This window comes from Erythrolamprus reginae, chromosome 3 (genome assembly GCF_031021105.1).
Source record: "Erythrolamprus reginae isolate rEryReg1 chromosome 3, rEryReg1.hap1, whole genome shotgun sequence".
NCBI lineage: Eukaryota > Metazoa > Chordata > Lepidosauria > Squamata > Dipsadidae > Erythrolamprus > Erythrolamprus reginae.
Window position 1 is genome coordinate 129,632,937 of NC_091952.1, and position 72,089 is coordinate 129,705,025.

Consider the following 72,089-nt stretch of genomic DNA (forward strand, 5'->3'; position numbering starts at 1 on the left):
GTTAAGAAACACTTTTAAGTCAGGAATTTGAAATCTCAGTTTAATAATAATAGTAATAATAATAATAATAATAATAATAATAATAATAATAATAATAATAATAATAATCGAGTCTTCGGAGAGGGGCAGCATACAAATCTAATAAATAATAATTATAATCCTTCCTTCCTTCCTTCCATCGGCAAAGGAAGGACATATAGGCTCTACTTTAGATAGCAAATAGGCTCTACTTTAGGTAGCAAAATGACTTAGGATGGTCCTGATCAAGGTGAACCAACTCTTTTGTTTCAGCTTCTTATGCACTGCTCAAAAAATAAATAAATAGAGGGAACACTTAAATAACAGAATATAACTCCAAGTAAATCAAACTTCTATGAGATCAAACTGTCCACTTAGGAAGCAACAGTGATTGACAATCAATTTCAAATGCTGTTGTGCAAATGGAATAGTTGTGCAAATGAAATATTCAATGAGAATACAGTAATACCTCATGATACGAACTTAATTGGTGCAAGGAGGAGGTTCGTAAGACGAAAGGATCGTAAGACGAAACATTGTTTCCCATAGGAAACAATGTAAAGTCAATTAATCCGTGCAACCAAAAAAAACCCCGCAAAAAAACTGCTTTCGGCGACTGCTGGGAAGCCGGGCGGCTGTTTTAAAAGGTGGCAGCCGGCCTGGGGGGGGTGCTGGGAAACCCCCCAGGCCGGCTGCGACCTTTTAAAAGAGCCGCGCCGCTTCCTAGCTGTCTCCTGAAGCCGAACGCGGAAGTTTGTATGTGCGTCTTCTCTGATTTCCTCCCTCCCTCCTGGCCTCCCTCCTCCTCCTCCTCCTGTATTCCGCCTCCCTCCCAGCCTCTGGGCCACATTCTCTGCGCCGCGGGGCGGCTGTCATCTTCTAAAGAAGCAAGAAGAGGAGGAGGAGCTGGGCGTCTGCCTCCACCACCACCGGCGCCCAGCTCCTCCTCCTCTTCTTGCTTGTTTAGAAGATGACAGCCAACCGGCGGCACGGAGGCTGGGGATGGTGTGCGTGTGTGGAAAGCGTCAGCGGGAGAACTGGGGGGAGCCGTGGCCACTGCCCCGTGGAAGGGACCCGGCTGGGACGCTCCCGAAGGTGTGGGCTGGGGTCTTTCCAGGAGTGCAAGCAGCAGGCGTGGGCTGGGGTCCCTCCAGTTCTCCCACGGACCACTTCCACACATGCCATCTTCCGGGATGGCGAGGCTCAGTGACGGAAGGCAGCCGCCTGGCCCGGGAGGTGCGGCTTGATCCGCTGAGCCTGGCCGGCCCGAAAGATCGCAGCCCGTGTTGCCTGTGGTGGCGAGGGAAGCCAAGCCGAGAGCAGCATCACCGCGGCTCCTGGCTCGGTTTCCCTCGCCGCCGCAGGCAACACGGGCTGCGATTTTCCGGGCCATCCAGGCTCAGCGGATCAAGCCGCGCCTCCCGGATCAAGCCGCACCTCCCGTCACTGAGCCTCGCCGGCCCGGAAAATCGCAGCCCGTGTTGCCTGCGGCTGCGAGGGAAACCAAGCCAGGAGCCGCGGTGATGCTGCTCTCGGCTTGGGTTCCCTCGCCGCCGCAGGCAACACGGGCTGCGATTTTCCGGGCCGTCCAGGCTCAGCGGATCAAACCGCGCCTCCCGAATCAAGCCGCGCCTCCCATCACTGAGCCTCGCCGGCCCGGAAAATCGCAGCCCGTGTTGCCTGCGGCTGCGAGGGAAGCCGAGCCAGGAGCCGCGGTGATGCTGCTCTCGGCTTGGGCTCCCTCACCGCCGCAGGCAACACGGGTTGCGATTTTCCGGGCCGGCCAGGCTCAGCGGATCAAGCCGCTCCTCCCGGATCAAGCCGCGCCTCCCGGGCCTTCCGTCACTTAGCCTCGCCGGCCTGGAAAATCACAGCCCGTGTTGCCTGCGGCGGCGAGGGAAACCGAGCCAGGAGCCGCGGTGATGCTGCTCTCGGCTTGGCTTCCCTCGCCGCCGCAGGCAACAGGGGCTGCGATTTTCCGGGCCAGCGAGGCTCAGTGACGGAAGGCCCGGGAGGCGCGGCTTGATCCGCTGAGCCTGGCCGGCCCGAAAGATCGCAAGGCACGTTGCCTGCGGCGGCGAGGGAAACCAAGTCGGGAGTAACGGCGACGCTGCTCCGGTTGCCTGGTCCTCTCCTGCCTCCCACACTGATGTTCCCCGCTGCGTCGGGCGCCGCCAGCCCCGAGTCGGACGCACCCTCGCCGCCGCGCGCAGCCGCTGCCCGCCCCGTCCTAGCCGGAGCCTGAGCCGGGCCCGCTCGGTCACGCCTCGCCCGCCGCCCGCCTGATCCTGCGCCTCCTGCTTCCCCCCCCCAAGCCAAAAATACAAAGGCGGTCTGCCGCCGCCCGCGGAGCAATGGGAAGCTGAAGCCGCTGGCGGTTTCAGTCTCTGTTTGCTCCATGCTGCTCCGCCCTGCCTGTCATGCGGCGGCAGACCGTCTTTGTGTTTTTCGCTGAGGGGGGAGCAGGAGGACCTTCCTGACTCCCTTCCCCAGCGCCGGACCTCCTGCCTTCCCTCCCAGCCAAAAACCCAAAGCGGCCTCCTGGACGTTTTCCATCTTACCAACCTGCTGCCGCCGCCGAGAAGCCCTGCAGCCCGGCTGTCACCTTTTAAAACAGCCGGGTGGCTTCCCAGCAGCTTCCCGAAGCCGAACGGCAAACCCAAACTTCCGGGTTCAGCTTCGGGAGGCTGCTGGGAAGCCCCCCGGCTGTTTTAAAAGGTGACAGCCGGACTGCGGGGATTCCCAGCAGCCTCCGGAATGCCGAACCCGGAAGTTCGGGTTTGGCGTTCGTAAGATGAAAAACGTTTGTAAGAAGAGGCAAAAATTTTTTGAACCCCGGGTTCGTATCACGGGTTGTTCGTAAGACGAGAGGTTCGTAACTTGAGGTACCACTGTATTTCATTCATTCAGATCTAGGATGTGTTATTTGAGTGTTCCCTTTACAGTGATCCCCCGGTTATTGCGTCCCCGACCATTGTGAACAGGCTAATTTGCAATTTTTCAACCCGGAAGTCAAAACACCATCTGCGCATGCATGCCCTTTTTTCTATGGGCACGCATGTGTAGATGGCGCCGGGCTGATCAGCTGCTGGGCGGCTTCCCTGGGTCTTCCCCCTCTTGCTGGCGGGAGGGCGAAGCCCCCCCAGCACACGCTCGCCCGCCGTTCGCCCGGCCACCCGCCGTTTGCCGCTCACCCGCCCTTCGCCCGGCCACCCGCCCTTCGCCCGCCCTTCGCCCGCCCTTTGCCCTTCGCCCGGGAAGTTCGCCAGGAGTCAGCGGGAGAACGGCGCACCTGTTTTAAAACGATCGGAGCCGGCCTGGGGGGGCTTTCCAGCAACCCCCGAGCCCGGGTTGGGGGCTCGGGGGTTGCTGGAAAGCCCCCCCAGGCTGGCTCCGATCGTTTTAAAACAGGCGCGCCGTTCTCCGCTGACTCCTAAAGCGGGGAAGTTCGCCAGGAGTCAGCGGAGAACGGCGCGCCTGTTTTAAATTGATCGGAGCCGGCCTGGGGGGGCTTTCCAGCAACCTCCGAGCCCCCAACGCGGGCTCGGGGGTTGCTGGAAAGCCCCCCCAGGCCGGCTCTGATCATTTTAAAACAGGCGCGCCGTTCTCCGCTGACTCCTGGCGAACTTCCCCGCTTTAGGAGTCAGCGGAGAACGGCGCGCCTGTTTTTAAAACGATTGGAGCCGGCCTGGGGGGGCTTTCCAGCACCCCCCGGGCCCCCAACCCGGGTTTGGGGGGCTGATAGGAAGCCCCACATGCCGGCGGCGACGTTTTAAAACAGCCGCGCCGCCCCCAATCTTCGGCTCCTCGCTAGCGCTGCGGAAGTAAAAACACCATCTGCGCATGCGCAGATGGTGTTTTTACTTCCGCAGCGCTACTTCGCGAAAACCCGCTCGTTGCGGGGGGTCCTGGAACGGAACCCTCGCAATGATCGGGGGATCACTGTACAGTGATCTCTCGGTTAGCGTGGGGGTTACGTTCCAAGACCTCCCGCGCTAACCGATTTCCGCGTTATATTGGATGCGGAAGTAAAACCACCATCTGCGCATGTGCGCCATTTTTTTCATGGCCGCACATGCGCAGATGGTGGAGTTTGCGTGTGGGTGGCGGGGAAGACCAAGGGAAGATTCCTTCAGCCGCCTAACAGCTGATCTGCTCCGCAGCGCGGAAGCAGCGAGGAGCCGAAGATGGGGTAAAGGCAAAGGGGAAACCCCATCTTCGGCTCCTCGCTGCTGCCGCGCTGCGGAGCGGATCAGGTGTTGGGCGGCTGAAGGAACCTTCCCTTGGTCTTCCCGCTTGCCGCTTGCCAGTCCACACACGCCCCCCTGGATGAGCCGGCCACAGGGGCGAGGGGTGGGGATGAAGGGGCAGGACTTCCCGGGCGGAAGGCATGCTCGGCTCTGCCGCTCCAGCCCCTTTCGGCCGAGCCTCCCCGGCCAAGCAGCCAGGGAAGTCGAGCCAGGCGTGGCGGCGGCAGCGCTGCTTCTCCGGTCGCCCCGGTCCTCTCCTGCCTCCTGCGCCGATGTTCCCCGCTGCGACGGAAGGCAGTCGCTTGGCTAGGGAGGCTCGGCCGAAAGGGGCTGGAGCGGCAGAGCCGAGCACGCCTTCCGCCCGGGAAGTCCTGCCCCTTCATCCCCACCCCTCGCCCCTGTGGTCGGCGGGGATGAAAGGGCAGGTCAGTCGTAGCGCTGGCTGTCAACTTTTCTTTTTAGCACTGGGGAGGCAAGTCAGCTCCTGCCCAGTTTTAAAAAGAAAAGTTGACAGCCAGCGATTGTTCCGCTGCCGCCAGCATGGCCTGGCTGGCAGCGGAAGATGTAACGGAGCTCACGGGGGATTCGCCTTCCTCCCACCCGCAGCCGAGACTGATTGTGGGCTCCTTCGCAACCTCGGAGAGCTTCCGGGGCATGAAAGCTCACGAAAACCAGGAAGCTCTCCGAGGTTGCGAAGGAGCCCACGATCAGTCGGCTGCCGGCGGGAGGAAAGCAAATGCCACGGGGCTGGGCTCGGCTCCCCCCCTTACCAGCCCCGCCGCGGAAGGCTCCATTCTGTTCCCTGCCGGCCCGATTGAGCGGCCGGCGGTCTCCATTCAGGGAACAGAATAAAAAAAAATTTATTTTTTAATATTTTATTTTTTTAAATAATATTTTTTGAAAAACCGCGTTGCAGCGTTTCGCGCTAATCGAGAACGCGCAAGTCGAGGGACCACTGTATTTATTTATTTATTGAGCAGTTTATATGCCATAGGGCAGTGATTCCCAACCTTGGCAACTCCAAGTAAATCAAACTTCTGTGAGATCAAACTGTCCACTTAGGAAGCAACAGTGATTGGCAATCAATTTCAAATGCTGTTGTGCAAATGGAATAGTTGTGCAAATGAAATATTCAATGAGAATATTTCATTCATTCAGATCTAGGATGTGTTATTTGAGTGTTCCCTTTATTTATTTATTTTTTGAGCAGTTTATATGCCCTAGGGCAGTGATTCCCAACCTTGGCAACTTGAAGATAGATGGACTTCAACTCCCAGAATTCCCCAGCCAGCATTCGCTGTCTGGGGAATTCTGGGAGTTGAAGTCCAAATATCTTCAAGTTGCCAAGGTTGGGAAACACTGCCCTAGGGTCCCATTGACAAAAAGCTAGCAATGCTGCAAAAATACTACCAGCGAGTCTCAGGGTTCATTCAGCTGTTTGACACTGTTTTAAGGTGGAAGGAAGTCACCATTTCCCTATCTATGCAATGGGTACATGAATAAATATCTAGGTTCAGTGCTGGCACAATGGAAATAAAATGTTGAAAGCATGCTTGCCAGTCTTGAGTCCCTTCCTTTGGAACAGGGCTACAACGCTCACAATTCCCAGTTAAGGCAGCTTGTGAACGTGTCGTTTTCGAGAGGGGAAAGGATGCTTCAGTTCTGCACAAGTTTGTTTGTGGTTTCATAACTCCCGAGGGGGATTCTTTCACAGTACGCCACTTTTCCTTCTCTCAGAGATCACTACTTACCGCTTACGAAGTTATTGTCCGTCTTTTAACACTGGCCTTTTCTTTCTTTCTTTCTTTCTTTTTTCTTTTTCCTCTTTCGGCTCTTCAAGCTCAGGCGTCGTTCAGTTGCTAGGGTCAACAGCCACCCAAGATTGGCGTCTTCAAGAACGAATGAACATTCTTTACGCTTAGCCCTGCCCCTCTTGCAGAAAGGAGCCAAAAGCATAGAGCGAACTACAGGTTCCAGCATGCTTTTGCCTTTAGCATGCAGATGAACGGTCGGTGTGTAAGAGCGAATTGTGCTGTGCTTATTCGCTTTTGTTGGATCCTGAATCCATGTAAGATTCGGATCACTGTTAAGTGCGAAATGAATGCACCGATGTTGCTTTCCAGTAATCATTTTCCTCTTTTCTGTTGCCAGCCCTCGATATAGGATATAGGATAAAAAATATTTTAAGTTTTTTAGTTTAAAATTTTTTTTAAATATAATTTATAATAAAAAGAATCATAAAAAAACTTTATAATAAGTTTTTAAATAATTCTTTTGGGGGGGAAATCTCTTCACATACATGGCTGTCTTTTTCCTTTAAACCGATCTAATCACTTTAATAACTTAAGTACACTTTGGCTCTATTTTGGCTTCACTTGTGATACAGTCAAAGACAGTACAGTACAGTAGATCTTTCTCAGTGCTAAAACAAGATTTCATTAGACTCACAAATTGCTATGCAACATAGTACAGCCACAAGAGATCACTGATAAATGATCAATCAAGATTGGCAAATTCTCTTTAAAAAAATTTCACACTGCAATATGTAGCCTCTGTATAACATCAGTAAATTTTAGGATACTTTTCTTATGGCATTTAGTAGCCATACTTAAAATTCATAGCCCCTATTAACAAGATGATTTGTGATGCTAATGAAGCTGTTTTCTAAACCCTTTTGTAATATTTGAGCTGTTATAAAAATTGCTTTTCTGTTCAATTAGCACTTGATATAATCTATATTTAAAAGGCTAAATTACACATTGTCAGAAATTGATGCTGGGAATTGAGAAATTAAAGTGCCAAGATACAAGTCCTTTTGGAGAATGCTGATTTATTTTATTTTATTGATTGATTGACCAAATTTATGTAGCCAAGAAGTAACTGGGCTGCCTATCATTAATTATCTATCATCCCTGAGAAGGAAATTTCAACAAGGTGTTTTCCACGAATCCCAATTTAGCCAGTTTGGTAATTGATATATGCAACTGGGCTCCAAATTACATTCAGATTCAAATGTGTGGAAACAATTTTTCAGAAATTCTAGTCTTAAAATATTTATAATTGTATTAGTAAGAACTAGAATTCTCAATTGGATTTAGAAAAAAATGGAAAAACTACAGTTCACAACATATGGCTTTAATTCACAGGTCTTGCAATAACTATAGTTTTCAAGTGTAAGATTATGTTGAGTAATCTGCTATATAAAATAGACAATGCTATCATTTGAACACCCAGAAGCTATAGCAAATCTAACAGCGCCCCCCAGTCTGCACAATTGATTGCACAACAGAGTGGAAGGAGATGGGCAACACATCCAGGGGTGGGCTATTGCCCGGACGGGGAGAGGAGGGACACAGTGGGGTAGTGAAAATGGAGCTCCACCCCAGAGCACCCAATTTGCACTGAAAGACGTTGAAAGAAAATGCAGGGTGTTCTGCATAAGCCATGCCCATATTGTGGTAGTAAAAATTTTGGTAGCCCTTCATTGAACACATCTATCAATCAATCCTAATCCGAGCAGAAGATATGCCCAGTTCTGGGTCAAGTTGTTGATGAGTTATTGGATTTATTTGAAGTGAATCTTTGTACAATTTTTAACTCTGCCAAGATTCAAGATTGAATGTTTATAAGCTCTTTGGCACAGATATTGGTTTGGTTTAATGTGATAATCCAAAGAAAATAATAGTAATTATAATATAATGTGTCTTTCATTATAATTCAATAACCATTGTGAAGTATAGCTCCAAAGATCTGAAATAAAATAAAATTTCTTGGAATTATATGGAACTTTTTGTGCACTATGAGTCAAACATTCAATTCCTAAAATGCAATATGAGCAGGTTAAATAGTCCCCAAAACCATCTATTTTGCCTGAAGAATTCCACTTTTATAATTTGTATTTTCATTTGAGTATGGGAATTATAATCCAGGACAGGACAGGAAAAAGTCAACTCTATTTACCTTGCATTTCTCTGATCTGCCTCTTTGGGATGTTTCATCCATAAAAGAGCTCAGAGTCTCAATGGCTCATTGGGCATTTCAGGAAGATGAAAGTCCTCAATATTTTTGAACAGGCTTCTACAATGGAGAATTCCCTTCATGTATGATGTGTCTTGGAGTTACAAGTCCAGTGCACATGGAGGCCACCAGATTGGGTACAGCTTCTCTAAAAAAAACCCCTAGGCTTCATTAGTTGCTTGAAAGTGTACTCCTTTGTTGTAGATTCTGTAAGTCTACCAACACTGAGCAATAGAGCAGAAAACCCATAAACACCAGGGGCAAATTTCAGATGGGCACTAGTAAGGCTAGCCAAACAGGGTTAGCCGCATGTTTAATGACAAGTCACTTTAATCCAGTACTCCACACTCAACGTGTAGTCCTCAATGGAACTGCATCTACATGGAGGGAAATATACAGTGGGGTACCCCATGGCTCTGTTTTAAGCCCAGTACTCTTCAACATATTCATCAATAATGTGGATAAGGGTATAGATGAAGAACTCATCAAATTTTCGGACAACACCAAGCTAGCAGGAATAGCCAACACGCCAGAAGATAAGCTTAAGATATAGAAGGATCATGATAGACTTGAATTTGGACATTATCTAACTAAATGAAATTCAATGATGAAAAAAGTAAGGTTCTACATTTAGACAAGTAAAATAAAATGCACAGGTATAGTACATGTGGTACCTTGTTCAACAGTAGTAACTGTGAGAGGGATCTTGGAGTCCTAATGGACAATAACTTCAATATGAACCAGCAGAGCGCTACAGTGAGCAAAAAAACCAACATAGTTCTAGGCTGCATAAAGAGAGGGATAGAATCAAGATCATTCAAAGTGTTAATACCACTTTATAATGCCTTGGTAAGGCCACACTTGGAATATTGCATTCAGTTTTGGTTGCCACAATTTTTAAAAAATGTTGAGACTCTAGAAAGAGTGCAAAAAAGAGCAACAAAATGATTAGGGGACTGGAGGCTAAAACATGCAAAGAATGGTTGCTGGAACTGGGTATATCTAGTCTGATGAAAAGGACTAGGGGTGACATGATAGCAGTGTTCCAATATCTCAGAGGCTGTGACAAAGGAGAGAGTCAAGCTATTCTCCAAAGCCCTGACGGTAGGACAAGAAGCAATGGGTGGAAACTAATCAAGGAGAGAAGCAACTTAGAAATAAGGAGAAATTTCCTGATACCTAAAACAATCAATGGAACAACCTGCCTCCAGAGGTTGTAAATGCTCCAACACTGAAAGTTTTAAATAAGAGATTTGTTAACGATTTGTCTGAAGTGGTGTTGGCTTTCCTGCCTAAGCAGGAGGTTGGACTAGAAGACCTCCAAGATACCTTCCAGCTCTATTATTCTATTTTTCTCTTCACAAATTCCATTTTATAACAAAACATATACGCCTTAAAATATATCAATAAGATATATATACATTTTCAATATTTCATAAACCAATATCTTATTTTGCACCTTTTTCAACCAGTGTTCCCTCTAATTTTTTTGGGGGGTGGGCGGAAAAGTATAGTGTCTGAGCGGCAGTCCCTTCAGGACTGGGCGGCACAGAAATAATAAATAAATAAATAAATAATAAATAAATAAATAAAATAAGTAAACAAACAAACAAACAAACAAATAAAAAACCCACCCTGTTTTGCCTCAGAGACTTTCAAAATAAAATACTGTACTGTGTGTCTATAACAGTGAGCTCATAATAGGGCAACTCTATCAATATCAAAATGCCACTTAAATAGTTGAGCTAGTTTCAAACTAGATTTTGATTTTCTTTCTCTCTTCCTTACTCCCATTCTTTTTCTTTCTCTTTTCCTTCCTCTCTTTTTTCTATCTGTTTCTCTCTCTTCCCCTCTTCCTCTCTCTCTCCTTCCCTCTCACTCTTTCCCTCTTGGCTTCTGGGCAGGTTTGGAAAACTCTGAGTTGATGATGATTTTTAAGTGAGCGATTGCTCACTGCTCAGCTTAGAGGGAACTATGTTTTCAACTCTTATTCTTCATTCTGACCGAACACTCCTCTCTCTCAACCTTCATCCCCTTCCTACTTTCTTACTCCTTCTCTCCCCTTTCTCCTTCCCTCCATTCATCCTCTATTAACACTCTATATTTTCTACTTCTTTTCACTCCTCTAACTTCCCCTTCTACTTCCTCTTCCTCCCTCTAATACTGTTCCCTGAGTGTCTCCTATCTTCACTCAATTTATATTTGACAAACTGATATTATGTTCCTTATTTTCATACTAGCGGTGCCACTTCTCAAATTATTATTTTTGTTTCATTGCTATGTTTATAATTTCTACAACCTTGGCTTATGTTACATGACTCTAATGTCACCTAATCCCCTAGTTTTGTCTCCTGGGCCAACCACCAATTAATTCAATTTTTATTCTTAAAATATTGATATAGCTTAATTTTTTTAACTAATTATCATTTCTTGTGGAGCTCTATTATTCTATTCTATTCTTTTCTATTCTATTATTTGTTTGTTTTTGTCATGTACATATTGGTAGCAGACAAAGATATAATAATGTTTATATACGTGATACTAATAAGAGAGAAACATTGGTACAGGGGACAGAAAGCATGCTGGTGCACTTATGCACGCCTCTTACTGATATCTTAGTAATCAGGAGAAGTCAACAGTGGATAGTCTAAGGGTAAAGTTTTGGGGGTTAGGTGATGATACTACAGAGTCAGGTAGTGAGTTCCATACATTAACTACTTGGTTATGAAAGTCGTATTTCCTGCAGTCAAGTTTGGTGCAGTTTACTTTAAGTTTGTATCTGTTATGTGCTCGTGTGTTGTGTTTGAAGCTGAAGTAGTCGTTGACAGGAAGGACATTGTAGTAGATGATTTTATGGGCTATACAGTGATCCCCCGCTCATTGCGAGGGTTCCGTTCCAGGACCCCCCGCAACGAGCGGGTTTTCGCGAAGTAGCGCTGCGGAAGTAAAAACACCATCTGCGCATGTGCAGATGATGTTTTTAACTTCCGCAGCGCTAGCGAGGAGCCGAAGATTGGGGGCGGCGGGGCTGTTTTAAAACGTCGCCGCCGACATGGGGGACTCGCTAGCACCCCCCGAACCCCCAACCCAGGTTTGGGGGGGTGCTAGCGAGCCCCCCATGTCGTCGGGGACCTTTTAAAACACCCGCGCGGCTTTCCAATGAGTCCCGAAGACACGTTTGTCTTCGGGACTCATTGGAAAGCTCCGATCGTTTTAAAACAGTTGCGCCGTTCTCCGCTGACTCCTAAAGCGGGGTGCGAAATGACTTGGAGGAATGGGAAGCTGAAACCGGCCGATTTGGACTTCCCATTCCTCCAAGTCACTTCGCCGCTCGTGTCCTGGCTAAACCGGGCAGCAGGAGACAGGCTTTGAGTTTTGGCTGCGGGGCGAGGGAGTTAGGAAAGTCCTACTTCTCCCCCCGCAGCCAAAAACTCAAAGCCTGTCTCCTGCTGCCCGGTTTAGCCAGGACACGAGCGGCGAAATGACTTGGAGGAATGTGAAGCTGAAACCGGCCGGTTTCAGCTTCCCATTCCTCCAAGTCATTTCGCACCCCGCTTTAGGGCGACAGGCGGTGGGCTGGGAGCCGCAGGCGAAAGGAGCTCGGGCATTGTTCTCCGGACCCCGCCCGCTCAGCCCCACGGCGGCCCTTTCCCTCTCCAGGCTGCGGGCGGGGTCCGGAGAACAATGCCCGAGCTCCTTTCGCCTGCGGCTCCCAGCCCACCGCCTGTCGCCCGGTTTAGCCAGGACACGAGTGGCGAAATGACTTGGAGGAATGTGAAGCTGAAACCGGCCGGTTTCAGCTTCCCATTCCTCCAAGTCATTTCGCACCCCGCTTTAGGGCGACAGGCAGTGGGCTGGGAGCCGCAGACGAAAGGAGCTCGGGCATTGTTCTCCGGACCCCGCCCGCTCAGCCCCGCGGCGGCCCTTTCCCTCTCCAGGCTGCGGGCGGGGTCCGGAGAACAATGCCCGAGCTCCTTTCGCCTGCGGCTCCCAGCCCACCGCCTGTCGCCCGGTTTAGCCAGGACACGAGCGGCGAAATGACTTGGAGGAATGTGAAGCTGAAACCGGCCGGTTTCAGCTTCACATTCCTCCAAGTCATTTCACCGCTCGTGTCCTGGCTAAACCGGGCAGCAGGAGACAGGCGGTGGTCCGGGGGGCGCTGGCTCTCGGCGCTTTCGAGCTGAGTCCGGGAGCGAATTCGCTCCCGGACTCAGCTCAAAAGCGCCGATAGCAAGCGGCAAGGAACGGCTTGTCCACGCCGTTCATTCTCGCCGCTTTTGAGCTGAGTCCGGGAGCGAATTCGCTCCCGGACTCAGCTCGAAAGCGCCGAGAACGAACGGCAAGGAACGGCTTGTCCACGCCGTTCATTCTCGCCGCTTTCGAGCTGAGTCCGGGAGCAAATTCGCTCCCGGACTCAGCTCGAAAGCGCCGAGAACGAACGGCAAGGAACGGCTTGTCCACGCCGTTCATTCTCGCCGCTTTCGAGCTGAGTCCGGGAGCGAATTCGCTCCCGGACTCAGCTCGAAAGCGGCGAGAATGAACGGCGTGGGCGGGCGAAGGGCGGGCGGCAGCGAGGAGTTTGCGTGGGCGGTGGGGAAACTCCTCGCTGACGCCAGCAAGAGGGGGAAGACTCAGGGAAGCCGCCCAGCAGCTGATCTCCCGGTTGCCATCTACGCATGCGTGCCCACGGGCACGCATGCGTAGATGGTATTTTGACTTCCGGGTTGAAAAATAGCGAAGTACCCTGTTCGCAATGGTTGGGGACGCAATAAATGGGGGATCACTGTACTTAGGTCCAGGGCCACCGATAGGCCGGTACTACTGGGACTGGCGTCAGGGGCCTGGCCAAATTGAAAAATGGGGGGGACCCCGGCGCCCGACCGGCTTCCAAATTGAAAAATGGGGGGAGGGCTGAGCCCGGCTGGCTTCTCCGCCGGCCTTGTGTTCCCTCGAGGATTGCGAGGGCAAGAGAGCCATGCCTTTCGGCTTCCAGAGGTGCTGGGCCGGGGGTTCCGGGGGGCCATGAACACCGCCGCCCGGAGCCAATGGCTTCTTTTTGGCGTGCGCCGGCTTACTCGCTCGCCTTCCTGCTGCTAGCGCTGGGAGCAGGTAAGCGCACGCGGGTGGCCCGGTGGGAAGGGCGAGGTGCGAGGTGGAGGCAAGTGGAGATCCCTTTCCCTCTTTTCATGCATCCGCTCAGTGAGCCTTTCTTTGGAGTTGCCTTTCTTTCTTTCTTTCTTTCTTTCTTTCTTTCTTTCTTTCATTTCTCTTTTTCTTTCTTTCTTTCTTTCTTTTTCTTTCTTTCGTTTCTCTTCTTTCTTTCTTTCCTTCCCTCTTTCCTTCCTTCTTTCTTTCTTTCTTTCCTTCTTTCTTTCTTTCCTTCTTTCTTTCTCTTTCCTTCTTCTTTCTTTCCTTCCTTCTTTCTTTCCTTCTTTCTTTCTTTCCTTCCTTCTTTCTTTCTTTCTTTCCTTCTTTCTTTCTCTCTTTCCCTCTTGCTCTTTCATTCTTTTTTCTTTCTCTTGCTTTCTTTCTTTCTCTTTCTTTCTTTCTCTCCTTCCTTCCCTCCTTCCATTTCTTTCATTCCCCCTCTTTTTATTTCTTTCATTCTCTTTCTTTCTTTCTCTTTCTTTCTTTCTTGCTCTTTTTCTTTCTCTCTTTTACCTTCCCTTCCTCTATTTCTTCTTTTCTTTCTCCTTCCTACCTTCTTCCCTCCCTCACTTCCTTCAGTCCTTCCTCTCTTACTCTCCCCTTTCATAAGTTTCCTTGCTTCCTTCCTCTGTTCCTGTCCCTTCCCCCTTTCTTTCTTTCTTTCTTTCTTTCCCTCCCTCCCTCCATTTCTTGCTTTCATTCTCCTCCCTTCCTTCTTTCCTCCCTCCCTCCCTTCTTTCACTCCTTCCTCTCTTACTCTCCCCTTTCACACCTTTCCTTGCTTCCTTTGCACCCTTTCTCTGTTCCTGTCCCTTCCCTCTTTCCTTCCTTCCTTCCCACCCTCCATCCATTCATTCACCCATTCCTCTCTTGATCGCCCCTTTTACAATTCCTTCCTTCCTTCTTTCCTTCCTTCCGATCTGGGCCCGGGCCGGCAGAGTAGTTTGCTTTTGCACCCGTCTCGAGCTCCGTTGGTGCCAACCCGGCCCTCCCCACTTCAGAAAGATGGGGGGAGAAAGAGAGAGAGAGAGAAAGGGATAGAAAGAAAGGGAGAGGGAGGGGGAGAGAAAGAGAGAGATAAAAAGAGAAAGAGAGAGGGAGGGAGAGAAAGAGAGAGAAAGGGAGAGAAAAAGAGAAAAAAGAGAAAGAGAGATAAAAAGAGGAAGAGAAAGAGAGAGGGGGAGGGAGAGAAAGAGAGAGAAAGAAAGAAAGAGAGAAGGGGAGAGAGGGAGAGAAAGAGATAGAGAAAGTGAAAGAGAGAGGGAGGGAAAGAGATAGAAAGAGAGAAAGAGAGAGGTTGGGAGAGAGAAAAAAGAGAGAAAGAGATATAAAGAGAAAGAGAGAGAGAAAGGGAGAGAAAAAGATAAAGAGAGGGAGAGAAAGAGAGAAAAGGAGAAAGAGAGAAAAAGAGAGAGAAAGGGAGACAAAAAGAGAAAAAGAAAGAGAAAAGGAGAGAGAAAGAGAGATAAAAAGAGAAAGAGAGAGAGAAAGAGAGAGATAGAAAGAGAGAGAGAGAAAAGCAGGTGGGGGGGCACACCTATTTTGCCAGCCCCCGGATGGGCCATAGGGATCCAGTGTATGTGGAGGGAGAGGTCCCCAGCTTCTGTTCTGCAGATGGGGAGCCAAAGCCCCCGCATGGGTTATGCAGAGTGCCAGTGTTTGGGGCAAGGTGAGGGGTGGGGGTCTTCCTTAACCCCCATTTCTTTGGCGGGGCTAAGAGGCCTGCCCAGCAGGGCTGATGTATTGCTGAAGGTCTTGTCGAGGGAGACACCCCCCCCCGCTCCCATCCCCAGGGAAGGGGGTTCTGGCATCACTGCCACTGGCTTTGGAAAGAAGCCCCCAGCCTCTTCAGGGGGTGGCGGGAGGGGTCCGTAGCGCAGGGCTGGACAATGGCTGAAGACAGTTGACTGCAGCTTTCAGAATTCCTCAGCCAGGAATATGGAGAAGACAGTTTGAAAATTTAAAAGGGAAGGAAGGAAGGAGGGAAGGAGGGAGGAAAAGAAAAAGAAGAGAAAAAAGGAAAGAAAGAAAGAGAAAAAAGAAAGGGAAAGAAAGAAAGAAAGAGAGAGAGAGAGAAAGAGGAAGGAAGGAAGGAAGGAAGGGGATGGGGAGGGAGGGAGGAAAGAAGGAAGGAAAAGAAAAACAAAGAGAAAAAAAAGAAAGAAAAGGGGAAAGAAGAAGGGAGGGGGGGCAGACAGGCTGTATGGGGCCCCAAAATTCCTGATGGCGGCCCTACTTAGGTCGTGTTTTAGCTGACATCGATCTAAGCTTTCTAAACCTAGGATTGTAAATCTAGTTGCGTAGGGTATTCTGTTGTGAGTAGAGGAATGGAGGGCTCCTCTAGTAAAGTATTTCTGGACATTTTCTAGAGTGTTTATGTCCAAAATGTGATGCGGGTTCCAGATAGATGAGCTGTATTTAAGGATTGGTCTGACAAAAGTTTTGTATGCTCTGGCTAGTAGTGTGAGATTACCGGAGCAGAAGCTATGTAGGATTAGGTTAACAACTCTTGAAGCCTTTTTGGCGATGTCCTTGCAGTGAGCTTTGACACTTAGGCCATTTAATATTTATTTATTTTATTTATTTATTTTGTCCATTTCCAGAGTGGCTCCTCTCCTCACTCAATTTATATTTGACAGACTGATATTATGTTCCTTATTTTCATACTAGCCTTTCATACTAGCCTTGGAATATGAGTACTGTATTCCAAGGTCCTTAACGAGTGACGGTTGTTTACAAGGTCTTGTTTATTCAGCTTGTATTTGGTGATCTCGTTCTTTTTGCCAATGTGTGGGACAGAGCATTTGTTGGTTGAGATTTGGTCTGGAGAGAGACAAAGGCAGCTGAGAATCGGGGCGAGGGAACTCAGATGCCGCCTTCTCTCCAAACAACCCGTTAGGCCTGCTGCGGTTTGCGCCCGGGCGGGGCGGCTGACTGGCCTCGGATTTCTCCTTGCCTTTGGGCGAGGAGGAGGAGGAGGCGGCCGACGAGGCGGGCGGCAGAAGCCGGCCTCGGTCACGTGGTGCCGGCGCAGAGGAGCAGCTTCTGCCGCCTGCAATTTTCCGCCGGCTGCTCATCGGCCGGCTTTTTCTGGGGATGCTCCCCAGGCGCGGCTTTGTGGCAGCAGAGTCAGGCCGAAGCGGCCAACGGCTTGCGTCGTTTCGCCTTTGCCGCGCGGCTCAGGTGACTCTTCTGCCCGGCGGCGATGTAAGGCAACCCCGGCGCTCGCTCCCTCGTTCGCTTCGAGGAACCAGCTTCACCTGCTGGGGCTGAAGTAGGAGTTTTAAAAAAAGGCCCTCCCCTGCCCGGCTCTAGGGGTTCAAAGGGCGGCCTTTCTTTTGGGAAGGTGAGTCTGGGGTCGGCGGGCGCTTCTGTCCTTCCTTGGGATGGCGGGAGGAAAAGGCTTCCTGAGCACAGAGAGAGGCGAAAAAAATGGGGCTGCTTCGGATGGGATCTAGGCCATCGAGAGGGTCTGGCCGTGTTTTTAAGGCAGACCCTTCCCGGCGACGGAGCTTGCTTTTTTGTGGTGGCCCCGATAATTTTTCGACGAAGGACCGATAAAGGACGAAGCGATAAAATTCCAGGACTGAGAGTTGTGGCTGGAAGGAGGAAGAGAGCAACGTATTGAATTGAATTTAAATTTTCCAAGCCTTTCTGCTGAACTAAAAAAGCTCTTCTCCCTCTTAATTGGGTGATTTTTTGAGTATTTTTAAAATAAGAATAAGAATAATTTAATATTTATTTAATATCATGTTTGTTCATTTTTCTCAAAAGGGATGCTTTATTTGGGACAAACTCTTAAGTTTGCATCCTCCCACTTTTGCTGCTACCTGAAGGGAACGATTTTTCTAAAATTGCATTGATTGATTAACAGACTGACTGACTGACTTTTTATGGTTTGGGGTTTTTTTAAGATTATAATTTAAATTAACTGGATTTGGGACCTTATATATTGTTCCATTATGTGTTGTGAGCCACCCTGAGTCCTCGGAGAGGGGTGGCATAAAAGTCCAATTAATAAATAAGAAATAAATAATATGATGCCCAACTCTTGAAGGACTCTGGGCGTAAATGCATATGCCATCTAAACATGAAGGTGGCATCCTTTTTTCCTTCAGAAATTATACTTTCACTCCAATAGTAATGTGTATAGAAGCGATCGACTGTTAAAAACGAATTTAATTCATCACTGGAAGCCTATGTTGACTTAATGGAAATATTCATTATTCTAATTAAGGTTAAGTTCTTAGATAGATGGGCATTGCTTTCGATTCCTCCTTAGATAAATGAACATTTTAAAAAGTTTCTTCAATTGGATGTCTTCTGGATTATAATCAAATCCCTTCCTTCCCATTCAAATAAATTATATGAAAGTTATATGAATGTATTGCTGTCGTATGTTTTATTGTGGAGGTAATATTAAATCTATATGCCCTTTCTTTGTACAGTAGATTTCTTTTTAGGTAAATGGTGTTAAGTTTCTTCAACTGGACAACTTAGATCAGTCATGGGCAACCTTTTGAGCTTGGTGTGTCAAAATTAGCCAAAAAACCGAGAATAACTCGGGTGGTGTGTCACCTTGAGAAAAAAACACTCTCACTCTCTCTCACTCTCTTCCTTCCTCTCTCATCTCTCACTCTTTCTTTCTTGCTCTCTCTCACTCTCTCTCTTCCTTTCTTTCCTTCTCTCTTCCTTCCACTTTTCTCTCTTTCTCTCTTTTCCTTCCTTCCCCTCCCTCTCCCTCTCTCCTACTCTTCTCCTACTCTTCCTCTCCTGCTTTTCTTTCTCCTCCTCCTTCTCTTCCTCCTCCTCTTCCTCCCCTTTTCCTCCTCTTCCTCCTCCTCTCATTTTTCCTCCTCCTCTTTTCTTTCTCCTCCTCCTTCTCTTCCTCCTCTCCTTTTTCTCCTCCTCTTCCTCTCCTTTTCCTCCTCCTCTCCTTTTTCTCCTCCTCTTCCTCTCCTTTTCCTCCTCTTCCTCCTCCTCTCCTTTTTCTCCTCCTCTTTCTCTCCTTTTCCTCCTCTTCCTCCTCTCATTTTTCCTCTTCTGCTTCCTCTTCTCCTTTTCTTTCTCCTCCTCCTTCTCTTCCTCCTCCTCTCCTTTTTCTCCTACTCTTCCTCTCCTATTCCTCCTTTTCCTCCTCTTCCTCCTCCTCTCCTTTTCCTCCTCCTCTTCCTCTCCGTTTCCTCATTTTCCTCCTCTTCCTCCTCCTCTCCTTTTTTTCCTCCTCTTCCTCTCCTTTTCCTCCTCTTCCTCCTCCTCTCATTTTTCCTCTTCCTCTTCTCCTTTTCTTTCTCCTCCTCCTTCTCTTCCTCCTCCTCTCCTTTTTCTCCTACTCTTCCTCTCCTTTTCCTCCTTTTCCTCCTCCTCTCCTTTTCCTCCTCCTCTTCCTCTCTGTTTCCTCCTCTTCCTCCTCTCATTTTTCCTCTTCCTCTTCTCCTTTTCTTTCTCCTCCTTCTCTTCCTCCTTCTCTCCTTTTCCTCCTGTTCTTCCTCTCCTTTTTCTCCTCTTCCTCTCCTTTTCCTCCTCTTCCTCCTCCTCTCCTTTTTCTCCTCCTCTTCATCTCCTTTTCCTCCTCTTCCTCCTCCTCTCCTTTTTCTCCTCCTCTTCCTCTCCTCTTCCTCCTCTTCCTCCTCCTCTCCTTTTTCTCCTCCTCTTCATCTCCTTTTCCTCCTCTTCCTCCTCCTCTCCTTTTTCTCCTCCTCTTCCTCTCCTTTTCCTTCTCTTCCTCCTCCTCTTCTTTTTCTCCTCCTCTTCCTCTCCTTTTCCTCCTCTTCCTCCTCCTCTCCTTTTTCTCCTCCTCTTCATCTCCTCCATTTCCTTCTGGTTCTCCTTCTCCTGCTCTTCCTTCTCCTTCTCCTCTTCCGCTTTCTCCTCCTCTCCTTTTCCTTCTCCTCTTCCTCCTCCTCTCATTTTTCCTCTTCCTCTTCCTCTTCTCCTTTATCTCTTCCTTCCTTCCTCTCTTCCTCCCTTTCTCTCTCCCTCTCGTTCACTTTTCTCTCCCTTCCCTCCCTCCCTCCCTCCTTCTTTCCTCTTCTCTTTCCCTCCCTCTTTTTCCCTTCTTTCTCTCCACGTCTCTGGCGGGCAGACGGTTTTGCTAACCGGCACAAGGCTCAAGCCAGCTGCCCGGTAAAGCCCTGGGCCAGCCAGGAAAGCCGGCTTTACGGGAAAGCAGCGCGCTTTTCAAATGCGCTGCTTTCCTGCTGCAACTCTTTCCTGGGCAGGGGGGGGCGCCCGAACAGAGGCGGCGGCGGTGGGTTCAAGGGACCAACAGCCGGTCCTTTTCGGTGCTGCGTTGTTGCAGCGTCTGAGGCCGCCGCTGCCTCCGCCTCCAGGCGAAGGGATCTCCTCGGTGGGTGGCCTCGGAGGCTGCAACAATGCAGCCCCGAAAAGGACCGGCTGTTGGTCCCTTAAAGCTGCCGCTGTCGCCCACTGCGGAGATCCCTTCGCCTGAAGGCGGAGGTGGCGGCGGCCTCAGATGCTGCAACAACGCAGCCCTGAAAAGGACCGGCTGTTGGTCCCTTGAACCCGCCGCCGCCACCTCTGTTCGGGCGAAGGGATCTCCGCAGTGGGCAGCAGCAGCTTGAAGAGACCAACAGCCGATCCTCATTGAGCTGAGTTTCCTTTGGCTTCCTTCGAGGCAGCAGGTGAGCTTTGCAGCTTTGCCTCGAAGGAAGCCAAAGGAAGCTGAGCTCGGGGGCGGGCCTGAAACAGCCGCCGCCTACTCCGCCCCACGCTTCGGCCGCGCCAGGGCCAAGTAAGCTGAGGCTAGGCCCGTCGCCCCGGCTCCAAGTGCGAGGCCTGGGCGGGCAAGCATTGGGAGGGCCTCGCCGTCGCTTGGCGGGAGAAGAGCTTCCCTCCCCGCGATCCGGGACGGCATGGCCGTCAACAAGTTAGTGCGTGGGGGTCCTGATGGCTTGCTTACGGCCCCCTCCAGCCGCTCTTGCAGGGATTCCAGGCTTCCCGCGGGGCGGCGAAGAAGCAAAAAAGCGGCACTGGAGGGACCAAGACGGTCTGCAGCTGAGCGTCTGGAGGAGGAGGAGGAGGAAAGCCAGGGGGCGGGGAGGAAAGCGGGCCTGCAATTGGCCAATTTCTTTCTCGCCTTCAGGGAGAGGAACTGCTGCTGCTCTGCCATAGGATGCTTTCCTCCCCGCCCCCTGGCTTTCTTCCTTGCCGCCGCCAGACGCTCAGCAGCAGAGTGGAGGGGAGATTCGGGAGCTTATGGTAAAATCTCGTACGTTGCCGGGGGCCGGGTAAATGGCCTCAGCGGGCCGTAGTTTGGGGACCGCTGCCCTAAAGCTCCCCGTTTCTCCAGCCGCATGTCACCGAAAATGGCTACGTGTGTCAGTGCTTACATACGTGTCATAGGTTCGCCATCACTGAGTTAGAGAGTTGTTAAATTTAAAAAAAAACTCTGGATGATTCTAAAATATGTTCCTTCCATTCAGATTAAAATTGTTATGGAATTATTGTTGCCTTATGTTACATTATAGAGGTAATGTTAATTTTATATGTCCTTTCTTTGAAATCATTTTAATGAATGACACTATGTTATTGGTTATGCAGATGAATCATGGCTATTTATCATTCCCACAAACATGAGGATGCTGAATAACTACAAAGAAAAAAAAATCCACATCTTTCTGGAGGCTATTTTTTATTTGAAGGATAGTTGAATAATTTTCAAAATTGTGGAAAAAGTTAAAATACTGTACTTGCATATCTAAGTGAATGAACAAAAGCTTTCTAGAACTTTGTTTTTAACTTCAACTGAGTGATGCAAGTTAATCATAGCCCCTTTTTCAAATTCATCTGGCTTTTTAATTTTAGCTTGGAACAGTTCAGTTTTTTGAAATGGATTTTAGTTATAGGGTATGGTATAATAATCATCAGTGGCTAGAATTGAGACTTAGTGTCAGAAATTTAGATTCTGCTTTTATGAGACACTCGTATAGTAGTGTTGACGAACCATAGATGGCCAGCTAAATCTACCACTTTATGAATCTACCTATGTTGTCATCAGGAATAAAATTCAACTCAAGGATTTGATTACCGGTACATTATTGCCTTCCCGTTCTGTGAAGATTTTTCTGAATTCTGATTATTTTATTTATTTATTTGTTTGCTTGTTTGTTTGTTCGTTCATTTATTTATTTGTTTGTGTGTTCGTTCGTTCGTTCGTTCATTTATTTATTTATTTACTTTATTTGTCATACAAATGTAGTATTGTATTGTATTGTATTGTAGTATGTTTAACATAATATAAGTATAATGTAGAGATAGAAAAGATAAAAAGACATTAGGACAGGAACGATAGGCACAAAGGTGCACTTATGCACGCCCCTTACAGGCCTCTTAGAAAAGGGGAGAGGTCTATTGTAGATAATGTAAGGTTGAAGATTTTGGGATTGGGGGAAGAAACAACAGAGTCCGGTAGTGAATTCCAGGCTTTGACCACTCTATTGCTGAAATCGTATTTTCTGCAGTCTAGTTTGGTGCAATTTACATTTAGTTTGTATCTATTGCATGCTCTTGTGGTGTTGTGGTTAAAGGTGAAGTAGTCGCCAATAGGGAGTACATTGTGATGTATGATTTTATGAGCAACAGTTAAATCAGTTCGGAAGCAGTGTATTACTTTCAAATGATGATATCAAAAATTGACTGTATATTCACTAATTAACTCTGCATACAGTTACTTCCTCTGGCTCTGATTTGGCAATTGAAATCAATAAAGAGAATGTTTAGCATTATATTTGATAAGTTGACTGCAACATTTATATAAATAATTTGGGATCGGCCCAAATTAGCCCCAGTTTTGCATGGGTTTTACTGTATCTTATGAGATTATGAGCATCCCTGTTGGGTTGGCAGTATTACAGGATCGATATGACATTAATAATTCTGTGGAATAGACAGTCACCTTGCACAAATATGATAGGTCCCACAAAATAATTTAATATATGAAAATATTTTTGTACTGCTTTCGAATGAGCACAAAATCACTTCCCATTTAAATGCCAGTGTCAAATGAGATAACAATGATTTTCCTCCCATTTATCTTAACATATCAATTGTGCGTTGGTGCTTTTTGAGAGAGAAAGAGATGAATTGAGGAATCTGCCACTTATAATATAGATCCTGAACCAGGGAAGAAGAGAGAAAGAGAAGAGAAGTGAGCTACTGCTTTATAGATTAACTTATTTGTCCTTCATATGTGCAGGAATCTGTTCCCCAAATATTGCTTCTTTTGTTTTTCATAGCAATACCAATAATGCAATTATATTTCTTGAGCACCATACAATTCTCAATAATAAATTCTTTGAATTTAGTTAACCTGGTTTTCTGGTATCTTCAGTATTGTTGTTGTCCTCTACAAACAATTTGTAATACATTAAGGCCAATGTTGCAAATACAGAACTAAATAATTCACATGCCTTCTGTGGAACTAGAGGGTCAATAGAACTAGAAGGAAGTTTAAGCAGATTCTGTGACATTTGTACTCTAAGAACAAACTGAATATATTGTAATTTCTAGGGTTCCTAATACTAAAAACCCCAGGAAGTTGTTTATGGAACTCCCTCAATGTGCTAAAGTTTCTTAGCATACAGCATTTCAAGGAATTGGATTTAAAAATTGGTTTGTTCTGTGACTTTTCTCTGAAAGTGTGATCTGTATGATGGTAAGACATAGAATGGAGTTCCATATAATACACATGTCTTAAAGAACCCACAGTTATTCATTATTGGACTTCTAGACCATTCAGAAGCTGTGATTCTCAGCCATTTTATGACGGCGCAGAAATCAAGCAAGAGCCAAGGATAAATGTGCATGTAAGAGAGGGGGAGGATAGGAGAAATGTGGAAGATTTTTTTGAGCAATAACTCTTGAAACAATATCCTGTAAAATCTTAACAGGAAAACTGATAAACAAAATAATGTGTTTATGGAAAAAACCTTCTTATGTTTGGTTCCAAAAATAGTGCTTTTTATGATAGGAACATGAGAACTGTGGGAGAACTAATTTTTCTTCACTGTTAATATCTTTTTCACTGCTGTGATTAGTTGATGAAATAAAATCGATGGGCTATAAGTTGGCATGGAAGGTGCTGTAATACTTGTAGTTTAGAGTTGAAACTCTCATTGTTAAAGGAGACAATCACACCTTGAGTTTTAGATATGCTCACAAATACATGCATAGCATTTTTGGTTAATCATTCCAATATTGCTAATGTTTTTTTCTGTTCCAGCAATGGAAAATCCTGAAGTGCTTGTAGGCAGCTGCAGTACTCAGGATGATGAGCATTTATACAGTGTAAAACATCATGCATCAATGTGCCAGCTTCTGGAAGATCAGTTAAGAAGAAAACTTAAATTTTTCTTTATGAATCCCTGTGAAAAATTCTGGGCCCGAGGAAGGAAACCGTGGAAGCTGGGCATACAAATTCTGAAAATAGCTATGGTCACTATCCAGGTGAGATACACAGCTGCAGTACAATTATTACTTACACATTTTTAGCTACTGCTATATAAATTCAAGAAATTATAACCAGTTGAGTGACAACCTCTGATTTACTGCTGCTTTAGAGACTTGTGTTTTTAGAACCATCTGTACGGGTGGTATTTGAAACTTTCAGACCTTAATACAGGCAGTCCTCGACTTATAACCATTTGTTTAGCAACTGTCTAAAGTTACAAGGGAATGGTCACATGATTAGAATTTGGGCGCTTGACAGCCAGCATATACTAATGATGCTTGCAGCATCCTAGAAACATGTGACCTGCATTTGCAATCTTTCCAGCTGGCTTCCAACAAGCAAAGTCATTCCAACAAGCAAAGTCATTCCAACAAGCAAAGTCAATAGGGAAAGCTGGATTTATTTAGCATAATTCAATCAATTACTGCAGTGATTCATTTAAAAACCATGCTCCCCCCCCCATTTTAAAAAATAAAATCAGGTACAACTCATGTAATAATTGCCTTGCTTAGCAACAGAAATTTTGGTCATAATTGTGATTGTAAATCAAGGATCATCTGTCAGTATTGAAATGACCTGTGTTCTTACACACTGAGTATTTTGGAGGAAAATATTTTTGTCAAGTACAGTGGTACCTCATGATAGGAACCCCTCGTCATACGAACTTTTCGAGATACAAACCCAGAGTTTGGAATTTTTTTGCCTCTTCTTACGAACTTTTTTCACCTTATGAACATGCCACAGCTGCTGGGATGCCCCGCCTCCAGACATTAGTTCCAAGTTTTTGCAATCCTGGGATCCCCCGAGGCTCCCCTCCATGGGAAACCCCACCTCCTGACTTCCGCAAAAACGCGATGCTGTAGGGAAATCCCAGGATCGCAAAAATGGACAGAGTTGGGGGGACAAAAACAGGAAGAAAAGATTCATGGATCTCAAGGGAGGAGAAAGGTGTGGGGGAGATTAGGAGAGTGGGGTGGGGAAAAACGGGAAGAAAAGATTCATGGAGCTCAAAAGAGGAGAAAGGTGGGAAAATGAGCAGGACTGGGTGGGCAAAAACGGCAGGGACTCATGGAGCTCAAGAGGAAAAAGGTGTGGGGAAAATGAGAAGGACAGGGTGGGTAAAAACGGGAGGGACTCATGGAGCTCAAGAGAGGAGAAAGGTGGGAAAATGAGCAGAACAGGGTGGGCAAAAACGGGAGGGACTCATGGAGCTCAAGAGAGGAGAAAGGTGGGAAAATGAGCAGAACAGGGTGGGCAAAAACGGGAGGGACTCATGGAGCTCAAGAGGAGAAAAGTGTGGGGAAAATGGGCAGGACAGGGTGGGTAAAAACAGGAGGGACCCATGGAGCTCAAGAGGAGAAAGGTGTGGGGAAAGTGAGCAGGACAGGGTGGGTAAAAACGGGAGGGACCCATGGAGCTCAAGAGGGGAGAAAGGTGGGGAAATGAGCAGAACAGGGTGGGTAAAAACGGGAGGGACCCATGGAGCTCAAGAGGAGAAAGGTGCAGGGAAAATGAGCAGAAAGTGGTGGGCAAAAAATGGGAGGGACTCATGGAGCTCAAGAGGAGAAAGGTGTGGGGAAAATGAACAGAACGGGGTGGGCAAAAATGGGAGGGACTCATGGAGCTCAAGAGGAGAAAGGTGTGGGGAAAATGAACAGAACGGGGTGGGCAAAAACGGGAGGGACTCATGGAGCTCAAGAGGAGAAAGGTGTGGGGAAAATGAGCAGAACGGGGTGGGCAAAAACAGGACGGAAAGACCGATGGAGCTCAAGAGAGGCTCTTTTCGCCTTGCTTCGTTGGGACTGCCACCTCTCGCTGTCCCTCCCCCCACTCCGTTCGCCTCAGCTTCGTTTGCCCACAGCTGTTTTTTTTAAAAAGCCTTAATGTTTTGGTTTTTCCTAATGGGGTTGCACGCATTATTGGCTTTTCCATTGATTCCTATGGGAAACATTGTTTCATCTTATGAACTTTTCACCTTATGAACCTCCTCCCGGAACCAATTAAGTTCGTAAGACGAGGTATTACTGTATTTAGTATTGGCAAATTTAATAATATTATATGTATCTTCATCATATGTTCTCCCTCTGTGTTGCGGAAGAACTTTCATAAGTGCCAGCTAACATAGCTATCTCGTTTAGGAATTATAGAACTTTAGTCCAAATATTTGATGGATGGTGGATTGGGGTAATGAACAGAATAGGCTATTAGTCAAGTGGAGACAATGAACAATATCAAGATTATAGCTGCAGTTTCATTTCAGTATTATATATGTCACTCTTCAGCCTTCTACTAATTAAATGCTCATTGTTCACCAACTATAAGGAAATCTGTGTGTTCAGAATATAGTATGAAAATGTCCAATATGAACTATACTAATATTGAACTAGAACTGGAAGAGGAGCATTTGCGAACTGCGTTAATGTGACGTGTGCCGGAGCGGGGCTTGACTTGGAACTGAACTGCAGCCTCGATTCATTATTATTATTCAGCAAAACAGATCCAAGATCAAAAAGAATAAAATAGTCATGATATTGAACTGTGTAACAAGAATACTGTATAGTTACATAAATATAGGAGGAGTCTTTGACCACTGAATGAAAATAAAAGTTGTAAAATCGGAAGGATGGTACCCAGTTCTTTTGTCCTATATTTTCAATTCCTGATTTATTTACCTTTCACACTCTCAGAGTAAAATGAAACTACCAAGAGAATGAGTAGGGAATGTTGGTAGAACTACTGTATTTTTTGGAATATACAGATAAGAGGTACCCTTTTCCTCCCTAAAAGAAGCTGAAAATTTGGGTGTGACTTATACTTTGAATGTTACTTTTTGAAAGCTTTTTCCCCCAGCCCTAGCAAGGTGCTGACAATCTTCTCTGCTTCCTATGCCCTCTGAAGAAGGTTTTTTCCAGCCCTAAATCTTTGCAGGCTTGCTTTCATTCCTACCCCCTCTGAAAAAGGCTTTTTCAGCCCTAACCAGGAGATAAAATAATGTGTTGAACCTGAACTGACTAAGAACACAAGCCAGATGAATACCTGATAGGTTGATTCTCCCCCCCCCCTATTTTATTCCCCCAAAACTAAGGTGCGTCTTATACTCCAGTGTGTCTTATACTTTGAAAGATACGGTAGCTACGAATGCTCCATCAATTAAAAAATTTAATGTACTTGTGGTCAGAATGGATTTTTTGAGTATTTTAGCTGAAGAATTCCTTTTCTATTGATATTTTCAGCTTGTAGTTTTTGGGTTAAGCAATCAAATGGTGGTTACATTTAAAGAAGAAAACACGTATCCTTTAAGCATCTATTCCTGAAAGGTTATATGGACAGCATGGATGACACCTATGCAGTGTACACGCAAACAGAGGTCTATGACCAGATCTCTTTCGCAATAAACCAGGTAATATCTATCTATCTATCTATCTATCTATCTATCTATCTATCTATCTATCTATCTATCTATATCTATCTATATCTATCTATCTATCTATCTATCTATCTATCTATCTATCTATCTATCTATCTATCTATCCATCCATCCATCCATCCATCCATCCATCCATCCATCCATCCATCCATCCATCTATCGGCTGTATGTTCCAGCATAAGTCGGGAATGGCTCAAGCAATTTTAAACAAACTTGGTACACAGATGATTTACCCTCTGGAAACAAATACTGTGGGAGTAAGACACCCTAGCACCCCTTAGTGTGTATATGTGTTCCTGCATAACTCTGAAACACCTGGGCCATTAATGAGAACGAGTGCAGCGTCCTAGAGAGGACATTGTCTGTGATGTCACTTCTATCACAGCTTCCTCTGGAAAGCCAGCCATGACATTTGCCCTCCACTGGACCAATGGGAAAGCACCTGATATTCCCTTCTCTTGACAGAAGGTGGGCCAAAGTGCCATGATTGTAGAAAGGGTGGGAAAGAGGAGTGCATTGGAGGGGAGAGGGACAGGGCAGGGGTGATGGGCATGGGGGTAGGGGGAAGAAAGGCCCCTCTCAGTGGCTCCCTGTCAGAGGCAGACGGTGCCCCCTGGTGGATTTGGGGCAAAGTGCCAAGATTGTAGAAAGAGCGGGAAAGAAGATCGCATGGGAGGGGGAAGGGGGAGGGCAGGGGTGATAGGCATGGGAGTAGGGGGCAAAAAGACCCTTCTCAATGGCTCCCTGTCAGACAAATGCTTTGACGTCTATAAATACCTGTGTAGCGCTGGGTTTTCAGCTAGTATTTTATAAAATATTGTACACTGAACTTAAACTAAGCTTGAAAAAAGCCAAGTCAGTATATGTAAACAGATATGAATGGAAGGAAAATCACATTGGTTTCCTATACCATGGAGCTTGCATTGGCTCTAATGAGGCAAGAGATGGAGACCTTTTAATTCCATAATAACCTCATGAGATAAAGGTAACACAGGCAATTGGCCCATAAAATGAGGTTTTCTATGAGTGAATCCATTTCACCGAGTTTTATTTGAACCTTAGTCTGTAATTCTATTCATGAGATCAATAAATCTGAAAAGCAGTATGTTCCATTCTCTTGCGTCTCCAATTAGTTCAGTTTTAATTATCAGGCAGCTCCATTAACTGGTTGTACCTTGTCGCTTAGTTCTTACAGCTGCGTGCTAATTCGGTTGGAAATCACGCCTATGAAAAGAAAGGATCAGAAGAGACGCCCATGGCAATATGTCAGTACTTCTACAAGAGAGGAATTATCAGCACAGGAAATGACACTGTCGATATTGACCCAGAAATTGAAACTGGTGATATACTGAACTACTCAAATCAGATAGATTGTTTCTGTGTGTGTGAGAGAAAGGAGAATGAGAGTGGGGTGGGCGGAGGTCAGAAAGAGAGACAACTTGAGCAAAGTCATAGTGTTTAAAAGCAAACACATAGTAATTTCCAGTATCATTACAATATAATGGGTAGACACTTCAGATATTTTATTTGTACAGGAAGAAACTCAACTACTGCAGAGTCCTCACTTAGCAATTGCTTCATTCAGTAACAGTTCAGAGTTATGACAACAGTGAAAAGGTATATTTAAGACCAATCCCTGAACTTGCAGCTATTGCAACATCCATTGTCACCTTCTCAGCTTGTTTCCAACAAGCAGAATCATTGTGGAAAATGCCAGGAAGTCACAAAAGTCACATGCCATTTTGCTTAACAACCTGAGGTGATTTGGTTAATGACTGCAGTGGAACTGTCGTGATGTTTCACTTTATGACTATATCACTTAGTAACTGTGATTAGTGAGGACTACTTGTACATTAGAGTCTTGTTTAAGTCATGAAAACTGCAGTAGTGGTGCTTCATTTAATTCCTTGCCCCATTTCACTCAAATGATGTCAGCTTCAGTCAGACCTTGTATATTCCATATAGATGTACATTGTTTATATCTATGGAGATTCTCAGTCATCCAGGTTATGGTTGTCCTGAAGGTGCTTTTTCAAGAAGTAACTGGACTTTCTGGTTTTTCTTTGAAGATGTTTTGCTTCTCCTCCAATAAGCTTCTTCAACTCTGAGCTGAAGAAGCTTCATGGATGAGAAACAGAACATCTTCAAAGAAAAACCAGAAAGTCCAGGTGCCTCTTTAAAAAAGCACCTTTAGGGTGTACGTGGCTTAGTTTCCAAGTGGCCTGATACCCTGCTGATAAAAATGGCTGACTCATAGCCCAATGTGTTGACTTTATAGTATCTGAAGCAGGTTCTTCATACTGGTAATTATTGAAAAGAGTTAAGGGTGCATCTACTTGCAAGATACTGTAGTATAATCAAAATTGAAGCAATTGATGTCCCTCATCCACAAAAGTGTCTTGCCAACTCAACGTTGCAAACATTACCAACACTAATTGGTGATTCAGGTTCAGGGTGAACTTTACTATTAGGAAAAGTGAGGCAGTGCCCTCAGACTGTAGACATGTGATAGAAAGCATTAGTAACCTGTTGGATGACATAAATGTTTGCTGTGTGGATTATTTTGCGCTCTTACTTTTGCCCTGAAGTATTGAAGAAAATGTCACCTTACAATGCACTTACAAATCCAGTTAGCTTATCTGCCTGAGCCATTTATGTTTATGTGCTTTAGGCAAATACTGAAATATATTGCTGACTCTACTGGCCTCTGAAACTTTGTGAATAAATTTGAGTGGACAGTCTTAACTGTTCAACATGAATATTGATTACTGAACATAGAGAATTATTGGTAGTGTCTGTTATGAGAATTCAGAAGCATTGTGACTTATTTGTGGAGTTTGGAAATAGTAAACACATGTGCACAACATTTCCAAACAATACCAAAAGCTGAATTCTGTAAGGATATCTTAGCTTAAACCTCTTGGGTTTGAAAGATATTAAAGGACTGTTGAAAGATTGAGGGTCTTTTCTTGATATATGTATGCAATTACATGAACAGATGTGTAACATATACAAATAATTACAGTACAAGAACTTTCTGAATTACTGTTTCTTCATTTTATTCAGATGGAAGTAATTTATAACTGCATTGAAACATCATTCTACAGTCATAAGTAGAAGGGCCTGTAACCATAGAAATTAGGGTATTAGGGTACTGATCTGTGGATCAAGTATAAAATTTCCTTTTTGGGTTAATTTTTAACTAACAGATATTTCTAGGGATTCTTTATCAAATAAGAATTCCCATAAGGCAGAAGTTCAGTAAATATATGCATTAAATTAATGAAAAAACATAGCTGCTTTTTTCTTGCAAGTATGAAGAAAGATTTTACATCTCGTATTATTTAGATAAGACTACTAGTGACCAGACAATTTAATTTCCTTATTACTGATTTTATGTCTTCCTCATCGTATTAAATATTGAGTATTTTCTATATGCCGTAAAGCATCTGTCTTCCCACAGAGTGTCTTTATGTGGAGCCGTACCTCTGGAAAATGGGACACTGAGGAAGACTCCTTTCAATTTCACTTTGGACTTCCAGAGGTGAGGAGAAATAAAAGGTGCTGGCATTCTTGAACATTTTTGGTAATGGTGAAATAAAGCTCCGGTCTCTGTTCTAGACTTGTAACTCTGACACTCACGTTCAAACTGAAGGCCATTAATCTCCAGACCATTCGACAACATGAACTCCCAGACTGCTATGATTTCACACTAATAGTAATTACAAAGGTGGAGTCCTTGGAACTTTCTGAGCTTGGTTGTTTATGTGCAGATAAACTAGGAAGCAAGTAAAAAAAATTGAAGTGATGAAGACTTGTAATTAGTCATTTTCTGAAGGGCAGGTTTGGCATGGGAGAAATGGGCCTAGATTGTGTCAGCGTCTTCTTAAAGTGGACTATTGCAGTATATACATTAGCAACTTAGAAGTAGAGAATGAAGTGAAATGATAACGCTGAAGCTAATCAAGAGGCAGGCACCAATGATTTATTGCTACCAGAGATTTGCCTGCCCACAGCTGCAAATACCCATTTGGTAAATCAGCTATTCTTTGTGTGTGTGTGTGTCCTGCAATTCACATTAATTCTCGCGGTAACTCACCTATACTCCTTTTAGTTAAGTTCAAAACATAATTCTGTATAGTATTAGCTTTTTGACAATAATATTAACAATAATATTAATACTTTTATTATGCGTGTAACTATATTGTAATTGTACATTTTAAAATTTGTTTCTATTTATTTTTGGTTGACTATGGCTGGCGGTCAACTTGAATACTCCTCAGAATGGTACACTGACAGAACTAAACTAACTCCAAGCATTTTCTGTTTTCTACAAAACATGCTTTTTATATGCCATCACTGCTTCAAAGTTATACTTCAAGCTAACTATAAGACTTTATGGCTTTTTTGAGAAGAATAGTAGATAGATAAATGGATGGATGGATGGATGGATGGATGGATGGATGGTAGGTAGGTAGGTAGGTAGGTAGGTAGATAGATAGATAGATAGATAGATAGATAGATAGATAGATAGATAGATAGATAGAGTTATAGATATAGATATAGATTTTATTACCAAGCATTTGGCATAAATTATTCATATTCTTTTTTTTTTTTAGAAATTTTTTTATTACAAATATATACACATTTACATACAATATATGTTTTATATTAATACAAGGCTAAATCAACGCATAACAAATAAACAAACAAACAAACATGACAAAAAAATATTCTTTAAAAAAAGATCTAATTGCTTATTTAAGTACATTAATAACAATAACTATTCACTTAGCATATTTTATAATATTTGTACTTGTATTCCCTTCAGGAGGTAAGTTTTTAATGATTTTTGATTTTAAATTATTTTCTGGTGAAGTATGTTGTGTCCTCAGCGTATACCATTTTCTCTTGTAGGTTGTCACTGTTCTTTAAATAATTTAATTCTTTCTTATCCGCCTTCTTTTATTCTTATTCAATTTCTTTAATATGATACAGATCTTTCTTTATAAAAAGGGTTTTTGTATATATGTCTTTTGTATTTTTTTTTCTATGTAATAAAAAGGATATAAAGTATTGTTAATTTGGTTTTTTCTTTTGAGTTTTATTTCTTTTCTTAAACCAGTTATAAAGATGTATCCAGGTTTTATCATGTTCGGAATCTTCTTTATTTTTTAATTTAATTGTTAGTGCGTCAGATTCAGCACAGTCTAATATTTTTTTAATTATCAAATCGTCTTCAGGTAGTTCGGGTTGCTTCCAATTTTGAGCTATTGTTATTCTAATTGCTGTCAATATATGAATTAATAAGTAATGTTTGTTTTTTTCAATTTTTTGATCTATAATTCCCAGGAGAAAGGCGTCAGGTTTTTTATTTATCTTCATTTGTAAAATCTCTTCTATCCAATTCTGCATTTTGTTCCAGAATTTTTTCATTTTTGGGCAGGTCCACCAAATGTGGTAGTAGGTCTCCATTTTTTTTACACCTCCAACATTTTGGGCTTGTTCCTTTATACATTTTGGCTAATGTTGCCGGTGGAAGGTGCCACCTATAATACATTTTGTATATGTTTTCCTTATAAGCTGTAGATTTTGTTAATTTATAATTTTTGATCCAAATTGATTCCCACTTATCTAAATTTATGCTATAACCAAAATTTTTGCCCCAACTATGTATACTATTTTTAACTATGTGTTCCTCCATTTTGTAGTGTAGCATATATCTATATATTTTGGAAATCATTTTCTTTTCTTGGCCTAAAATTATCTTATCTAATTCTATCTCTTTTATTTGTATTTCCTTCCTTTTCCCTTCTTGATATTTTGATTTAATTACGTTATACGCCCACCAATCAATTTTGATTCCAATTTTTTCTAATTGTTCCCTGGTTTTTAATTCCCCATTTTTTTCTAATGTTTGATAATAATTTAACATTTTGTTTAGTTCTCTTGAGTTTGGGTATACCGTCGCCTCTAAGCTCGAGTACCATTTGGGGATTTGGTGGTAGTACATTTTTTTGATTTTTTTCCAAGTTATGTATAGCGAGTTTCTTATTATATGTTGTTTGAAATAACTATGTATTTGTTCTTTATTTTCCCAGAGGATAGCATGCCACCCTGTTCTCATATCGTGTCCTTCCAGTATTAATAGTCTTTTATTTTCCAATTTAAACCAATCTTTCAACCAATCCATAATTGCTGCATTATAATATAATTCGAAATCTGGTAGTGCAAATCCTCCTTGTTTGATATTATCTTGTAGATACTGTATTCTAATTCTAGGTTTTTTTCCGGCCCAGACGAATTTTGTAATCATTCTATTTAATTTTTGAAAAAAGTCTTTTCTTAATATAATTGGAATCGTCCTAAATAGATATAGAATCTTGGGTAAGATGGACATTTTTATTGTTGAGATTCTACCTATGAGCGAGATAGGCAATTTGTTCCATTTTTCTAATTTCTTTTTTATTTTTTTTATTAAAACCGTATAATTATCTTCCTTTATTGTGATTGCTTTTGCTGTTAATTTTATTCCCAAATACTTAACTGTTTTTACTATTTGTAGGCCTAATCTGTCTTCTAATATTTTCTTCTCTGTATTTGTTAAATTTTTTGTCAGTATTTTGCTTTTTTGTTTATTAATTTTAAGTCCTGCTACTTTTCCGAATTCAGTAATCTCCTTTAATAAAACTTCCCCTGATTCAATTGGATCTTCTATATTGAATACTAGATCATCGGCAAATGCCTGAATTTTGTATTCTTGTCCTTTCAAATTTAATCCTTTAACATTTTTATTTAACCTTATCTGATTTAATAAGATTTCTATGGCCAAAATAAATATTAATGGGGAAAGGGGGCATCCTTGCCGTACTCCCTTTTCTATTTTTATATTTTGCGTTAATTGGTCGTTTATTATAACTTTTGCCGATTGTGTAGAGTATATCGTCTTGATTGCTTTTATAAATTTTTCTTTAAATTTCATTTTGGTCAGTTGTTTAATAAAGAAATTCCAATTCAAATTATTGAATGCTTTTTCCGCATCTAAAAATATTAATGCCAAATTCTTTCCTGGGTTTGCCTCATAGTATTCTAAAATATTTATAATGTTTCTCAGATTATTTTTTATATTTCTGTTTGGTAAAAAACCGTTCTGGTCCGTATGTATGATTTCGTTAATTATCCCTTTAAACCTTTCTGCTAATATTGTTGTGAAAATTTTGTAATCTGAGTTTAGTAATGCAATTGGTCTGTATTGTTTTATTAAATATCTTTGTTCCAAATCTTTTGGTATTAGTGTTATTAACCCTTCCTTCCAGGATTCAGGCATTGCTCCTTTATCTAGCACCTCATTCAGCATCTGTAGTAATAATTTTTTGACTGGTTCGTATATTTCTTTGTAATATTCGGCTGGTATTCCATCTACTCCTGGGGTTTTGTTATTGTTTTGTTTTTTAATTGCTAGCTCTAATTCTGTCATAGTTATGGTTTTATCCATTCTATCTATGTTGGTCTCCGATATTTGGGGTAGTTCAATCTCGTTCAAATATTGATCTATTTCTTCCTCTTTTATATCATCTTTCCTATATAGCTGTTGAAAATAGTTTTGTATTATCTTTTTTTTTTCTTCTATATCAATTTGTTTTTTCCCCTTTTCATCTTCCAGTTGTTGGATATATTTCTTCTCTTTCTGTTTTTTAATTTTATAGGCAAGCCACCTTCCCGGTTTGTTTGCGTGTTCGAAGTAGTTTTGTTTTACACTTTTGATTTTTTGGGCTATTTCTTCCTGTGCTATCAAGTTAATCTTGTGTTTAATTACATCTCTTTTTTCTTTTAGTTCGATTTTTTTTGGATCTTTTATCCATTCGGCTTCTATTTGTTCTAATTCTTTTTGATTTTCTCTCATCTCCCTATTTTTATCCTTATTTTTTTTACTAGTGTATGCAATGGTTATCCCCCTTATATATGCTTTGGTTGTGTCCCATATATTTTGTATGGTTGTGTCTTTATTCCAATTTTTTTCTAGAAAGATATCTAATTCTTTTTTTTGAAAATTCTTTGTATTTGTTTTCTTGTATAATTTTTGTATTCATTGTCCATCTATTTTTTTTTGGTTTGGTTTCCTCTAATTACAATACTTACTGGATTGTGGTCTGCCCAAAAGTTAGGTTCTATTTCTGCTGATATTATCTCTTGTTGTAATTCTATGTTTGTCCATATCATGTCCAATCTAGACCATGAGTCGTGTGGGTGTGAATAATAAGTATATTTACATTCATCCCTGTGTCTTTCCCTCCATGTATCCTTTAACTTAAATTCTTCTATAATATCTTTGAGTTTTTCTGGTATAGTTTTTTTCTTTTTACTCTTTTCTTTACCTTTATAGTCTTTGTCGTAATCTATTATTATATTAAAGTCCCCAATCACACAAATGTTTCCTTTTTCAATTTTTATTATTTTTTGGTACAACTTTTTATAAAAAGATTTTTGGTCTTTATTGGGAGCATAAATCACAATTAATTTTTTTTTAATTTATTAATTTCGATTTCTATTATAAGTATTCTACCCTCTTCATCACTGTCAATTACTTTTGGATTTAACCAGCTTTTAATATATAGTGCAATTCCTCTTTTTTTTTCATTTGCAAGTGATGTGAATAGTTTCCCCAATTTCGGGTATTCCAATACTTTCTTATCCTTTTTCTTTACATGGACTTCCTGAAGGCATATTACATCTAGATTTTGTTTTATTAGTTTTGTAAATGTTTGTCCTCTTTTTTGAGGAGAGTTCATTCCATTTATATTCACCGAAAATAATTTAATTTCTTTATTCATTCTTCGTCAACTATCTTGCCCTTTTGCTGCTTCTAAGCTCTCTATAGTTTTCTGTTTTCTCCCCTTTCCCCTTGCTTATCTTGTCTGTTCTCTCTTCCTCTATCTCTCCCTCCTCTTGGCTTGTTGTCTCCAGTTCCGTGCTACTTTCCCCTTCTTTCTTCAGATGTTCTCGAATAAATTTGTCTGCTTGTTCTAGTGTTTCTATATTTATTTTCTTCCCCTTCCACGTTACCATTACCCCCTCTGGCACTAACCATCTAAATTGTATCTCGTTTTTTATTAATTTGTTTGTAAAGTAATGGTAATCCCTCCTTCGTTCCCTAATTCTTTTAGGTATTTGTTTCAATACAATGATGTCTTTTCCTTTATACGTTAAGACCCCTCTGGTGTTCCTATATATCTCATCCCTCAGGGTTTTTTTAGTGAATCTAAGGTGGACCTCTCTGGGGAGTTGATGGCGACGTGCGTAATTAGTTTGCACTCGATATACCTCGTCTACGTGGTTAATTAGTTCGTTTTCGTTTATTTTTAACTCTTCAGCAAAGAGTTCAACTACGGTCGCAAACAAGTTCTCCCCTTTTTCTTCTGGTATATTTTGTAGCCTAAGATAAAATGAGGCTTTTTCAAATTCTAATTGAGCAATGGCCCCTTCTAAATCTTTGTTTACCCTCCTGAGGTCTTCTTCGTTTTTAGTTAATCTTAACTTATTCGCCTCGGTTGTCTCTTCCACTTGCTGTATTTTAATTTCCTGTTGGTCTACTGCTTCTTTAACACTTTCTATTATATTATTAAATTTGGCAAAATTTTCATTTACTTCCTCGAATTTTTTTTTGTGTCTCCTGATGGTTTTTAATTATAGTTTCTTTAGTTTGGTTAGAGGACTCCTGTTGTTTTATCATAAATTCTTGAATTTTGTCTAGGGAATTTTGTAAACTTTGAAGCGAGGGTGTCTGATCTTTAATCTCTCCTGCAACAATATCGGAGGTCGATGAGGATTTCTGCACAGCTGGTGATAGTAAGGTTAAATTACCCCTTCTCAACGACGTAGTTAATGTTTGTTGAGTTGCCATTTGTGATAATTATTCATATTCTATCTGAACTAACAAGTGTTTAGAAATAAGAATAATAGCATCTTTTCTATCTCCACAATATCTGCAGATACTCTTTGATAACAAAGCTCATAGTGGAAGAATTAAAATAAGCCTAGACAATGATATTGCCATCAAGGAATGTAAAGACTGGCATGTTTCTGGATCAAGTAAGCTTAAAAAACATACTTTTGTTATTACTTATTTAGTGCTTATTAGGGTTTATTGAAGGCCTAGTGATGCATGAAGTATTTGCTATGATGCATGAAGTATTTGCTACAGTATTTGCTATGATCTGTAGTAACTATATTTTTTAAAGTATGTTTGTCAACTGAGCACGCAATTTGAATATGTGTGTTACATCATTTCACCTATAGTCCTTAAAAAAGTCTCTTTCTATATGGTTAATATGTACAGTACTGGCGAAATTCAAATTTTTTCCCTACCAGTTTGGTGGGTGAGGTTTCGTGGGCGTGGCAAGGAAGGATACTGCAAAATCTTCATTCCCACCCCACTGTGGGGTCAGCCAGAGATGGTATTTGCCGGTTCTCCTAACTAGTCAAAATTTCCGCTACTGGTTCTCCCGAATCTGTCAGAACCTGCTGAATTTCACTTCTGATTTACAGTATATTAGAAGGGAATTCCCCACAATGGGAAATTTGCCCCAAGTGCAAATAACTACATAACTTGAGGGAGGAGGGGTCCTCTTTAGACTACCAAAAGTATGAAGCATTCATTCTTTTTGATGGCTTTGAATCCTTTAATTATCCACCTCTCCCTGTATTGAAAAATTAAGTAAGATGGAGGCCTCTTCTCCATTATTAGCACTCTCTCAAGGCAATTTCACGAAGAAAATTTCCCCTCAGACACAAATGAGTATGTGTTCTATGAGAGTATCAGGTTAACTATTATGCATAGAGAAGTAAATCAATCTTTTTTTCCCAGTACAGAAGAATACCCATTATATGATGATCTTTGATGGTTTTGTCATACTGACATGTCTTGCATCACTGATTCTCTGCACACGATCTGTAATTAAAGGAATTTGTCTACAAAGGGTAAGCTTATGTTTCTCAGTATCTCTTAATAAATTTAATTGCAGCTTCTCAATAGTAATTTCTCTTTTCTTGCCCTCTCACGTATCCTAGGAATTTGTGACTTTTTTCCAACATCACTATAAGAAAGAAGTATCTTTCTCTGATCTAGTGGAATTTGTCAATGGATGGTATATCATGATCATCGTTAGTGACCTTCTTACCATAGTTTGTTCTACATTAAAGATGGAGATACAAGCTAAGGTAAGTGACTTGAATCCTGATGACCTGTGTTCCAGTTTTGGAAGTCCCAATTGAAATCTTATTGACCAACCTGAATTTTGTTATTTGTATAGTTCACTTGAGTCTTCAACTGGGGAAAATGGTCACATTGAGAAAACTGCTGCTCCAGAGAAGGCATTTTTCTAGCTGTATATTTTACCTATCCATGGTAATATCATTAGAAATTAGAAATGAGCAGTATCTGTGCATATCATCAAAAGTCTATTAATTTGCTGTGCAATGCATTTGTGCTCTTTGTCCACCAGGAAACAGCCCTGACATTTTTAGCCCATTTCTTTTTAATGTTATAAGGTTTACTCACCTCCCAAGAACTGTCTCCTAATCTAGCAAAACTTTATGTCACTCATCTCAGTGTCAAAAGAAAAGAAAATATGGTATCCCCAAGAGTTAAAATGAACATAAAAGGTCCTTTTTTTATGGGCATCCCACCTGAAATTCCGTTAGTGTAATTTATTGAACATCATCTTAATCTTCATATAGAGTCTGACAAGCTATGACGTCTGCAGTATCCTGTTAGGAACTTCCACCATGCTTGTGTGGCTTGGAGTGATCCGCTACCTCAGCTTCTTTAAGAAATACAATGTAAGGATCTTCTGGAACACTCATGCTCTTGGTATTCTTTTCTGTTATTACCTGGCAATGCTGAATATCTTTGGAAAGTCTAATGAGCATCTCTGGGTTTTTCTTGGGCCTTGTTTTTCAGCTGCTTATTTTGACTCTCCGTGCTCCTGTGCGGCTATGATTTATCTGGGTTATTGCTTCTGTGGCTGGATTGTGCTGGGCCCATATCATGCTAAGGTACTGTGAGTTGGATGTTTGTCATCTAGTTTTGTATCTGAAGGGTCTTGCGCAAATGTTAACAAAATGAGCACGCTGCCAAGATATCTGAAAGGGCCAGTTTATCACTTTAGTTATGTAACTATACATGATCACCAGAATATGGAGTTGTCACGTATAGGTATATATTCTGCATTATCTGAGGCATTGATGCAAACCTTAATAAAATATTGTAATATCCAGAGATTTTCAACGGCTGGTATTGAGTAAAACATGTAACATTTATTTGCAGTTTACTGTATTTGACCAGTATTTTTTAAACAACTTGAGCAAAAAATGGAAATAATTTTCTTTTATTTTGTCTGTTTGTTCCTGAATATTTGTTCTCTTCTAGTTCCATACCTTGAATATGGTTTCTGAATGTCTTTTCTCTTTGATAAATGGAGATGACATGTTTGCTACTTTTGCAAAAATGCAACAGAAAAGCTACCTGGTTCAGCCGGATCTATCTCTACTCTTTCATTAGACTCTTTATCTACATGGTCCTGAGTCTCTTCATTGCCTTAATTACAGACACGTATGAAACAGTGAAGGTACATAAACATCACTATAGGATGTTACGTTTAATTTTTAAAATGTGAATTTCCAAAAGTTCTGAAATAGTTTTCTGAATATCAAATGATTTTGTTCATTTCATTAGTCTCTTTTGCAAACAGAGATATTCTACACCTTTGCAAGAATTCAGCATTCCACCATGACATCATCATACAAATGACACAGAGCTCTGATAACTTCATATTTACTGCAAGTAAGTAAAAAAGGGCCAATTGCATGATGACATCATGATGCAGTGTCATCATTTATTCGGTCTATGTCAAACTCACAGAGTCATGTTACCGTCCTATGATGTATTGCAATGTTTCCCCCCTTTGCGGAACTTGGGTGGGCTTGGCCTGCCCATAATGCATCCAAATCACAGGCCATCTGTTCGATTTATTCCATAGCTGAGTGATAAGTGTTTTATGTTTAATTTTTTTTTGTTAGCATGGTTTATCTGGTTCTAAAGAACTGAGCAAGTTCTTTAGAACAACCAAGACTGAAGTTGAAGGCTATAACCTATTGCTTAATTTCCCAACTCTACTTTAATCTGAACTACTATGCTTAATTTCCCTTGGGCAAGAGGACATGTACTATGATAACAGTTGTTTTTTCCTTCCCATTGCCTATAATATGAGTGAATCTCTTCAGAAGATAGTTTGGGTGCTCCAACTTCCCAATGTCCTCTGTAGGCCCTAAAGACAAAAAAATTATGAAAAGCCCTCAAGCACTCTTCTTGCAATACTGACGTGAGAAGACCCCAGGAGCAAGACAAGATTTTAAGTTAATGTTATGTTTATATTGAATTACAAGGATATTTAATTCAACACAATTCCTATGATTTTTGTTGTTGTTAGATGCAAAGTTGTGTCTAATCCATCGTCACCCCATGGACAACATTCCTTCAGGCCTCCCTGTCCTCTACCATCCCCTGAAGTCCATTAAATCTCACGCTGACTGCTTCAGTGACTCCATCCAGCCACCTCATTCTCTATCATCCCCTTATTCCTTTGCCCTCAATCTCTCCCAGCATTAGGCTCTTCTCGAGTGAGTCCTTCCTTCTCATTAGGTGGCTAAAGTATTTGAGTTTTATCTGCAGCATCTGGCCTTTTAAAGGGAGTCAGGGTTGATATCTAGGACTGACTGATTCAATGGCCTTGCAGTCCAAGGGACTCGCAGAAGTCTTCTCCAGCACCATATTTCAAAGGCCTTGCTCCCTCTCTATTATTTAATTATTGCCTTAGCAGCCGTCAGCATCTTCAGGTAGCTAACGTACGATTTGACAAAGCAGATTTGGCTCTGGTTAGCTTTCATATTGGAAGTTGAAAAAAATCTAGTGCTGTGGGAGGTTGAAAACACATCCTGGAAGATGGGAGAACCACATCACTTTCTTCCCATTCCTGGGCAATAAAACTGAATGGATGTATCCATGTAAATCACAAGGGGCCAGAGAAGATGGCTTTGCTCTTTGATTTCAGAATTTTCCTCTTCTCTCATATGAAAAAGTATAATTTGGCAGCATCATTTGGAAGACATCTGAATATTTCCTCCAAGGCTACTAGAGTCTGCCTGGAATCCTGAGGCTCAAAGTTGTGTTCCCCTGTCATTTCTACCAGTGTTTAAAGACCAATAAAATGCAGATTACAAGTTCACCCTAATTTCCCAATCTCATGTGGAAACTTGGGGGAAAGTGGATGAGAAATAGGGTGCAAGAACCTCACTTTTCTACTTATTTAATGGCTTCTAACTCACCAGGAGAAACCTGACCTTTCCTATTTTTTCTCACCCCTCTTTAAAAATTGTGTTTTTCATAGCCATATAATATCCACTGGAGTTGTACTACACAACAACTCTTTTTTTTTTTTAGCATTACCAGCGTGAAGGCTTTCCAGAGACAGAACTTCATTCATTCATAGCCCAGTGCAAAGACCTGCCAAACTCTGGAAGATACAGATTAGAAGAGGAGAGTCCTATAAATATTTTCTGTTGTTGTAAAAGGTTGGTGACTAAAGGCCTGGGTGACAGATGCATCATCTGACAGCTTGGTTTCTTCAATATTAAGTTGGCTGCTATGAGAACAGAAAGCAGGTTAACAGAACATCAGTCTTGAATCTAGTGAAACTGTAGGCACTTCCTCATAAGCCTAGTGACCCTACACTGGTTTGAAAGCTGCTCTGGATTCCCATGATCCCCCAGTGTCATGGATAGATAGATAGATAGATAGATAGATAGATAGATAGATAGATAGATACCCATTTTTCAGAATTGCAAATGGTTAAAAGTGAAAGCAATTACTGATTTATTTTAAATTTTCTGAGGGTTGAGGAATAAAGATATCAGTTTGACCTTTTAAATAATGGTGCATAAGATAACTTTGGTATTAGTTATACTTTTCTAAAGTGAGCAATTGTGATTATCCCCACTAATTCTTTGGTTTTTTATAACAGTACGGTTTCTTATCTTGCACTTCTTAGTCAGGGTGACTTATTTTTATTAAAATTATTTTCTTTAGATCAATAGATCTTGTTTGATTTATAAAATGGGACCATTTTGATTTCTTTATTATATTTTTGTGCAGCTGGATAACATCTCTGTACCTTTCCCCCTTCTTTAGGTCTTAATAAAAACATTGTCAAAAATTGCTGAAAGTAGTTGGAGATTCTGGAGCTGGACAATCATCACAGATTCAGTAAGAAATCATCAAAGTGGAAAGAAAGGAATTAAGGGAAAGAGAGACAAAAAAAGAGAAAAAAGAAATAGAGGAAGGAAGGAAGGAAGGAAGGGGAGGGGGAAAAGGGAGAAAACAGAGAGAGAGAGAGAAGAGGAAGGAAGCACCACAAACTGTGGTTCTAGACATCGTTTCAGAAGACACTTTGAAACAACACAGCAATTTAGGGCTGGAAGACATCTAGGAGGTCATCTAGTCCAACCCCCTGCTGCAGCAGGAAAGCTTACACTGTCTGGATTATTTTGGTGCCTCTAACAGAGAGAACAATTGCCAGAAAGAAGAAGGAGTTTACTAGGACAAGGCTGCCATGCAGAGGAAGGCAGAGATAGTCCTTAACTTATGACCACAATTGAGCCCAATTGAGTTTCGCCACATTTTATTCAACCCATGACATCTCCTGGCTCTAATAGTGGTATGTGCAAACTAGGGAAGTAAATCTGAAGGCATGTGGAATGTTTTAATGTACAGAAGTCAGAGTTAAATGTGTGGCAGAGCGTGAACTCTGGGTATGTTTTTTCCAAATGCAATAAGTGAGATTGAATATGTATAGTTTCAGAAGAGGTGTGTTTGTGTGTGTGCGTGTACATGCACATACAGTACACATAGTAGATAATGTATATTTTTGTGTGCCTGTATGTAATATGTAAGTCTACATATGGCATATGTACATAGGATTAATAACATAGTTTGCATGCTCAGTAATAGTAAATAGATATGGAAATTGTATCTCATTGAGGCGAGGAGAGGTCAGACACCCTAACCCTAACTAACCCTTGATGTTAGTGATGTCAAGTTGGCCACCCTGACGCAGTCACATGACCACAAAGCCACTCCCACCCAGTTATATGACCGACAAGCAACTTCTACAAATTAAGCCATGCCCACAAAATTCTCCTCATCCAAAATTCAAAGCTTCCAAGCACTGTGTGAACACATGAATAGCATGGTCTGAGCAATCAGGGTTTGTTCCTGCTCCTTTTAATACTAAAAGTAGATGAGACCATTAGGTGAGGTCATTTGGCAGGTGTAGTATAGTATTATGTGGTCCCTTGTGGGCTCTTTTCTTTCAGCTTAACCTAGAATGAAAGAAATGGAAGGCTTTCTTTGCTGGTGCCCAAATACTAGCTGTCATGGCTGTAGAACCAGGAGCCAGCCCAGAATTCTGCTTTCTAGAAAAATGACTTGGGAGGAAGGCTTCTCCTGGCATGGAGATGATGTGCTCCATTTCAGGAGGGGTGAGCAAAGCCTGGCTTCTTCCCTTTCAGACAAAGTGGCAAGGGGCTTGTGCTCCTCTCCAGCATCTTTGCTCAGCCGGGGAAGTTACTGCGTAGGAAAGCAAGCAAAGCTTCCTATCCTTGGCACGGTGTGGCTCGATGGTTTGGTATTGCTGCAGCCTGCTTTGGACTGCCTATGCAAGGCCAGATCCATTTTGGTGATCCATCCCAGGTACCTTACGGATACAATGAATTTCTGGTGACAGCCTGGTTTACCAGTGATCTTGTTCTCTTGGCACAATTGCTTCTGAACATTAAATGTGTGGGTGGCTCCTTGGTTTGTTTGTAATAATAACAATAATTATTATTATTTTTATTTTTATTTTTATTATTATTTAGTAGATTTGTATGCCACCCCTCTCTGAAGACTTGTAAATTTACCTTGTTATTCAAAGTAAATAAATCTGATATGTTTCTGTGGTGTGTGTGTGTGTGTGTGTGTGTGTGTGTGTGTGTGCAAGTGTCAGGCAATGGCCAGCTGCCAAATAAATGGCTTTTTGAGAATCAAAACCAAACAAACACACCAGTTCATAAGGAGATTTCAAGCTTTATTAAGTACCTGTAGGAGGCAAATTAAATGGAGGAAATATCAAATCCAAAGATCATTTTTTAGCTGCTGGGAACTCCAGTTCAAGCAACGGAGATATTCTGAGGCCCTGGATAAGCCGTGGTCTGGTCTTGCCATGATCCTGGAATTTGGCTGCCAAACTTTAATTAAAAAGTTGAAATTGGATTTCAACTGCAAAGCTCAGAGCTGAAAGGGCAATTTTATGGCCCTTCAATTAAAATCCAGTTGAAATCCAATTTCAACTTTTTAATTAAAGTTTGGCACCCAAATTCCAGGGTCATGGCAAGACCAGACCACGGCTTATAACTGTGAGATGGCCATGGAAGTCTGAGAACTCTCCTCATAAGGCAGCCCTTCCCTTCCACAAAGGCTGTACTGTTATGCTAGCAATGTTGCAGTCAGGGAAGCAATCCTGATTTTGGTTGATTCCTTTTCACCTTCAAAATGTCCAGCTTTCAATTTGGCTTTTCAATGCCAGATACACATGTTTCTCTATATCAATTTATACATTCAGCTGATTTGATTCCAAGCAAACAAAACGATCAACAGTGAAGATCCGTTGAAAATAGTCCAAAAGAGTGCAGCGCATGCCATAACTTAGCTGACATTGGACAAATCTTCTCCAGTAAGATTTTATATTCCTTGTTTTTTTTTCCCCTGGGAAATGTGAGGTGGGTTGAAGTCACCAAGGAAGATAGGTAAAATTCCTTTGGAAGTACATTCATCTTAATTACTGAGATCCCTAACAGAGATATTTGTAATTTAGACCATTTCGTTGAATCTTTCTGCATATCCTTTAAAAATTTTGGGTAGTTGTCTTTTTTTTATCAAAGTACATTTGGCTGTAAGCCAAATCCCCAGATTCTTAACTTTTTAAACTGATTTAATTTCTATTCTTTCCTCTAATTCCTCTATATGTTTCTTGGACAAGTTTTTAGTTAACATCTTTGTTTTATCCTTGTTGATTTTGAGCCTCGCTACTTTTCAAAATTTTTCCATTTCCCTTAACAATTCCAATCCCGAATTTAATGGTATGATATAGACTCGGTCATCAGCAAAGGCTTGTGTCTTATAATGTTGCTTCTTAATTTTCAAACCTCTAATATCTGGATTTGTTGTCACAAAGTTCAATAAGATTTCAATGTACAAAATATATAGTAGCGGAGAGATTGGACAACCTTGTCTAACTCCCTTTTCAATATTAATTATATCTGTCTTATCTCCATTTATTATTATATTAGCTGTTGGCCTGAATATATAGTTTCTATAAAATTATTAAATTTATCTCTAAAATGCATCATTTTAATTAATGTCATTAGAAAATCTGGCTCCTAGCTTGCAAAGTTTGCACCGACAAATCCTCCAAAACCCGGATCGAGGCTCCTTTAAAAGTAAGGTTAGTAATTTTCCTTAACTCTTTGTAGACTGTTTCAGCTGCTTTTTCTGAGAGGAATTTAATTACGATGTCTCGTTGATTGCCGTCTCTTCGCGCTCCAAAAACCCAATGTGCACGTTCTATTTGATGATCCTGAATTTCAATCTTATACTCCTTAAACCATTGCTGAATATTTTGGATCATATTTCTGCCATCGGCAAAATCTGCTTTAAATCCTCTCAGACGTAACTTTGCTCTTCTTAATGTCTTCCAGCATATTTATACGTTGGCGGTCCTGTTCCCTTCCTTCTTCTATCTTTAAAACCCTAATACCCTGGGCTTGCTGTTCTATTTTCACTTCTTGCTGTTCTATTTTCACTTTTTGCAGCTCGGTCTCAGTCTTAGCCACCACATCTTGCATTTCTTTTAGCTGCTGACCGACCATAACAAAAGTTTTCATCAAAGCGTCCATTCTCTCTGTGAGTTCTTCCCCAACTGCCTCCGCCATTTCCCTTCTCTTAACTTATTGTTTACTCACAGTTCCGAATGGAAAGCAGGCTGTTTTCCCGTTGTTTCTGCTCTCCTCCGATAAGCCCAAGGTATTTCCAGGTTCCAAAGTTTTAGCTTTTTTACTTAGTCCAGTTTATTTGAGACTCCAAGAGGTTCAATGGGGTTTAAAATACAATGGTTATTTTTTTCATTTCAGGAGCATTCAGCAGAGCGTCTACTCTCCTCGACGCATACGCAACCCCCCCCTTCACTAGGTCTTATTTTAGGGCGAGGTCTTGTTTTCAGGGAAACATGGTAGGTTCTCCAGATAGTGGGAGGCTTTCTAAGGACTCTTGAAGTCATTCTGATATATTGACCACAGATTCTTCAGGACATTGCTTCTTGGGGCTTTTTACTGATATTTCAAGCCATCTCTTTTTTCGGCTTCTTTGAAACTCTGACTTGGACTTTTGTAAATGTTGAATGCCTATAATGGATGCTTCAATCCATCCCTGCACATCTAAATCACATGTTTCTGGCCCTTCTTCTTGGACATTACTTAGTAATATGCCTAACCAACCTTTCACATCCTTGGCGCATTCCTTCGGCAGGTTGGTTAGGCATTCATTAAGCCATAGGGGGCAGGGTGTACGCCGACAGCTTACACGAATCCTCGCTATGTTTTTTTAGAAGCCAGTTTCGCACACTTGAAACGGATTCTTTAAGATTTTTTGCTTTCAGTTCTTCTACTGACATTTTCAACCATTTTTTATTAAGCTGATGTGGCTTTCTTTTCTCTTCAGCTTTTTCATTCCTGAATGGGAACGAGCCTTTCCTCTGTAGTTTCTCTCTGAAAAAAATCAGAAGGTTAGCTATGAACTGGACCAACAGCAAAGTATTCTTAGTTAAAAATAATGAGTCCTTAGAGAGGGGCGGCATATAAATCCAATAAATGAAATAAATAAAATAAAAATAAACATTTCTCACCTATACAGTTCTTCTTTTAATTCATTATTTTCGTGGAGGAGATCTGCTTTCTCGATGACATATTTTTTAATTTTTGAGCTGAGACTTTCATTTTCTTTTATAATTTTTTCAATCTCCTCTTGTTTCTCTGAACTAATTTTCCTGTAAAATATCAAGAGCAGAGTGAAGTTAGCCCCCTTAGGTTTTTTTACTCAAATTGTAAAACTTGTTTAAAATTAAAACTAATTGAAATATTGAAGAAACAACGAGAAAGTCAGGGTTGCTATCTAAAATTTTCTCACCTCCTCAACTTTTCTTCAAACTCCTCAGAAATTTCATTTTTTTTCTTTGCAAAGTTGCTTATTTTCCTTTACAAGTTCGTTAATTTTTATTTCTAATTCTTGTTTTTCATTCAGGAGTTTAGAAATTTCCATTGTCTTCCTGCAAATAATGAAGACCAGAGAGAAATTAGCCCCCAGGGTTTTCTTTAACTTGAATTATCAACCTTTTAATTCAATTTTTTTAAAATACACATTAAAAATACCTTCTGAAATTATGAATGTCATACAGAGAGGGTGAACTTAATAGGATTGTGCAAAGATTTGATGAACTATGTGAAGACTTACGAGCCTTTCCTCTGTAGTTTCTCTCTGAAAAAAATCAGAAGGTTAGCTATGAACTGGACCAACAGCAAAGTATTCTTAGTTAAAAATAATGAGTCCTTAGAGAGGGGCGGCATATAAATCCAATAAATAAAATAAATAAAATAAAAATAAACATTTCTCACCTATACAGTTCTTCTTTTAATTCATTATTTTCTTGGAGGAGATCTGCTTTCTCGATGGCATATTTTTGAATGTTTGAGCTGAGACTTTCATTTTCTTTTATAATTTTTTCAATCTCCTCTTGTTTCTCTGAACTAATTTTCCTGTAAAATATCAAGAGCAGAGTGAAGTTAGCCCCCTTGGTTTTTTTTTACTCAAATTGTAAAACTTGTTTAAAATTAAAACTAATTGAAATATTGAAGAAACGACGAGAAAGTCAGGGTTGCTATCTAAAATTTTCTCACCTCCTCAACTTTTCTTCAAACTCCTCAGAAATTTCATTTTTTTCTTTGCAAAGTTGCTTATTTTCCTTTACAAGTTCGTTAATTTTTATTTCTAATTCTTGTTTTTCAGTTAACAGTTTAGAAATTTCCATTGTCTTCCTGCAAATAATGAAGACCAGAGAGAAATTAGCCCCCAGGTTTTTTTTTAACTTGAATTATCAACCTTTTTATTCAATTTTTATTAAATACACATTAAAAATACATTATGAAATTATGAATGTCATACAGACAGGGTGAACTTAATAGGATTGTGCAAAGATTTGATGAACTATGTGAAGACTTACGAGCCTTTCCTCTGTAGTTTCTCTCTGAAAAAAATCAAAAGGTTAGCTATGAACTGGACCAACAGCAAAGTATTCTTAGTTAAAAATAATGGGAACTGCTTTGATGTCAGGAAACTCTCATTCCTAAAGTATATATCTATAGTTGGGCAGTGGGAGTTGAATGAGGCTATCTACTATATTTATATATGTAAAGTTATAATGAGCTATAATTCTTTCTTTTTTTCTAAAATAAGGAGAATGTGAGACTTTTCTGAATTTTCTAAGTTAAGGAGAACCTAATATAAAATTCTGGACCAGGAAGTTTATGGTGGCTATCTAAAATTTTCTCACCTCCACTGCAATTTATAATAGTCTCGGGAGAGCTCCTCATTTTTATCCATTTTATCCATTTTTTGGAATGTGATTTTCTCGATTTTTATTTTCATTTCTTCTTTTTCTATTGTTAAATTTTCAATTACTGACGTTTTCCTGTAAACTACAAGGACCAGAGAGATATTAGCCCTCTTGCAATATAGAGCCGGGAGGAGTGGAGGAGCCCATATCTAGGGTGGCACAGGGCCGGAATATCCCGGTTTTGCTGGGAAGAGGCAGATATGTTGGGAGACATGGGGTAGGCTGCTCTCAGGGAACAAGAGCTCGCTGCTTGAAAGCAATCCCTTGTTCCGGCCCCATGAGCTTAGCTCGGGGTACTGGCGACAAGCGAATCTCGGATCCTAGGCTCAGGCTGTTGATATTCAATGCCAGGTCAGTTGTAAATAAAGCTCCCCTCATCCAGGATTTACTCCTAGATGAGGAGGCTGACCTGACATGTGTTACTGAGATCTGGCTGGGCCCAGAAGGAGGAGTCCCTCTCTCTGAAATGTGCCCAGCTGGGTTGCAGGTGTGGCACCAGCCACGACCCCAGGGAAGGTGGGGTGAGTGGCTATTATAGCGAAAAAGACCTTCAGCCTACGCAGGCTTGCTGCTCCTGAGATTACGGGTTGTGAGTCCCTCTTTGTGAAGTTGGACCTAGGGGTTCAGGTGGGCTTGTTGCTCATGTACCTGCCTCCCAGCTGCGTGTCAACAGCCCTGCCTGCGCTACTCGAGGAGGTAGCTGGGCTGGCAGTGGAGTTCCCCAAGCTTATTGTCTTGGTGGACATTAACCTGTTGCTCGGAGAATCCTCTGGATTGGTGCAGGAGTTTATGGCCACCATGGCAACTATGGACCTGACCGAAGTAATTTAGGGTGCAACTCATGAGGGGGGCATGCTCCTGACATGGTATTCCCCACAGAGCAGTTGAGCAATGATCTGAAATTAAGGGTCTTAAATATGTTGCCTTTGTCATGGTCAGATCATTTTTTGCTACGGCTTGATTTCAAGGCTTCAATCCTCTGCAGGGAGATGGAACTGATTAGGGGATTCCTTCCCAGGCACCTGATGGACCGAGAGAGCTTTCAGAGGATACTTCCATCTGCTGGTCCATTACTCTGGGGGGGAAAGAACATCATTTTTCAGCTGTGGTAAGGGGCACGTTTGCCTGGTGCACCAGTTGCGGCCTTATTTGGACCGGGAGTCTCTACTCACAGTCGCTCATGCCTTTATCACCTTGAGATTCAACTACTGCAATGCTCTCTACATGGGGCTACCTTTGAAGAGTGTTTGGAAAATTAAAATTGTGCAAAATGTGGCCGTGCAAATGGTCATGGGCATTCCTAGACATGCCCCTCTCTCTTCAACCCTACGTGGATTGCATTGGTTGCTCATTGGTTTCTGGACACAATTAAAAGTGTTGGTAATGACCTATAAAGCCATACATGGCATCGGTACTTGGCGATACTTGTGGGGCCGCCTTCTGCCGCATCAATCCCAGCAATTGATGAGATCCCACAGAGTTGGCCTTCTCCAGGTCCCATCAACTAGACAATGTCGTTTGGTGGTGCGTAGGTGAAGAGCCTTTTCTGTGGGGGCTTCTGAATCAGCTCCCCCTGGAGATTCGCTCTGCCCCCCCCCCCACTTCATTTATGCCACCAGGCTTGGGGCAGTTAGATCTCAGTCCCCCTGGCTGACCAAATGTTTGTATGGCTGTTGTTTGAATGGATATGACTGATTTTTAATATAATTGGGGTTTTTAGATTGTCTCTATACTTTTAATTTAATTGGATTTGCTATTGTATTTGTATTGTATTTCTTTTTATATGTTGTAAGCCACCCCGAGTCCTTAGAGAGGGGCGGCATATAAATCCAATAAATAAAATAAAAATAAACATTTCTCACCTATACAGTTCTTCTTTTAATTCATTATTTTCGTGGAGGAGCTCTACTTTCTCGATGGCATATTTTTTAATTTTTGAGCTGAGACTTTCATTTTGTTTTATAATTTTTTTAATCTCCTCTTGTTTCTCTGAACTAATTTTCCTGTAAAATATCAAGAGCAGAGTGAAGTTAGCCCCCTTAGGTTCTTTTACTCAAATTGTAAAACTTGTTTAAAATTAAAACTAATTGAAATATTGAAGAAGCAACGAGAAAGTCAGGGTTGCTATCTAAAATTTTCTCACCTCCTCAACTTTTCTTCAAACTCCTCAGAAATTTCATTTTTTTTCTTTGCAAAGTTGCTTATTTTCCTTTACAAGTTCGTTAATTTTTATTTCTAATTCTTGTTTTTCATTCAGGAGTTTAGAAATTTCCATTGTCTTCCTGCAAATAATGAAGACCAGAGAGAAATTAGCCCCCAGGGTTTTCTTTAACTTGAATTATCAACCTTTTAATTCAATTTTTTAAAAATACACATTAAAAATACCTTCTGAAATTATGAATGTCATACAGAGAGGGTGAACTTAATAGGATTGTGCAAAGATTTGATGAACTATGTGAAGACTTACGAGCCTTTCCTCTGTAGTTTCTCTCTGAAAAAAATCAGAAGGTTAGCTATGAACTGGACCAACAGCAAAGTATTCTTAGTTAAAAATAATGGGAACTGCTTTGATGTCAGGAAACTCTCATTCCTAAAGTATATATCTATAGTTGGGCAGTGGGAGTTGAATGAGGCTATCTACTATATTTATATATGTAAAGTTATAATGAGCTATAATTCTTTCTTTTTTTCTAAAATAAGGAGAATGTGAGACTTTTCTGAATTTTCTAAGTTAAGGAGAACCTAATATAAAATTCTGGACCAGGAAGTTTATGGTGGCTATATAAAATTTTCTCACCTCCACTGCAATTTATAATAGTCTCGGGAGAGCTCCTCATTTTTATCCATTTTATCCATTTTTTGGAATGTGATTTTCTCGATTTTTATTTTCATTTCTTCTTTTTCTATTGTTAAGTTTTCAATTACTGACGTTTTCCTGTAAACTATAAGGACCAGAGAGATATTAGCCCTCTTGCAATATAGAGCCGGGAGGAGTGGAGGAGCCCATATCTAGGGTGGCACAGGGCCGGAATATCCCGGTTTTGCTGGGAAGAGGCAGATATGTTGGGAGACATGGGGTAGGCTGCTCTCAGGGAACAAGAGCTCGCTGCTTGAAAGCAATCCCTTGTTCCGGCCCCATGAGCTTAGCTCGGGGTACTGGCGACAAGCGAATCTCGGATCCTAGGCTCAGGCTGTTGATATTCAATGCCAGGTCAGTTGTAAATAAAGCTCCCCTCATCCAGGATTTACTCCTAGATGAGGAGGCTGACCTGACATGTGTTACTGAGATCTGGCTGGGCCCAGAAGGAGGAGTCCCTCTCTCTGAAATGTGCCCAGCTGGGTTGCAGGTGTGGCACCAGCCACGACCCCAGGGAAGGTGGGGTGAGTGGCTATTATAGCGAAAAAGACCTTCAGCCTACGCAGGCTTGCTGCTCCTGAGATTACGGGTTGTGAGTCCCTCTTTGTGAAGTTGGACCTAGGGGTTCAGGTGGGCTTGTTGCTCATGTACCTGCCTCCCAGCTGCGTGTCAACAGCCCTGCCTGCGCTACTCGAGGAGGTAGCTGGGCTGGCAGTGGAGTTCCCCAAGCTTATTGTCTTGGTAGACATTAACCTGTTGCTCGGAGAATCCTCTGGATTGGTGCAGGAGTTTATGGCCACCATGGCAACCATGGACCTGACCGAAGTAATTTAGGGTGCAACTCATGAGGGGGGCATGCTCCTGACATGGTATTCCGCACAGAGCAGTTGAGCAATGATCTGAAATTAAGGGTCTTAAATATGTTGCCTTTGTCATGGTCAGATCATTTTTTGCTACGGCTTGATTTCTAGGCTTCAATCCTCTGCAGGGAGATGGAACTGATTAGGGGATTCCTTCCCAGGCACCTGATGGACCCAGAAAGCTTTCAGAGGATACTTCCATCTGCTGGTCCATTACTCTGGGGGGGAAAGAACATCATCTTTCAGCTGTGGCAAGGGGCACGTTTGCCTGGTGCACCAGTTGCGGCCTTATTTGGACCGGGAGTCTCTACTCACAGTCGCTCATGCCTTTATCACCTTGAGATTCAACTACTGCAATGCTCTCTACCTGGGGCTATCTTTGAAGAGTGTTTGGAAAATTAAAATTGTGCAAAATGTGGCCGTGCAAATGGTCATGGGCATTCCTAGACATGCCCCTCTCTCTTCAACCCTACGTGGATTGCATTGGTTGCTGATTGGTTTCTGGACACAATTCAAAGTGTTGGTAATGACCTATAAAGCCATACATGGCATCGGTACTTGGCGATACTTGTGGGGCCGCCTTCTGCCGCATCAATCCCAGCAATTGATGAGATCCCACAGAGTTGGCCTTCTCCAGGTCCCATCAACTAGACAATGTCGTTTGGTGGTGCGTAGGTGAAGAGCCTTTTCTGTGGGGGCTTCTGAATCAGCTCCCCCTGGAGATTCGCTCTGCCCCCCCCCCACTTCATTTATGCCACCAGGCTTGGGGCAGTTAGATCTCAGTCCCCCTGGCTGACCAAATGTTTGTATGGCTGTTGTTTGAATGGATATGACTGATTTTTAATATAATTGGGGTTTTTAGATTGTCTCTATACTTTTAATTTAATTGGATTTGCTATTGTATTTGTATTGTATTTCTTTTTATATGTTGTAAGCCACCCCGAGTCCTTAGAGAGGGGCGGCATATAAATCCAATAAATAAAATAAAAATAAACATTTCTCACCTATACAGTTCTTCTTTTAATTCATTATTTTCGTGGAGGAGCTCTACTTTCTCGATGGCATATTTTTTAATTTTTGAGCTGAGACTTTCATTTTGTTTTATAATTTTTTTAATCTCCTCTTGTTTCTCTGAACTAATTTTCCTGTAAAATATCAAGAGCAGAGTGAAGTTAGCCCCCTTAGGTTCTTTTACTCAAATTGTAAAACTTGTTTAAAATTAAAACTAATTGAAATATTGAAGAAGCAACGAGAAAGTCAGGGTTGCTATCTAAAATTTTCTCACCTCCTCAACTTTTCTTCAAACTCCTCAGAAATTTCATTTTTTTTCTTTGCAAGGTTGCTTATTTTCCTTTACAAGTTCGTTAATTTTTATTTCTAATTCTTGTTTTTCATTCAGGAGTTTAGAAATTTCCATTGTCTTCCTGCAAATAATGAAGACCAGAGAGAAATTAGCCCCCAGGGTTTTCTTTAACTTGAATTATCAACCTTTTAATTCAATTTTTTAAAAATACACATTAAAAATACCTTCTGAAATTATGAATGTCATACAGAGAGGGTGAACTTAATAGGATTGTGCAAAGATTTGATGAACTATGTGAAGACTTACGAGCCTTTCCTCTGTAGTTTCTCTCTGAAAAAAATCAGAAGGTTAGCTATGAACTGGACCAACAGCAAAGTATTCTTAGTTAAAAATAATGGGAACTGCTTTGATGTCAGGAAACTCTCATTCCTAAAGTATATATCTATAGTTGGGCAGTGGGAGTTGAATGAGGCTATCTACTATATTTATATATGTAAAGTTATAATGAGCTATAATTCTTTCTTTTTTTCTAAAATAAGGAGAATGTGAGACTTTTCTGAATTTTCTAAGTTAAGGAGAACCTAATATAAAATTCTGGACCAGGAAGTTTATGGTGGCTATATAAAATTTTCTCACCTCCACTGCAATTTATAATAGTCTCGGGAGAGCTCCTCATTTTTATCCATTTTATCCATTTTTTGGAATGTGATTTTCTCGATTTTTATTTTCATTTCTTCTTTTTCTATTGTTAAGTTTTCAATTACTGACGTTTTCCTGTAAACTATAAGGACCAGAGAGATATTAGCCCTCTTGCAATATAGAGCCGGGAGGAGTGGAGGAGCCCATATCTAGGGTGGCACAGGGCCGGAATATCCCGGTTTTGCTGGGAAGAGGCAGATATGTTGGGAGACATGGGGTAGGCTGCTCTCAGGGAACAAGAGCTCGCTGCTTGAAAGCAATCCCTTGTTCCGGCCCCATGAGCTTAGCTCGGGGTACTGGCGACAAGCGAATCTCGGATCCTAGGCTCAGGCTGTTGATATTCAATGCCAGGTCAGTTGTAAATAAAGCTCCCCTCATCCAGGATTTACTCCTAGATGAGGAGGCTGACCTGACATGTGTTACTGAGATCTGGCTGGGCCCAGAAGGAGGAGTCCCTCTCTCTGAAATGTGCCCAGCTGGGTTGCAGGTGTGGCACCAGCCACGACCCCAGGGAAGGTGGGGTGAGTGGCTATTATAGCGAAAAAGACCTTCAGCCTACGCAGGCTTGCTGCTCCTGAGATTACGGGTTGTGAGTCCCTCTTTGTGAAGTTGGACCTAGGGGTTCAGGTGGGCTTGTTGCTCATGTACCTGCCTCCCAGCTGCGTGTCAACAGCCCTGCCTGCGCTACTCGAGGAGGTAGCTGGGCTGGCAGTGGAGTTCCCCAAGCTTATTGTCTTGGTAGACATTAACCTGTTGCTCGGAGAATCCTCTGGATTGGTGCAGGAGTTTATGGCCACCATGGCAACCATGGACCTGACCGAAGTAATTTAGGGTGCAACTCATGAGGGGGGCATGCTCCTGACATGGTATTCCGCACAGAGCAGTTGAGCAATGATCTGAAATTAAGGGTCTTAAATATGTTGCCTTTGTCATGGTCAGATCATTTTTTGCTACGGCTTGATTTCTAGGCTTCAATCCTCTGCAGGGAGATGGAACTGATTAGGGGATTCCTTCCCAGGCACCTGATGGACCCAGAAAGCTTTCAGAGGATACTTCCATCTGCTGGTCCATTACTCTGGGGGGGAAAGAACATCATCTTTCAGCTGTGGCAAGGGGCACGTTTGCCTGGTGCACCAGTTGCGGCCTTATTTGGACCGGGAGTCTCTACTCACAGTCGCTCATGCCTTTATCACCTTGAGATTCAACTACTGCAATGCTCTCTACCTGGGGCTATCTTTGAAGAGTGTTTGGAAAATTAAAATTGTGCAAAATGTGGCCGTGCAAATGGTCATGGGCATTCCTAGACATGCCCCTCTCTCTTCAACCCTACGTGGATTGCATTGGTTGCTGATTGGTTTCTGGACACAATTCAAAGTGTTGGTAATGACCTATAAAGCCATACATGGCATCGGTACTTGGCGATACTTGTGGGGCCGCCTTCTGCCGCATCAATCCCAGCAATTGATGAGATCCCACAGAGTTGGCCTTCTCCAGGTCCCATCAACTAGACAATGTCGTTTGGTGGTGCGTAGGTGAAGAGCCTTTTCTGTGGGGGCTTCTGAATCAGCTCCCCCTGGAGATTCGCTCTGCCCCCCCCCCCCACTTCATTTATGCCACCAGGCTTGGGGCAGTTAGATCTCAGTCCCCCTGGCTGACCAAATGTTTGTATGGCTGTTGTTTGAATGGATATGACTGATTTTTAATATAATTGGGGTTTTTAGATTGTCTCTATACTTTTAATTTAATTGGATTTGCTATTGTATTTGTATTGTATTTCTTTTTATATGTTGTAAGCCACCCCGAGTCCTTAGAGAGGGGCGGCATATAAATCCAATAAATAAAATAAAAATAAACATTTCTCACCTATACAGTTCTTCTTTTAATTCATTATTTTCGTGGAGGAGCTCTACTTTCTCGATGGCATATTTTTTAATTTTTGAGCTGAGACTTTCATTTTGTTTTATAATTTTTTCAATCTCCTCTTGTTTCTCTGAACTAATTTTCCTGTAAAATATCAAGAGCAGAGTGAAGTTAGCCCCCTTAGGTTCTTTTACTCAAATTGTAAAACTTGTTTAAAATTAAAACTAATTGAAATATTGAAGAAACAACGAGAAAGTCAGGGTTGCTATCTAAAATTTTCTCACCTCCTCAACTTTTCTTCAAACTCCTCAGAAATTTCATTTTTTTTCTTTGCAAAGTTGCTTATTTTCCTTTACAAGTTCGTTAATTTTTATTTCTAATTCTTGTTTTTCATTCAGGAGTTTAGAAATTTCCATTGTCTTCCTGCAAATAATGAAGACCAGAGATAAATTAGCCCCCAGGGTTTTCTTTAACTTGAATTATCAACCTTTTAATTCAATTTTAAAAAAATACACATTAAAAATACCTTATGAAATTATGAATGTCATACAGACAGGGTGAACTTAATAGGATTGTGCAAAGATTTGATGAACTATGTGAAGACTTACGAGCCTTTCCTCTGTAGTTTCTCTCTGAAAAAAATCAGAAGGTTAGCTATGAACTGGACCAACAGCAAAGTATTCTTAGTTAAAAATAATGAGTCCTTAGAGAGGGGCGGCATATAAATCCAATAAATAAAATAAATAAAATAAAAATAAACATTTCTCACCTATACAGTTCTTCTTTTAATTCATTATTTTCGTGGAGGAGATCTGCTTTCTCGATGGCATATTTTTTAATTTTTGAGCTGAGACTTTCATTTTCTTTTATAATTTTTTCAATCTCCTCTTGTTTCTCTGAACTAATTTTCCTGTAAAATATCAAGAGCAGCGTGAAGTTAGCCCCCTTAGGTTTTTTTACTCAAATTGTAAAACTTGTTTAAAATTAAAACTAATTGAAATATTGAAGAAACGACGAGAAAGTCAGGGTTGCTATCTAAAATTTTCTCACCTCCTCAACTTTTCTTCAAACTCCTCAGAAATTTCATTTTTTTCTTTGCAAAGTTGCTTATTTTCCTTTACAAGTTCGTTAATTTTTATTTCTAATTCTTGTTTTTCAGTTAGCAGTTTAGAAATTTCCATTGTCTTCCTGCAAATAATGAAAACCAGAGAGAAATTAGCCCCCAGGGTTTTTTTTAACTTGAATTATCAACCTTTTTATTCAATTTTTATTAAATACTCATTAAAAATACATTGTGATATTATGAATGTCATACAGACAGGGTGAACTTAATAGGATTGTGCAAAGATTTGATGAACTATGTGAAGACTTACGAGCCTTTCCTCTGTAGTTTCTCTCTGAAAAAAATCAAAAGGTTAGCTATGAACTGGACCAACAGCAAAGTATTCTTAGTTAAAAATAATGGGAACTGCTTTGATGTCAGGAAACTCTCATTCCTAAAGTATATATCTATAGTTGGGCAGTGGGAGTTGAATGAGGCTATCTACTATATTTATATATGTAAAGTTATAATGAGCTATAATTCTTTCTTTTTTTCTAAAATAAGAAGAATGTGAGACTTTTCTGAATTTTCTAAGTTAAGGAGAACCTAATATAAAATTCTGGACCAGGAAGTTTATGGTGGCTATCTAAAATTTTCTCACCTCCACTGCAATTTATAATAGTCTCGGGAGAGCTCCTCATTTTTATCCATTTTATCCATTTTTTGGAATGTGATTTTCTCGATTTTTATTTTCATTTCTTCTTTTTCTATTGTTAAGTTTTCAATTACTGACGTTTTCCTGTAAACTATAAGGACCAGAGAGATATTAGCCCTCTTGCAATATAGAGCCGGGAGGAGTGGAGGAGCCCATATCTAGGGTGGCACAGAGCCGGAATATCCCGGTTTTGCTGGGAAGAGGCAGATATGTTGGGAGACATGGGGTAGGCTGCTCTCAGGGAACAAGAGCTCGCTGCTTGAAAGCAATCCCTTGTTCCGGCCCCATGAGCTTAGCTCGGGGTACTGGCGACAAGCGAATCTCGGATCCTAGGCTCAGGCTGTTGATATTCAATGCCAGATCAGTTGTAAATAAAGCTCCCCTCATCCAGGATTTACTCCTAGATGAGGAGGCTGACCTGACATGTGTTACTGAGATCTGGCTGGGCCCAGAAGGAGGAGTCCCTCTCTCTGAAATGTGCCCAGCTGGGTTGCAGGTGTGGCACCAGCCACGACCCCAGGGAAGGTGGGGTGAGTGGCTATTATAGCGAAAAAGACCTTCAGCCTACGCAGGCTTGCTGCTCCTGAGATTACGGGTTGTGAGTCCCTCTTTGTGAAGTTGGACCTAGGGGTTCAGGTGGGCTTGTTGCTCATGTACCTGCCTCCCAGCTGCGTGTCAACAGCCCTGCCTGCGCTACTCGAGGAGGTAGCTGGGCTGGCAGTGGAGTTCCCCAAGCTTATTGTCTTGGTGGACATTAACCTGTTGCTCGGAGAACCCTTTGGATTGGTGCAGGAGTTTATGGCCACCATGGCAACCATGGACCTGACCGAAGTAATTTAGGGTGCAACTCATGAGGGGGGCATGCTCCTGACATGGTATTCCGCACAGAGCAGTTGAGCAATGATCTGAAATTAAGGGTCTTAAATATGTTGCCTTTGTCATGGTCAGATCATTTTTTGCTACGGCTTGATTTCAAGGCTTCAATCCTCTGCAGGGAGATGGAACTGATTAGGGGATTCCTTCCCAGGCACCTGATGGACCGAGAAAGCTTTCAGAGGATACTTCCATCTGCTGGTCCATTACTCTGGGGGGGAAAGAACATCATCTTTCAGCTGTGGCAAGGGGCACGTTTGCCTGGTGCACCAGTTGCGGCCTTATTTGGACCGGGAGTCTCTACTCACAGTCGCTCATGCCTTTATCACCTTGAGATTCAACTACTGCAATGCTCTCTACATGGGGCTACCTTTGAAGAGTGTTTGGAAAATTAAAATTGTGCAAAATGTGGCCGTGCAAATGGTCATGGGCATTCCTAGACATGCCCCTCTCTCTTCAACCCTACGTGGATTGCATTGGTTGCTGATTGGTTTCTGGACACAATTAAAAGTGTTGGTAATGACCTATAAAGCCATACATTGCATCGGTACTTGGCGATACTTGTGGGACCGCCTTCTGCCGCATCAATCCCAGCAATTGGTGAGATCCCACAGAGTTGGCCTTCTCCAGGTCCCATCAACTAGACAATGTCGTTTGGTGGTGCGTAGGTGAAGAGCCTTTTCTGTGGGGGCTTCTGAATCAGCTCCCCCTGGAGATTCGCTCTGCCCCCCCCCACTTCATTTATGCCACCAGGCTTGGGGCAGTTAGATCTCAGTCCCCCTGGCTGACCAAATGTTTGTATGGCTGTTGTTTGAATGGATATGACTGATTTTTAATATAATTGGGGGTTTTAGATTGTCTCTATACTTTTAATTTAATTGGATTTGCTATTGTATTTGTATTGTATTTCTTTTTATATGTTGTAAGCCACCCCGAGTCCTTAGAGAGGGGCGGCATATAAATCCAATAAATAAAATAAAAATAAACATTTCTCACCTATACAGTTCTTCTTTTAATTCATTATTTTCGTGGAGGAGCTCTACTTTCTCGATGGCATATTTTTTAATTTTTGAGCTGAGACTTTCATTTTGTTTTATAATTTTTTCAATCTCCTCTTGTTTCTCTGAACTAATTTTCCTGTAAAATATCAAGAGCAGAGTGAAGTTAGCCCCCTTAGGTTTTTTTACTCAAATTGTAAAACTTGTTTAAAATTAAAACTAATTGAAATATTGAAGAAACGACGAGAAAGTCAGGGTTGCTATCTAAAATTTTCTCACCTCCTCAACTTTTCTTCAAACTCCTCAGAAATTTCATTTTTTTTCTTTGCAAAGTTGCTTATTTTCCTGTATAAGTTCGTTAATTTTTATTTCTAATTCTTGTTTTTCATTCAGGAGTTTAGAAATTTCCATTGTCTTCCTGCAAATAATGAAGACCAGAGAGAAATTAGCCCCCATGGTTTTTTTTAACTTGAATTATCAACCTTTTAATTCAATTTTTATTAAATACACATTAAAAATACGTTATGAAATTATGAATGTCATACAGACAGGGTGAACTTAATAGGATTGTGCAAAGATTTGATAAACTATGTGAAGACTTACATATAACTCTGCTCCCTCACTCTCTTCAAATCAGCATCTGCTCTTTCCGCTTTTGTCTGAACAATCTAGAGAAGCCAAAATAGATCATAAGTCAGGAATATATTTCCGTAGCAGCCCACTTGCTACCACTCACTACCCAATCAGTCACACTGGGCTTTCCTCCCTCTTTTTATGATATGAACTATGTCTTGGTCATGCACACTCAACAGGTTCCTTATGTACTAGATTCCTTACCTGATGGGAACGCAACTTTATGCTGGGCTACAAAAAAAAGTAGTCTTAGTTAATTTCTTTAGGAAATGTAAAACACAGTGGTTCAAAACAATTATGAATCATCTAAATTTTATTTCACTGCTATTGGTTTTGTATGTGGCCAAAGAAACTAGCTAATGTAGCAAAGAAGGAACTGACCAAGAATTAGCATCAGCTCTAATAATTGCCATTCTTTCACAGAAATTACAAATAAACTAGTCTGTATAGATGTTTGTATGGATTTCATATATGCAATAGAAATATAAAGCGAACATATATACTACATAAAATATGCTGCACATGCATTATTAACCATTACCAATTGTGAATAAAATCATTTATTTTCATTTTTCTCATAATTATATTCTAAGGTGAGCTACAAGTATACATTATATACCTCAGCATGTCTTTGTGCCAGAAGAGGAAGTCTCGAACTTTCTCCTTCCGGAGACAAAATACCCTATTTTTAAAAAGCAAATTGACAGTGATTAAAGACACTAATTTTTCTAACAACAATTCTAAATGACTTGGGTTGATGTCAAACATTGTTTCCTCTTCAAATCTGGGGTACCAACTATATCTCTGCCATCTAATCTTTGACACATGCCTGGAAATTCACTCTACTGAAAAAATAACATTTTACTATTCTTCCAAAACTGAAGAAACCTCTTGGATTACGGTCTAAAAATTTTCAAAAAAACCCCAAACAAACAAAAAGGAAAGTAGTTTCTTCTCGGTTGGATGAGTTCCTGCTGTTTTCCTAACAAGATTTTTCAGAAGTGGTTTGGTGTTGCCTCCTTTCTAGGGGAAGAAAAGGTGACTGGGTCAGGGTCACCCACTTGGCTTTGTACCTAAAGTGGGGCAAGGAATGTCGGTCTCTGGGTGCGCAGGGTGATGCCTTAACCACGATACCAAACTGGCTTTCTTGGGTTGCTAATGCAAGCTAACAATGTATTTGGGAGTGGGAGGCACTGTTCTTCAGTGGGTCTCCTCCTACCTCTCCGGTCGGTCGCAGTCGGTGTTAGTGGGGGGTCAGAGGTCGACCTCTAGGTCTCTCCCTTGTGGGGTGCCTCAGGGGTCGGTCCTCTCCCCCTACTATTTAATATCTACATGAAACCGCTGGGTGAGATCATCCAAGGGTATGGGGTGAGGTATCATCAATACACCGATGATACCCAGTTATACATCTCCACCCCATGTCCAGCCAACGAAGCAGTGGAAGTGATGGGCCGGTGCCTGGAGGATGTTGGGGCCTGGATGAGTGTCAACAAACTCAAACTCAACCCAGACAAGACGGGTGAAAACATTAAGTGTGACCCAGGCGAATTTGAAAGAGTACATTGGGCATTCGGCTCTCGGAGTCAAGGAGATCAAAAAGATGTTATTGTAAGATTCAACTCGGAACGGAGAGCAGCAGAAATTTTCAGAGAACTAAAGCAGATTTCAAACTTACATTATAAAGCCATTCCAATACGCATTTTAAAAGACTTGTCTGCAGAGACACTTAAGATGAGAAATCAAATGAGAGACGTCACGTCCCAGCTATATGAAAATGGAATCCGTTTCACATGGCGTTATCCTGCTACAGTAGTTGTTTTCAAAGATTCCAAAGTTTTCCAGGCGAGATCTCTGGATGAGGGGAAGAAACTGCTTCAACAGCTGGGTATCGATTCGAAGGTAATTTCCCAGGCATCAACATCGAAGGGCAAGCCAGAAGCAGGAGATGGAGAGGGAGAGGGAAGAAACGGAAGAGGAGAAGATGATTTGTTTACGCTCCAACCAATTCGTGCAGCAGAACAAAGGAAAGAGGAAAAAATTGCAGCTCTTCAAAAGGAACTTGAATTACTCCAGCAAAAGGAAAAAAGAGAGGAACCAAGAATCACCCGCCAGAAGAAGAAATAAAGAACTGAACTGAACTGAGCTGATTTGCCAACATGGTATTATTGTTCTTAACTAACTTCTTCTTTGTGTATTTTACGCTAACCAACAAGGGAAAAGAGGGAAGGAGGGGGGATCTTTCTTTATTGTATTAAAAGGGGAGAGATGGGGGGTTCTCTAGTGGAACGCAAATTCAGGAGTGCCTCTTGGATAACGAAAATTCTTTTCATTGCCTCCCCTTGGGGGGGGTGCAAGGGAAGGGGCACTAGGGTGGGGGTTCATGTCAATTAATAAATACTTTTCCAACAGGCTCTGTTTTGCAGGAGGGGGAAATACATTTAAAATTATGTAAAATGGGTGAAACAGTGATATTGTCGTTAAACGTAAATGGTCTCTCATCACAGGAAAAACGCTATAGAATTATGAAGCTGGCTAGGGATAGTAGAGCTCATGTCTTATTTTTATCAGAAACTCATAAAGGGAGGAAAAAATCAGATAAATTAGTTACCAATAGCGAGTGGCAACGGGCCTATGAGTCGAGAGGGACGGTAAAAAGCAGAGGAGTTGCCATCTTGATTAACCAAAGAATTTTATTTCAATTAATTAATATTAAAAGAGACAAAGACGGTAGAATGCTATTTATTAAGGGGAAAATAAATAATAAGCCAGTAACTTTAGCAGTAATTTATGTCTCCAATGTAAATGCAAAACAATTTATAATGAATGTAAAGTGTAAATTAGATAACTTTGCGGAAGGCACAGTGATTTTAGCAGGCGATTTCAACTTGGAATTAACAGCAGGGAGGGGAGAAAAGAAAAAGTTACACTTAAATAAAATTAATATGATGGACCTCCATGAAAATATAGTAAACAGCGATACATTTTATTCGGCAAGACACAATAAATTTAGCTGCATAGATTATATATTAATTAACAAAACGGGAGGTACAGCTTAAGAAAGCAGAAGTTAAAAGTATTTGGTTATCAGACCATGACCCATTGTTAGCAGTGATTGAAATGGATGTTGCTAGGCAACAAAGGATTTGGAGATATAACCCTGTGGTTTCGGCTAGTGAGAAAAATAGACTCAAATTACAAAAGGAATTGAGTGAATTTTTTAGTATTAACGCAACAGGTGAAACTAAGCAAACAATAGTTTGGGATGCACACAAGGCTGTTATGAGAGGTAATTGTATTAGCACTGAAGCTTTTATTAGGAAATCCTGGGAAGCTAAAAGAGAAAGCCTTTTAAAAGAAATAGATTTAATTCAAGAAACTTTGAAAATTACAAGAAATAGAGCTTGGAATACATTATTATCATTCAAGAAAAAGAAATTACAATCTCTTGATGAAGAGAGATGGAATAAAATGAAGATTATTGTAAAACAGAGAATCATGGGATGGGGGAACAAATCAATGAAACAAATGGTATATTACTTGAAAAAAAGAAAAGAGAAATCCCATATCTCTGCTTTTAAGGATAAGGAAGGTGCAATAAAACGTAGTAATGTAGAAATGGAAAAAATAATGAGTGATTTTTATCGGAATTTATACAAAAAAGAACATATTACATTGCAAACTATGAGAAATTAACGGAAGATAGACAAATTTTAAATGCAAAAATAACAAATGATGAGATATCCAGAGTTATTAAAGGGTTGAAACCTGCTAAAGCCCCAGGCCCAGATGGTTTTACTGGTGAATATTATAAGACTTATAAGAATGAATTATTACCGCATTTGGAAAAATTGTTTAATAATGTAATTGAGACTTTTGAAACTCCACAGTCGTGGAAAATCTCAGAAATTATAACTATCCCAAAGCCAGATTGTGATTTAATGGACCCAAGTTCCTATCACCTTATCAGCTTACTTAATCAGGATTACAAAATATTTATGAAAATATTGGCAAACAGGGTAGAGAATATCTTACCAAAGGTAATTGGAGAAGACCAATATGGATTTGTTAAAGGAAGAAAGATTTATGAACCAATTAGAAACGTGGTTAATGTTATACACCATGCTACCAATACCAAAAGAAAACTAGGTATTTTAAAGTTAGATGTGTACAAAGCCTTTGATAAAGTTAACCATAATTACCTGTTTCAATTATGTAAAGATTTAAATATGGGAGATTCATTTTGTAGAATTATAGAAACAATTTATAAAGACAATATAGCTCATATTAGAGTAAATGGCAACAGAACAGAGACGATTAAAATTCAGAATGGAACTAAGCAGGGCTGCCCATTATCCCCAATGTTATTCGCATTGGCAATTGAAGTCTTAGCAAATAAGATTAGAAATGATAAGGAATGGAGAGGTTATCAACTAGGAAAACTCGAATTGAAATTAAATCTGTTTGCAGATGATGCTATAGTGATGTCTGAAACCCCTATTGAAATGATGAAAAGAATAATGATCTTGCTCCAGGAATTTAAAGACCAATCGGGACTTATGGTTAATATAGAGAAATCGGAGATAATTTGTTTAAATATAGGCCCTAAAGAGCAAATTGAGATACAAAAAGTATCAGGATTGAAACTAGGATGTAAAAAAATGAAATATTTAGGAATTTGGTTGTTTAAAAATCCGATTAAAATTGCGACAGTCAACTATAATTTAATATGGAAGAGAATTCAGAAGCAGATAAAAAATTGGAGGGGAAAAGGGTTGGGAAGAATTGCTAAGATCAGAGCCCTTAAAATGATGATAATATCAAAAATGATGTATTTATTTCAGGTTCTACCAGGCACCTTTCCTGGGGCAAAACTGAGAGAATGGGATAGTAAATTGAATTTTTGGATTGAAGGAAACAAAAGGCCTAGAATAAGAAAAAAATGGCAGTTTGCCCACGAGAAAGAGGGAGGGTGGGGGAGCCCGTGCTTAGTACTATATAGAGAAGCATTTCAAATAGAAAGATTAATGGAATTACAGTTACGGGGGGAAAAGAAGTGGGTGAAATTGGAAACGGAAATTAATAATATAAATAATAAAGAGCTATTATTTAAAAATTGGAGTAGAATAGAAATCAGTAATTTAACCGACCCTCTGAAAGCATGCTTAGAAATATGGTCCAAATGGCAGGGAAAATGTGGAACTAGAAATTCCAAATTATCAACATTACATGTATTGAATACAGGTTATGATGTTAATTTAAGCAGAATTATAAAAGTATTAAATAGCAAAGGGATAATGAGAATTGAACAATTATATGAGAAGGACGGAAGAGTTAGCAGAACTCGGTTGGAATGGTGGCTTGGTCAACAGAAATGGCTGCAGATTAATGCAATAAGTAAATACTTAAATAAAAGTGAGAATAAAGAAGCTTTTTTACGAGAAGAAAATTGTTTAGAAAAAATAATAAAAGAAAAGATTAATGAGATAAAAGCCCAAGCCAGTAATATATATAGAATGTTATTGCAGGTGGAAGAGGAAGTAACTAAAAGTTTGATAAGATGCTGGCAAAATGATTTACAAATAGATGAAAGTGAAATGAAAGAAATGGTAGAAAATATATATAAGATTAAAAATACAAGAGTTAAAGAGATGAGAAGGAAAATCTTACACAAATGGTATTACACACCGGCACAACTTGCACACTTCCAGGGGAAAGAGAAGGGTAATTGTTGGCATGGTTGCCAAAAGAAGGGAATTTTTATGCATATGTTCTGGGAGTGTGTAGAAATTCAGACATTTTGGAAAGAAGTACAGAATGAAATTAATAAAATGTTAAATATTAACTGGATAATTACAAAAGAAATAGTGATTTTAATTAAACAAAGAAAATTAGGAGAATCCAAGGAAATAAAAACTGCAGCATTGCAAAGTGCTCAAGCAGTAGTGGTATTGGGCTGGAAAGACTCTACAAAATGGACATTACAGAATTGGAAATAAGATTAAATAATTTTGATGAAAACAAATTGGAGAAGCTGATGGTACGATGGAATAAGGTGAAAGGTTATATGTTGAGTAGAATCTGTGATGTAAATGTGAAAAATAAACTGCAATCACTCTTTCAGTAATATCTAATGCAAGGTAGAGCCAAGGAAATACAGACAAACCAGAAACATTTTGAACCCCTTGTAATGGGTGGTGGGGGTGAAGGGGGGTGTTTTGTTTGTTAGGTGATGGGCACATGCACTGTGCACTGTTATATGTTTGTTTTATGTAATCTTTTTATAAAAATCAATAAAAATTATATTAAAAAAAAAAAACCCAGACAAGACGGAGTGGCTGTGGGTCTTGCCTCCCAAGGACAATTCCATCTGTCCGTCCATTACCCTGGGGGGAGAATCATTGACCTCCTCAGAGAAGGTTCGCAACTTGGGCGTCCTCCTCGATCCACAGCTCACAATAAAAAAACATCTTTCAGCTGTGGCGAGGGGGGCGTTCGCCCAGGTTCGCCTTGTGCACCAGTTGCGACCCTACTTGGACCGGGAGTCACTGCTCACAGTCACTCATGCCCTCATCACCTCGAGGCTCGACTGCTGTAATGCTCTCTACATGGGGCTACCTTTGAAAAATGTTCGGAAACTTCAGATCGTGCAGAATGCAGCTGCGAGAGCAATCATGGGCTTTCCCAAATATGCCCATGTTACACCAACACTCCGCAGTCTGCATTGGTTGCCGATCAGTTTCCGGTCACAATTCAAAGTGTTGGAGTGTTGGTTATGACCTATAAAGCCCTTCATGGCACCGGACCAGATTATCTTAGGGACTGCCTTCTGCTGCACGAATCCCAGCAACCAGTTAGATCCCACAGAGTGGATCATCTCCGGGTCCCGTCAACTAAACAATGTCGTTTGGCGGGAGCCAGGGGAAGAACCTTCTCTGTGGCTACCCTGATCCTCTGGAACCAACTCCCCCCAGAGATTGGAATTGCCCCCACCCTCCTTGCCTTTCGTAAGCTACTTAAAACCCACCTCTGCCGTCAGGCATGGGGGAATTGAGATCCTCTTTCCCCCTAGGCCTTTACAATTCTATGCATGGTATGTATGTATGTATGTATGTATGTATGTATGTATGTATGTATGTATGTTTGGTTTTTATATTAATGGGTTTTTAATCGTTTTTAATATTGAATTACTATTGTACACTGTTTTATTGTTGCTGTTAGCTGCCTCGAGTCTCTGGAGAGGGGCGGCATACAAATCCAATCAATCAATCAATCAATACATACATACATACATACATACATACATACATACATACATACATTTCAAAGGTGAAAACAAAAACCTAAACTCAACTGGGGATAAACAGAAATCACAATTCATATTTTATCTATCTGTCTATCTGTGTTTCTCCAACTACCTACTGTTCTTTCTATCTATATGTCTGTCTGATTGACTGTCTGTATCTATCTATCTATCTATCCATCTATCTATCCTATCTATCCCTACCTAGCTACCTACCTACCTACCTAAAATTTCTATATGTTCCATCACACATTTACTGTCACCTTTAGGTAAGGTGACCAGATGTCCCACTTTTGGGCAGGACAGTCCCAATTTTTAACAATTTGTCCCACATCCCGCAGCATTTTTTAAAAGTCCTGATTTTTTTTTTTTACTTCCAACTTGAAATCGCATCATGGCAGGGCAGCCTCCAGTGAACTCCAGGGCTGCTCTCGGCTTTTGAGCTTTTTTGGTTGCAGCTTGGAGAGCCTCCACAAGTTAAAGAGGAACTTCCTGTGTATCTGTGGCATTAAGGTGATCCCCCAGAAAGCGAGAAATACCCTCAGGACCACAGCTGATGCAGCTGCCTGACACTTAAAAGGGAAACAAGAAATAAGAGCCAAAATAAGCTAAATAAGGGACTAAAACGGATGGGGATTGTGGATTTGTGGAAAGGTTCGGAGTGAGAGGTGGTAATAGTAGAATGACTTGGAGAGAGGAGCCCTTGATGCTGTCTGGTTGGATTGATTTGATTGTATTTGATTTGATCGGGAGTTCCAAGGGGCAACGCAGCAGTCATTGCATTTCATCAGGAACAGTGAGGACTTGAAAGATGGGTGAGGAGAAAGAGTTGAAGTGGCGGACGGGTGATTGGAGATCGGAGCTCGGAGATAGGAGACCAGTCACAGACTCCCTCCTCCTAATACCAGATTTAGACCTACTTGGGAATCATTCCGGATGAGCTGTTTGAATAGCAAAGGGCAAGGTGGTTTTTTTGAATGTATATGAAGTTTTGTGCAAGTTGAAAGAACAGAAGACTTGGAAGTGACTAGGCAAAGCCCCACGCTGAAAATAAAGGGAGTATCACCAGTTCAGCGGGTTTATTAATTTGGATATAAATGGATTAGAACTATAATCAACTTGATGACCAATAAGGAACATTGTTGAATTAATTTAGGATTGGGTCAGACTGATACATTAATTAGAAGACAATTGGGTTCTTAACTAACTTAATAACATTAAGAGTTCAAAACTGATCTTATTTAATAATCAATATAAAACTGTCTAGGTATATCCTAATTCCTATTTCTCTCTTTCCTCTTCTGATATTCATTTAAAATTGACTCCCTATTAAATATAGAGTTAATATAAATACAGTACTGATCAAACCTGATTAATCAAAATTACTTAACTATTTATTGGCTACTTTATTTAACATTGCTTTGTAAATGAACTGTCATTGATTGATTTGCTTTATTACTTAGTATAGTGATAGATTGCTTGCTTGTTATTATTATTAATTATTAGATCTTTAATTTTTAATTACATTAACTATTCAATATTAGAGAGGCAGAGATATTAATAGACAAACCTGACACATAGCAACTCTTTTTTGAAATAGTTTAAATAAATATAGTAGACGTATATGGTTAATTGGAGTTATATTCTGGTTATATTTAAATTAAAATATTTAATTTAAAACTGGCTTTTTGCCAGTTTTGGATTAGAATGTAGTAAAATGTCAATGTCTTCAGCGACTACATTCCAATCCATGGTAAGGATGCAGCAATCAATCAATCAAAATTACGAAAAGATGACAGAAAGATATGAGGGGTAATATTAAAAGAGTAGAGGATAGAGTAGTCAAAATGGATGGGAAAATAGAGTCTATTCAATAAACATTATCAAAGTGAGCAAAAAATAAAAGAAATAGAAGAGAAGAATGAAAAGATGGAGGCAAAAATCCAAGAAACAGAAACTAACAGGTTGACAAGTATTAAAAATATGGAAGAAGCTTTACTTAGCATGGAACTTGAAAACGCTGCTTTCTTTCTGAGGTTCCAGAACATACAGGAAAATAAAGAAGAAAATATTGTAGAAATAATGACTGTTTTAAAAGGTGACAGCTGGGCAGCGGCGCCAAGCGGAGCACCATTTGGGGATATTTTTTTTCCCTTGCACACATTAATCGCTTTTACATTGTTTCCAATGGGAAACATTGTTTTGTGTTACGAACGTTTCGCCTTACGAACCTCCGTCCGGAACCAATTACTGTATATGGCATTACAAAGGTTTAACCCCAATCCACGATCTGGCAACTGTTATAATTGCAGTAAATATGGTCATTTCAAAAACCAATCCAGACCCTAGGAGGGGGGGCCGCCCAAAAGCAACGCTTTAACCCTAGCACAGCCAAACCACGCACTCTTTGTCCCAAATTCAAGAAACGGTATCATTGGGCAAATCAATGTAAAATACAGCCTCAACCTCAGCCCCAGGACCAGGGAAACTAGAGTGGGGGCATTCAGCTAGCCCCGCACCAAAGGCTGAAATTTTTGATTTTGGGCGTATGCTTCTTTCTTTTGGTCTCTATGCTTCTGAAACTGTGTCTATGATGACCCCTGGCCTTACTTATTTTTTACCTCTTGAACCAGAGCCTGATTTTTATTTTCTGGAAGTGGGTGAGGATGATCCATCTGGTCTGCCCCCCCCCCATTGCCATTGATTGTATACCCCAGGAAAGAATTTATTACCCATGGAGTCATAGCCTCTCCCTTTTTGTCACGCTGAATATTGACAGCCCCAAAGACATTCAGAGACATTCAGTAATTAAATAGTTAACTGCGTGTGTGTTTTATTAGCTCCTACTACTATGATGTAAAATCCTGCCACATCATTATAGCTCACACCCGTCTTTATCCTCCTCTCCATTTTAATTAAGTCAGTCCTGTGTTAGCAGCCATAATGTGAAGATGTATTTTTTATTTGTCTCTCATGACATATTTAATTTTCTACTTTTATGATAAAAAGAAATCTTGCTCTGACAACAAATGTCTGCTCTCTCAATCCATCACCTCCAGAATGATTTAAGGTTCAAACAGACTTTAACTCTGATGAAAAGGAAACTGAAGCCGAACAAGAACTTTTCTCTGCAGGAGACGAAGAAAGTGAAACACTCCAAAGCGTAAGATTTATAACCCAATTTCAACTGCTATTGTGAATGCTGAAAAACTAGGAGATAGTTCAGGTCAGCCGATTTATGACCCAAGCAACTTACAGGCTGTAATGATCCCTTCTGAGTCATGTAGCCAGGCAATTTCCGAAAGCAGTGCGTCCCATGGCGCCTCGCTAAAAGCAAAGATGAAACTGAGACATTCCGATGACCGAGAGTCTGTAAGAAGTTTAGCTAGCAGTCTGGATTCAATCAATGATATTGACAAAGTAATAGCATAATAGCACGCTTAGAACAATCTCTCCAAGATACCCAAGCCTGTGTCTCAGATTTTTATCAGCAGAGAGGAATTAATCTAGATGAAAAAGAAAAGCAAACAATGCACAGTTGTCTGCATGACATTTGTAAATATAGAAAACCATTAAATAAACTAAGAGATATTCAAATAACCCTATTAGAGAGAGAGCTGGAAATTCTCTCTGTCAAGCCACCAGTAAATGTAAACAAACCAGAAATCGAAAGTCTAAGTGCCACGTTTATAAACAAAGAAGAAAATCTCAAAAGTTATCCTGCAGCACCATCTGGTGGCCAAATAAAAAAAATGCAGCCTGTTCAGAAAATAAGTTCAGAGAAATCTAAAAGTTATCCTGCA

At 41.2% G+C, this 72,089-nt stretch overlaps 1 protein-coding gene and 1 pseudogene across 1 annotated transcript; both read left to right on the forward strand.

Moving 5' to 3' along the window:
* The first annotated feature begins 23,678 nt into the window (after positions 1-23,678).
* On the forward strand, positions 23,679-31,124 carry LOC139165389 (mucolipin-3-like; annotated as a pseudogene).
* Positions 31,125-37,150: 6,026 nt separating this feature from the next.
* Positions 37,151-42,639, forward strand: LOC139165390 (mucolipin-3-like). Its single transcript, XM_070748577.1, has 8 exons — positions 37,151-37,177; positions 37,321-37,420; positions 38,196-38,308; positions 38,399-38,548; positions 39,068-39,200; positions 39,291-39,385; positions 41,829-41,959; positions 42,576-42,639. The coding sequence occupies exons 1-8, from the start codon at positions 37,151-37,153 to the stop codon at positions 42,580-42,582; spliced, it is 756 nt and encodes a 251-aa protein (XP_070604678.1). The 3' UTR covers positions 42,583-42,639.
* The last annotated feature ends 29,450 nt before the right edge of the window (positions 42,640-72,089 follow it).

What these genes read in the sequence shown, in the direction of transcription:
- LOC139165390 (XM_070748577.1), top strand. Translation starts at nt 37,151, where the DNA reads ATGAGGATTTCTGCACAGCTGGTGATA. An exon ending in AGATGGAGATACAAGCTAAG is followed by an intron (nt 38,549 to 39,067) that starts GTAAGTGACTTG and finishes ATCTTCATATAG; the next exon opens with AGTCTGACAAGCTATGACGT. An exon ending in CTGGAACACTCATGCTCTTG is followed by an intron (nt 39,201 to 39,290) that starts GTATTCTTTTCT and finishes CTTGTTTTTCAG; the next exon opens with CTGCTTATTTTGACTCTCCG.